Here is a 71,224-nt window from a genome sequence, read left to right as displayed (position 1 = left end):
AGCAAAGCTTGGTGAATTGTCATTCACATCAGCAACAGACACTGTCAGTGTCCTGCGGGTGCTCAATGGGGGGGAGCCACCATCTGACGCAGTGATCAGGACCTGGTATTCGCTGACCTGCTCCCGGTCCAGCGGCCCATCAGTCAGCAAGCTGTAGTAGTTGTCAAAGGAAGCCTTCAGCTTAAAAGGGCCTCCACTGGACATGCTACAGATGACCTTACCATTGGGACCGAGATCCTCATCCCTTAGACTGAGGAGAGCAATCACTGTGCGGGGGGCAGCGTCCTCAGAAACCGAACTGGAGAGAGTCAGGAGATTCACCTCCGGGGCGTGATCATTCACATCGGTCACTTCCACCAGCAGTTTGACAGTACTAGCTAAACCGAAGGTGCCCTCATCCCTTGCCTCAATGTACGCCTCCAACAACGTTTCAGGTGGACCTAGTGAAGCAGCTACCCGCACCTCCCCACTTCTAGGGTGCACGTCAAAGTGGTGTCGCAGCGAGGCCCGCGTGCCATTGCTTAAGGAGTACCGGATTTCCCCATTGGAGCCTTCATCCGGGTCCGAGGCCTGAACTCGTAATAACACAGTCCCGTTGGGTGCAGTCTCTGGCACACTGGCGCGGTACACTGTGCGCTCAAATACAGGCGCATTGTCGTTTGTGTCCACCACTGTGATGGTAACTTGTGCGTCTCCGGAGCGCGCAGGCTGCCCGCTGTCCCTAGCGGTGAGCACCAGCTGGTGGGTGGCGCGCTGCTCCCGATCCAGCGCTTTCTCTAACACCAACTCGGGGTATTCACTGCCGTCCACCCGCGATCCCATGATCAGCCGAAAGTGCTGGCTGGGGCTCAGACTGTAACTTAGGACCCCGTTGCTTCCCTCGTCAGTATCTTGGGCATTAGGGAGAGTAAAGCGGGCGCCGGGCATCAGGAATTCGGGGATGTGCAGCTGCACGTCGCCGGCAGGGAAGACAGGCGAGTTGTCGTTGGTGTCCACGACGTGAACTCGCATCGTGTGTAGCTCCAGCGGGTCCTCCAGCACCAGCTCATAGGTCAAGACGCAGACAGCTTTGGTCTCGCACAGCCGTTCGCGGTCCGCCGGCTCTAAGACCACCAAGCTACCGCTGGCCAGATCCACCCCGAAGTAGGGATCGCGGTGGCTGGAAAGGAAGCGAAAGTTCCTCAAGGACAGAGCGGCCGCTGACAGCCCCAAGTCCGCGGAAACATTGCCTACGGCTACGCCCCGCTCGGTCTCCTCCAACACCGAGTATTCCAGCTGTCTGGCGGCAAAGCCGCAGGAGACCCACAGACATAGAACCACCACCCTCCAGCCCACCATCCTCCCTCTCGGCGTCCTCGCTCCACCAGCAGTGACCCAGGACCATGCTCCGGACTCCCGGAGAGCACGCACCGTGGTAATGAGCAAGGGCCGGTCGCCCGCCGCAGCCGGCTAGAGGTGCACAGACCGCCGACGTTCTGCCTCCTGAGTATGCTGGGATTGCCTGGGGCTGGCCGGCTGGAAGCTGTGCTCGCCGGACTGGAGGTCTGGCAGCCGTCTGGGAAAGCGGAGCTGGCGGGTGCGGAGGAGCGCAGCGCCGCCTAGGGGTGCAGAGACGCGGGAAACCGCTCGGGCTAGGGAGGCGCCGTCTCCCGTCCCCTCGAGCTGGGATCTCTCTTAAGTCCCTGCGGCCCGCGGCGGGCGGGGCAAGGAAGACGCTCCGAGAAGCTAACACTTCTTCCCTCGAACGGCGTTTCTAAGGACAACGCGCTAGGACCCGCCCCGTCTTAACCTCCACAGCCGCCGCCTAAAGACTGCTCGTAACCAGGGCTGAGCTCGGCGGGGCTTCTCTCGCCCCAGTCTGACAGCCGCTCGGACCCACAGAACCCCTACAGTGCCGGTGAAGACAGCGGAACTCCCAGAGAACCCGCGGGGCGGAGGCGGCGAGAGGCGGCATCGGGACCGTGAAGGACCACGCCTTCGAAGCTTAAGGAAACAGGAGCCCCCAAACTAAGGGCTGAGGTGCATCGCATGCTGGCTTCCCAGCCTCTCCGCGGCGGGTTAAAGTCTCTCCTGCACCTTCTTTTAAACCAGGAGCCAAGATTTCAATAGAGGGGACCAGCGAGGGGCAAACTGGGGAATGGGGTCCTCCTCAAACTTCTCCGGGACTCCAGCTTTTCGAGGCACCCAGGTGGGCGAGCGCAAGGCTTACAGTTCGTTCGGCTTTCTGTGGGCCAGCAGTTTCTCTTTCCCAGGAGGCCCTACCGCGGAGTGCCTCACAAGCGGCCCTTGACGCTCTGGATGGGAGAGGTTAGAAGCCACTCAGTACAAGCGCCTGAAACTCCGAAAGACTGACACTCATCCCCACCGGGACGTGCGAAGTGGGTGGGAAGAAAGTAATTGAGATACTCTCCAGAGCGTGACCTGGAAACTATTCTGTAAATTTACTCTCTGTAAATACTTAGAAAATAGCACTGGGGCAGGGCAGGAACTGACTAGCTGCCCATACGTTCTCCAACTTCGTTTTTAGGCCGGTCTCCTGAAGGGAATTGGGATATCGATCAGTTCTACGAAAAACCTTTCCAAGCTACAAGAAATACTTCCGCATTTCGCCTTGCACTCTACAACCAGGGGATGTCCCTGAGGGAGAGGCGAGCTGAAAAAAGAAATTGCCTTCAAATGACTATTAAACACTAAATTTCTTAACTCCTTTTAATACAATTGCAGGGTCCAAAGCCCCAGGAACCAAAATTTGAAAGACAAAAGCTGAATACTGATCAAGAATTGAAGCTTTCCGGGCAATGTTTGTTTGTTTCGTTTCTTTTCTTTTTCTTTCTTTCTTTCTTTCTTTCTTTCTTTCTTTCTTTCTTTCTTCCTTCCTTCCTTCCTTCCTTCCTTTCTTCCTTTCTTAAGATTTTACCCATTTATTTGTCAGAGAGAGAGAGAGGACACAAGCTGGGGGAGCTGCAGGCAGAGGGAGAAACAGGCTCCCAGCTGAGCAAGGAGCACTATGTGAGATTCGATCCTAAGACCCTGGGGCTGGTGATGGGTAGTAAGGAGGGCACGTATTGCCTGGTGCACTGGGTGTTATACGCAACTAATGAATCATGGAACTTTACATCAAAAAACCAGGGATGTATTGTATGGTGACTAACATAATATAATAAAAAATATTATATATATATATATATATATATATATAAGACCTGAGCCAAAGGCAGATGACTGAGCCACCCAGCTGTGCCAGGGCAACGTATTTTCTGGTCAGAAAACTGCCTAGAAGTATTGATAATTATTGAAGCTGAATGATGGATACACGGGAGCTAATTACACAATTCTCTTAACTTTAGTGTATGTTTGAATGCTGTTATAATACTTTCTTAAGGGGTGCCTGGGTGGCTCAGTTGGTTAAGCTCAGGTCATGATCTCAGGGTCCTGGGATGGAGCCCCACATCGGGCTCTCTGCTCAGCAGGGAGTCTCCCTCTGCCCCTCCCCTCCCCTCCGCTCGTGTTCTCTCTCTCTCTCTCAAATAAATAAAATCTTAAAAAAAATACTTTCTTAAATTGCTGATTAAAATGAGGGGTGGGGAGGCAGGCTGTTCCAGCATTCTGGTTTTAAGACTGGAAGTGGGATTGGTAAATTCATTATGCCACTAAGAACCAATCACCTCCCTGGGAACAATACAAACCCAAACTGTTACCTCTTCCAGGGAAGCAGGACAAGCAGCAACATAAGGCTATTTACGTAGAAAATGCTCTCGACTAATTTGTCTTTCTGAGTTAAGGAACCAAGAAAATCACTGACACCAAGTCTTGGATAAAATTAAAGCAGAAAACATGTCAGCCCAGTGAAGCGTTAGGTAGAGTCATAAGTATAGCCATCACAGGGAATGCTCATTAGGATGTGAAATAACCCATAAAAATTAAGTTTATTCACCAAATTTTAGAACCAAAACTAATTATCTACTTCAGTGCCAGAGATTAGGATTTACGTTTCCTCATTTTCATTTAATGCTGCCAGCTAAGCTAACAGCTTTGGGGTGCAAGGTTGTACTTGTCACTTTTCCATTAACAGCAGATGAAATGTATCTGGAGAGATGCCCTCAACTTTTGGAAGGCCTCTGATTTTAAGACCTGCAATCAAGTTTCCAGTTTTACTGGGTTTAGGATTTCTGAGCTCTGTCTAGGGGGACAGTCTGTGTGGGTGCGGATTGGTAAGTGGGGAAAAGGAAAAACTCATACTGAGAATTAACATGGAAAACCTTGACAAAAACTTTTCCCCCTTCACACACCTCTCAGACTTCTGACTTCCCCACCTTTCCCATTTCTCTGTCAACACTGCCACTGATGATTATTTTCAAAGGATTTAATTTCTGTCAAGAATAAGTGAATAGAACTCACCTAGGGGGATTTGTCCTGCCATCTGCCTCCCTATCTGTAGGCATAACTGGGATTGTGGGAAAGCAACATTTAGGAGATATTTGGGATATTTAGATATTCCAAAGATGAGGAAGTCTTAAGGGTTATTCCTTTTGTATAAGATAACTAGGTGAACATTAAATCATAAATCAATAAAACTTCCTTTTAGCAGAACCTAATATTTCATTTTGCCACTTTATGCCATTTTCCATAGTTTCCCTGAATTCAGGCATTTTCAAGCTTTAATTAGGTACAAGTACAACTTTAAGTGGACTCAATACAAAAACAGTCTTGATTTCTGCTTGGGTTCTATTGCCAAGGCTTATTATTATAAAGCTCTCCCAACCAAACTTGACCTTAAATTACAAATTCAGAAGCTATCTAGCCTTAATGCATAAGCTCCTATTAGAGATCTTGCAGCCAAATGAGAAAATAGTAAATCTGACACATACCACAAAAATGACGAGGGATAGAAGCAGAAAAATGTTCATTTAGCGGGGAAGGCTGACCACTAGACTGCATAGTTTTAATAAGGATCAAGGACATCCTTAAAAGGTCTCATGACTACTTGTATATCTCACTGATAGTTAATATTGAGCTGAATGATAAGCACCAGAGAAATCTTGCAAGAGAGTTTTATAAGCCAAAATTCAAAGAAACATTTACGATCTAATACTCCCTCTATGTCTCCTCCCCCTTGAGCACCAAGCATATATCTACCAGCTTTATACAGCAAAAAGTGCAGCTTCTTTCTGCCCATGGGTCCTGTCTCATGCCACTTAAACAAATTACTAAGTTGCACCATACCATATCTCAAGAATTTCTTGGCCATTGTGCTGATAACCCACAACAAAATGATATTGCACTTAAAATTAAGACTCTATTTATTTATCTATCTATCTATCTATCTATCTATCAGAGAGAGAGAGGGAGAGCACGCACAAGCAGGGGGAGAGGCAGGCAGAGGGAGAAGCAGGCTCCTTGGTGAACAAGGAGCCCAATGGGGTACTCGATCCCAGGACCCCAGGATCATAACCTGAGCCAAAGGCAGACACTTAACCAACTAAGCCACCCAGGTGTCCCTAAATGAGATTTTCTTAGTGCTTAAGATTTTTCCTTGGCGGGGGCGCCTGGGTGGCTCAGTCATTAAGCGTCTGCCTTTGCCTCAGGGCGTGATCCCATCAGGCTCCATGCTCCACTGGGGGCCTGCTTCTTCCTCTCCCCCCTCCACTTGTGTTCCCTCTCTCGCTGGCTGTCTCTCTCTGTGTCAAATAAATAAATAAAATCTTTTAAAAAAAGATTATTCCTTGGGAATATATTATGTACTTAAACTAAATTTAAAGACAAGATATCAGCATCACATTAAGCAAATTTTCGTCCTGTAAAGGTTGATGAAGTGTCGAAATCAAATCTTTTTTTTCCCCAAATCAAGTCTAACAGAGTAGGAGTTCTTGGGGTAGAGCTCTATATCACTCAAATTTTGTTTAAGTATCTAGCTAAGCTCAGGGGACACAAATTAAGTGTCTAAAGCACTCTCAATATACAACATCCTATATCAATTTTTTTTACTTGCATCCTTTACCAATAACACATTACTACAGAATTTCTTTCTCAAATTTCTAATCCCAAGGAACTAGTTTTTCCTCCATGAAATAATACCATATAAAGTATCTTGAACCTTTCTTTGTGAATCTTCACTCTGACTCTATATTGTGTTTACTCACTACTTTTTACAATTATGTACCAATTTTCCAAAAATTACCTTTTTCTAAAAATCTTGTTCTATTTCATCTTCAAAGGGTAGCCCAGAACTTAAAGTCATACTTAAAGTCAGAACTTAAAATCATACTCCAGGTTGGTCACATCTGATGCAAAAAGAGATCTTTTTCTCCTTTATAAGAGATCTTTTTTCCTTTATAAGGAGAACATTCATTAAGGCATGTGTAAGGTGGGGGTATAGGTCCTAGCAAAAATAGAAGAAGGAAAAGGAACAAAAAAGCAGTTTTTTCACGTGGTGCCTTCAGTTTCCCTGTCTAGTTCTATTCTTATACATGCCTTAATGTATGTCCTCCTTGTAACAGGCAAGGAGTTAATGATTTCTTCAGAGTCTTCCAGCACAACAGGTAACATCTAAGGAGTAACCAAGCAAGGTCGTCAGGAATGTTTTCCAAGACCACTGACTCCAGAGCCTCAGTGACTTATGGAGGATGTCTAAGAACTCATCCTTGTTTTGACCAATTCCTGAATGTCTGAGGGGACACATACACCAGACCACTGTCTTTAATCCAAACCCCAGATGTCAAGCAAAGATGAGACTCTCTCTCCTTTCCTTTCTGAGTCTCCCAGACTCTGTATCTGCTCTCTCCACGTGTCTTCAATAAACTCTCCTCTCACTTCCTCTGGGCTCACATTTGATTTCCATCCTGCATGAAGCCAAGGACTCTCTTGGCTGGTCCTGTGGGATCCCCTCTGCATCCTTGGACCCGGTCAGCCTGCTTCACTTTCATTCTGAATATTTCAAATCAAGGAATAGAGTCTAAAGTTGCATCTAGCTCTTTAAAACTCACATCACATACTTTTTTCATGATGGATTGAAAACTAAAATTCACACCTATTTTTTCTAGATGCTCTTAAGCCACAGATCAAGAAGTCCTAGACTTCTGTACTTTTTCTTTTTACTCCAATTTGCTGAATATCATTGGGTTAAAAGCTAACCTACCTAGTTCAATCACATAATATATTTCACTTAATTCAAATTTTGTATTGCTACATATTTGGTAAGCAGTCACACTAGATCTTCCTCTGAGCAACAGATGAAAACCTTCATCAAGTGTAGCTGAAAAGGAAGGCCTCCAACCATCTCCAACCAACCCACCTGACATCAGTTTATTAGACAGTGCTTAACCTGAAGTAAATATCTGACAAATGGTGACTAACATAATAAAAAATCATTATTAAAAAAAAAATCTGACAAAGACACTATCAACGTTCTCTAAAAAAGACTCCACACAAATCTCACATTATAGTTTCAAAACATGCTAAACAAAATATTACTAGATCATCATTATGATAGATGCTTAAAAGAAATTTGATAAAAATGTGACAGCTGTCACAAAACAATGCCCATCTTCATCTTATTTATTTTTTAAAAGATTTTATTTATTTATTTGTCAGAGAGAGAGAGAGCACAAGAGCACAAGACAGAGGGAGAAGCAGGCTCCCCACTGAGCAAAGAGCCCAATGTGGGACTCGATCCCAAGACCCTGGAATCATGACCTGAGCCAAAGGCAGACATTTAACTCACTGAGCCACCCAGGTGGCATTTTAAACAATAAAACACCAGAATTATTTCCAAGAAAAATCATGAGCATCACAAGACACTTCATGTCATGGTTATTATTCAATACTGACTTGGATATTCTAGTCAACACAAGATAAAGGTGTGTGTGTGTGAGTGTGAGTGTTAGAAAGGAGGATAACATATATTTTTGGATGATAAATTTATAGGTAATATAAGTTTTTACTCATAAAATCCCAGAAAATTAAAGAAAAAATAATTAGAACTAAAAAGAGTTCAGCCACTTTGGAAAACAGTGTGGAGGTCCCTCAAAAATTTAAAAATAGAGCTACCCTATGACCCAGCAATTGCACTACTGCGTATTTACCCCAAAGATACAGACATAGTGAAGAGAAGGGCCATATGGACCCCACTGTTCATAGCAGCACTGTCCACAAAAGCTAAATTGTGGAAGGAGCCGAGATGCCCTTCAACAGACGAATGGATAAAGAAGATGTGGGCCATATATACAATGGAATATTACTCAGCCATCAGAAAGAATGATTACCCAACATTCGCAGCAACATGGACGGGACTGGGGGAGATAATGCTAAGTGAAATAAGTTAAGCAGAGAAAGACAATTATCATATGGTTTCTCTCATTTATGGAACACAAGGAATAGCAGGGAGATCAATAGGAGAAGGAAGGGAAGAATGATGGGGGGTAAACTGAAGGGGGAATGAACTATGAGAGACTACGGACTCTGGGAAACAAACTGGGGGTTTTAGAGGGGAGGGGGGGGTGGGGGATTGGGATAGGCCGGTGATGGGTATTAAGGAGGGCACATACTGCATGGAGCACTGGGTGTTATACACAAATAATGAATCATGGAACATTGAATCAAAAACTAGTGATGTACTTACTGTATGGTGACTAACACAACATAATAAAAAATTTTAAAAAAAGAGTTCAGTGACATGATTAGCTTTCATCTTTGATGAAACTCTATAAAACACTTGAACTTCAACCATAACATATATGAAGAGAAGTTACCAAGTGCCATGAAAATTGGACCAAGATGAGAGAAAATGCTAAGAGTGAATTCTTGCCACTGGAGACTTGGGAAGAGCTGGTAGACCGGAGTTTTCCAGAGTAGTGGTTCACACTGAAATGCAAAACAAATGATTCCTGGTTTGGAACTACAGGGATGCAAAATTTGCCACCCCAAAATGTGTCTCTTTGGCTGGTGTATTATTTCAGGTTGGTTATTTTTTCCCAAGTTTCCATTTAAATTTCAGTTAGTTAACATACTGTGCAATAGTACTTTCAGGTGTAGAATTCAATGCTTCAAAGTTACATATGACAACCGGTGCTCATCATAGGCTGGTTATTTTTAAGAAACAGAAGACTCAAGAAGGTTTTTTCTTTTGTCTCCCCTCTAACTGCCTAAGAGAACTTACAGGACCTGTTCCAGGAAGGGAGCTATCATCAGAGATAACTGCAGCATAATACGAACTAGATATGGTAGACAGGGAAGAAGCTAGCAAGGCCTGTTTGGTCAAAGTCCTCCCGATGTCACTTTTTTTTTTTTTTTTTTTTTGGATGGCCCAGAACACATTTGTTCACCAAACATTCACTCTTTCCATTCTTCCTATGAATTGCCTTCTTCCTCTTTGAAGCCTTAGACCCTACCCCTTTCTCTTTAGTTCAGAAAGTCATATGTGACTTCATTTTGTCTGACTGTCTTTGGAATCTCTAATGTTTATGTGGATTCCCTGTATGTATGTAATTAACTTTTATTTTCTCCTGTTAATCTCTCTCATATTAATTTAATTCTTAGACCAGCCATAAGAATCTTGAAAGGTAGAGGAATATTTTTCCTCCCCAGACCAAAACAAAGAGATCTAGGTACCTAGGCTGAACCAGACAGGATTCTCCTATAATCCTATTTGTCAGCAAAAAATATAAAAGAAAGAAGGACTAATTGTGACAGAGAGCAGAAGCACTATTATTTCAAGAGTGAACCTAAGGATGTATGTAGTAAGGTGAAGAGAAAATTCTGGATAACAAATTTCTCTGCAGCTGCCAATTCTCATCAGCTGGAGATATATAAAAGCTAAGGTACACACAAACCACTCTACCAAACAGTAGTAAGGATACCTTCATGTTAGTCCAGAGCACTGCGGCCCCATCCACTGACATTTTTCACCCACAGATAGCTAGTCTTGAAGGAACTCCTTTAGAAAATGAGTAGTAATAAAAAATAAGCCAAAATGGGATCTCCATAAATACTACAAGAAAGATTAGAAAATAAACATGTACATCGGTCTCACTGCCAGGGTCACAAGGGGATCTTTCTTGGATGTTCAATGCGAGTGGGATTCCTTACTACATCCCTAGGATCACTCTTGGGCACAATTATGGGACAAGATATTAAAATAACAAGGCCCAACTATATGTCATCTACAAAAGGCACCTTTAGACTCAAAGATACAAATAAGTTGAAAGTAAAGGATGGAAAAATACATATTATGAAAATAGCAACCACAAGAAAGTGGCAGTGGTGATACTAATATCAGACCAAAATATTACTGGAAATAAAGAGGGACATTTTATAATGACAAAAGAGTTGATTAGGAAAATAACAATTATAAGGACACAGACAGTTAACAACAAAGTCCCCAAATACATAAAGCAAAAGCTAACCGAAATGAAAGAAGAATAGACAATTCAATACTAAAAGCTGGAGATTTTACTACCTTACTTCCGGCAATGGATAACAACTAGGCAGGTGATCGGTAAGGAAATGGAAGGTTTTAAAGACACTGTAAATCAACTAGACCTAAAAGACTTCTACAGAATACTCACCAACTGACAGCACAATATATATTCTTCTCAACGGCACACAGAATATTCTCCATAACAGACCACATGCTAAGTGTCAAGCAGATTACTGTGCACCAATTATCAGCCCCAAGGGAGGACTCTAAACACTTCTGCCCATTGCATCTTGGCATCAGAGTTGCCAAGAACACAACGCAGGCAAGCAGGCTGGAACAACATTGTACTTACGTAGAGAAAAGACAGAGCAAGATCAACTTCAGTGTTGGGCATCAGTACCCCATGGCCAGTGGGTTTCTACTAGAGGCTGTTGCAGGGCAATATGCCTATGAGCACCCCTCTTGTACCACAGTAGAAAGACCTTTTCCCTTCTTCAAAAAGGATAGACATAACAGTGGGGCTGGCCAGGTGCCACATGATTCACATGCTCCAAGCAGGGACAAAAGAGCTTCAGCGAGCCTGAAACAGGGAAAGATATGCCCACACAAGATGAAAAGACTAGGGGCGCCTGGGTGGCTCAGTTGTTAAGCATCTGCCTTCGACTCAGGGCATGATCCTGGCGTTCTGGGATCGAGCCCCACATCAGGCTCCTCCGCTGGGAGCCTGCTTCTTCCTCTCCCACTCCCCCTGCTTGTGTTCCCTCTCTCGCTGGCTGTCTCTCCGTCAAATAAATAAATAAAATCTTAAAAAAAAAAAAAGATGATAAGACTAGCACAGGCTGTGTAGACTCCATTTCTTGGTAAGGAAGTGTTCCAAACCCAAAACCCATTTTTATATGACTGGGTGAAATTTGAAAGATTACACATGAGAGTGCCCTTCCCAACACTTTGCCATAAAATAAGCTTCAATAAGTTTAAAAGGACTGATACCATACAAAATATGTTCTCTGACTATAATGGAATGAAATTAGAAATCAATAACAAAATGAAATTTGGAGAATTTACAAATATGTGGAAATTAAATCACATATGCTAAGATAATCAATGGGTCAAAGAAGAACAAGAAAATAAGGAAACACTCTGAGATAAATGAAAATGAAGATACAATATATGAAAACTTATGGAATGCAGCTAAAACAGTGCTCAGAGGAAAATACATAGCTGTAATGTTGACACTGACAAGTGAGAAATACCTTGAATCAATAACCTAACCTCCTACTTTAAGATGCCAGAAAAATAAAAGCAAACCAAATCTAAAGCAAACAGAAGGAGGGAAATAATTAGGATTAAAGCAGAAATAAATGAAATAAAGAAAGGAAAAACAGTAGAGAAGGATGACAAAGCTACAAGTTGGTTCTTTGAAAAGCTCAACATAATTGACAAACCTTTACCTAGACGGAGCAAGAGAAAAAGCAAGAAAATGAAAATTACTAAAACCAGAAATGAAAGGTGACATTACTACAAACCTTAAATAAAAAAGATAAGAGAATACTATGAACAACTGTGTGCCAATAAATGAGTAGTTTAGATGAAATAAATTCCTAGAATACACAAATACCAAGATTGGGGGGAGGGTAGAAAATCTGAGTGGACATATGAAAAGAAAAAAGATTGAATTAGTAACATTACATCTTCACGGAAAAAAAAAGAACCAAAAGCCATCATGAATGAATTCTACCAAACATATTAATGAATATTAATAGCAGTTCTTTACAAATTCTTCCAAAGAATCTTGGAGCAAGGGGCACCTGGGGGGCTCAGTTGATCAAGCGTTGGAGAACTAACAGTTTCTAAAACTTGCCACAAAACTGTAATAATGAAGAGACTGTGGTACTGGGATAAGGACAGACAGATAAATCAATGGAATAGAAACAGGAATCCAGAAATGAATTCCCATATTCATTGATCAACTAATTTTATTTTCTTTTTTCTTTTTAAAGATTTCATTTTTCAGTAATTTCTGCACCTAACGTAGGGCTGGAACTCACAGCCTGGACATCAAGAGTCTCACGCTCCACTGACTGAGGCAGGCAGGCGTTCCCTGATTAATTGATTTTCAACAATGGTTCCCCAACATTTCAACAGGGAAAGAATAGTTCTTTTCAATACATGATGCCAGGATAACTGGATATCCACTTGCAAAAGTATGAAGTTGGACCACTTCCTCACACCATCTACAAAAATTAACTCACAATGTATCAAAATGATGCCAGCAAAATAACAGAACAGGAGTTCCCAGCCCTTACTCCCCCACAAAAATACCATTAACAACAATATACGGACCAAAAATCCTTTATGAGGATTCCAGAATCCAGTTACGAGCTGGAATACCCCAGGTAAACACAAGTCTGAATCAGCTACACTGAAACAAGTACAAAAAATAATTTTACTTTGCTCACATCAGCCCCTCATCCACGCTGGCACACATCAACACCAAGAAAGAACACCCTGGCTTGCTACTTCACCTTCAAGGGGAAAGAAGAGAGCATAGCACGTGTCCAATGTGTCAGCTTCTCAGAAGACTGACTAAAGGACTAGTTTCTGTATTGCCTCAACCAGAGAACTATCAAACTGGCATAGTTTGGATGCCTGGGGGCTATGGAAAACAACAACAACAACAACAACAACAAATACCAAGGGGACAGCTTGCTCCTTCGGGAAGGAGGGAGAAAACTGAGGGTGTGTTCAGAATTTTGGATTTTTGGAAAGCTGCCTAAGAAACTGGTATCTGTTTTACCTGACTTGGAGTGACAGGAAACCAGCATACTCTGGGTGCCTAGTAACCACTGAGAACGAGGGAGAACAGCTTATTGCTGTAGAATCAGAAAACTGAAATGCTGCAGATAGACACCAGAGGGAGCAACAAAGATCATTTTAAATTATCCAGTCAAAAGGAGCGTTATAGGAAACAAACTGGGGGTTGCTGGAGGGGAGGGAGATGGGGGGATAGGGTGACTGGATGATGGGCATTAGGGAGGACACACAATATAATGAGCACTGGGTGTTATATACAACTGACGAATCACTAAATTTTACTCCTGGGATACCTGGGTGGCTCAGCCGGTTAAGCATCTGCCTTTGGCTCAGGTCATGATCCCAGACTCCTGGAATCAAGCTCCATATGGGGCTCTTTGCTCAGTGCGGAGCCTGCTTCTCCCTCTGCCCCTCCCCCAACTCATGCTCACACACTCTCTCTCTCTCTGACAAATAAATAAATAAAATCTTTAAAGAATTCTACTCCTGTAACTAATACTGCACTATACATTAACTAAACTGTGAATTTAAATTTTAAAAAAATTTAAAAGAGCAAAAAGAAAAAAATAGTGAGAAGGAATGAAAAAGCCTATGGGATGTATGGGACTTATGGGACACCTTTAAAAGAAACTATTCCTGGAATCTCAGAAGAAAAGAGAAAGGGATAGGAAGCTTATTTAAAGAAATAATGAGAGAGAACTTCTCAGACATGGGGGAAAGATGTGGACATCCAAGTTCATAAGCTAATAGTTCACCCCAAATGTCAATCCAAAACAATCTTCTCTAGGATGAATTATAGTAAAACTGTATAAAATCAAAGACAAAGAGAAAATTTTAAGAGCAACAAGAGAGAAAAATATCTCTCTTATAAGCAAACCCCCATTAGGCTATCATCACCAGAAACATTGCAGGCCAGGAAAGAATGGGGTGATATAATTCAAGGTACTGAAATAAAAAATAAACCACTAACCAAGAATATGCAGTAAAGTTATCCTTCAGAAATGAAGGCGAGATTAAGACTTTCCCAAATAAACAAAAGCTTGGGGAGTTCATCACCATTAGACCTGCCTTACAAAAAATGTTGAAAGGAGTTCTTCAAGCTGAAATGAAAGGATGTTAACTAGTAATATAAAAACATATGAAAACATACCATATGCTGGTAAAAGTAAGTATAGAGTCAGATTAACAACACCCAGTATTGTAATATGGTGGTGTGATAACCACTTCACCCTAAGGTTAAAAGAACAGAAATATTAAAAATAGTAATAGTTATAATTTGTTAATGGATACACCCCATAAAAAGACATAAACTGTGACAACAGAAACATAAAATGGCGAGGAGTTAAAAGTAGAGTTTTGCATGTGATCAAAGCCACCTTGTTGGGGCACCTGGGTGGCTCAGTTGGTTAAGCGCCTGCCTTCAGCTCAGGTCATGATCTCAGGGTCCTGGGATCAAGCCCTGAATAGGGCTCCCTGTTCGGCAAGGAATCTGCTTCTCCCTCTCCCTCTGCCCCTCGCCCCACTCATGCTCTACCTTTCTCTCTTAAATAAATAAATAAATAAATAAATAAATAAATAAATAAATAAAATCTTTTTTTAAAAAAATAGCCAAGCTGCTGTCAGCTTAAAATAGGCTTATGTCTATAAGATGCTTCAATTAAGCCACAGGTAGCCATAAAACAAAAAAACTATAGTAGATAACACAAGAAAAAGAAAAGGAAATCTAAGTATATCACTAGGGAGAACCAACAATTCACGAAGGAAGATAGCAAGAGAGGGGGAGAAAAAGAACAAAGATACTATAAAACAGCCAGAAAACAATGAACAAGATGGACATAGTAAGTTCTTTACCTATCATTATTTTAAATGAAAATGGGTAAGTTCTCCAATCAAAGGCACAGAGCAGCTGAATGGATTAAAAAACAAGACCCAACTATAGGCTGCCTCCAAGATATTCACTTCAGTTTCAAGGACACACATAGGTTTAAAATGAAGAGAAGGAAAAAGATATTCCATGCAAATGGAAACAGAAAGAGCAGCAGTAGCTATAATTGTATCGGATAAAACTGACTTTAAGTATTAAAAAAACTAACAGGATGGGGCGCCTGGGTAGCGCAGTCGTTAAGCGTCTGCCTTCGGCTCAGGGCGTGATCCCGGCGTTCCAGGATCGAGTCCCACATCGGGCTCCTCCGTTGGGAGCCTGCTTCTTCCTCTCTCACTCCCCTGCTGTGTTCCCTCTCTCGCTGGCTGTCTCTCTGTCATATAAATAAATAAAATCTTAAAAATAATAATAAATAAAAATAAAAAACTAACAGGAGACAAAGGTTATTATATAGCGATACAGGGGTCAATTCACTAAGAGGATATAACAATTGTTATGCATCTACCCAACATCCAAGCACATAAATATATAAAGCAAATACTAACATATCTGAAGGGAGTCATAGACATTACAGTAACAGCAGGGGACTCCAATACCCCACCTTCATCAATGGATAGATCATCCAGACAGACAACAAATAAGAAAACACTGAAGTTTAACTCTGCTTTAGACCGAATGGACCTAACAGACATGTACAGGACACACCCGCCAACTTCAGTAGAATACACATCCTTCTCAGCGCACACAGAACATTGTCCAGGACAGATCATGTGTTAGGTCACAAAATAAGTCTCAGCAAACTTTAAAAGACTGAAATCGTACAGAGTAGCTTTTCCGACCAAAATCATACAAAACTAGAAGTTGATAACTGGAGAAAAACTTAAAAAATTTGCAAATATGTGGAAATTAAATAACACACTCCTGAAAAACAGTAGGTCAAAGATAAAATCAAAGGGAAATAATATTTTGAAACAAGTGAAAATGGAAACACAACGTACCAAAACTTATGGGATGCAGCAAAAGCAGGGTTAAGAAGGAAGTTTATAGCAATAAATAACTACATTAAGAAAAATGATTTGGGGGCACTTGGGTGGCACAGTCAGTTAAATGTCAGACTCTTGGTTTCCGCTCAGGTCATGATCTCAGGGTGGTGATTTCAGGGTCATGAGATGGAGCCTACATAGGGCTCCATGCTCAGAGCCGAGTCTGCTTAAGATTCTATCTGACCCTCTCCTCTGGTCCCCCCTGCTCTGTCTCTCTTTCGCTCTAAAATAAATAAATCTTTAAAAATAAAAAGAAAAGGGGGGTACCTGCATGGCTCAGTTGTTTAAGAGTCTGCCTTTGGCTCAGGTCATGACCCTGGGGTTCTGGAATCGAGAGCCTCACATTGGGCTCCCTGCCCAATGGGGAGTCTTCTTCTCCCTCTCCCTTTGCCCCTCCTCCCTTGCTCATGCATGCTCTCTTTTTCTCTCAAATAAATAAATAAAATCTTTTTTTTAAAAAAGAAGAAAAAGAAAAATTATGTCATTTATGTGGAACTTAAAAGAGAAAACTAAAAGATTGGTGTTTGCCATTTGCAGCAGATGGGAGTGGGCAAAATGCGTGAAGGTGAGCAAAAGGTACAAACTTCAGGCTATAAAATAAATAATATACAGAACAATTACTATAATTAATAATACTGAATTACATATTTGAAGGTCGTTAAAAGAGTAGATCTGAAAAGTTTTCATTACAAGAAAAAAAATTTGTAACAGTGTATGTTGATGGGTGTGAACTAGACTTATTGTGGTGATCATCTCCCAATATATACAAATGTCAAATAATTACATGGTATATCTGAATGAATATAATGTTATATGTCAATTATACTTCAACTTTTCAAATAAACTTAAATTAGAAATAAATGTTTATTAATTTAATTAATGGATGGTCCATATAAAAACTAAGATCTTCCTAACTAAACATGGAGACCATAAAATCCATAAAAGAAAAATAGATATACTTTAATATAGAAATATAAAAAACACTTTTACATGGCAAAATATACTATAAACAAATCAATATAAATTGTATAGGAGAAAAAAAATTTCTGAAATAGGTAGAAGATAAAAATTAATATATCTATATTTTACAAAGAACGTTCCCAAACTGAAAAACAAAGAAAAAATTTTTCAAATAAAAATGGGCAAATAATTTAATTAACAAATCAAAGAAAACCAAATACAAATGACGATACACTCAAAATCACTGGTGGTATGTGGAATCAAAGTTAAAGTAACAGTGAGATATCACTCTGGCAGAATATAAAACCCGCTATTGATTTTAGAGATAAGAGAGGGTGCTTATAACTTGTTTGTGGAAATTAAAAGTACTACAAAATTCTTGGAAAGTACTCTAGCAACACATTTTAAAATTAAAATTATTAATACCCTTTGATGTGTCCATCCCACATCTGAAAGTGAATTTCGCAGAAATAAAAGCACCAATATTTTAGAAGTATGTAAGTGATAGTACAGCATGGCTTATGAGGGCAAAAGAACACTTGAAACAAATTGCTCATCCACAGTTGAATAACTGAATATATAAAAGATTTACCCTGCATTTATGGGGGGTACTAGACAGCTATTAAAAGTATCAGATTTGTGGGGATTTCCAAAGACATTGGTGATTGAGAAGTGTAAAATGCATTACCTAGCCTAATAAACTTTCTAAAATAAACAATAACAAAAAACCCCACCAGATGTATGCACCTGTGGAGCAACTAAATGACTGCAAATCAATATGTGAAAAGAAAATCACAAGCCGCCTTTGGATTGGATACCTCACGGAAATGGTGATGTGACCAGAAGAAAATGAGGAGGGACCAAACCGAAAAAAGGTTCGGTTTTTTTTTTTTTTAAAGAAACAAACAAAAACAAACTTCTAAAGGGCATTTTTGTAAAAGGTTATGTGCTCTTTAAAATAAAACATGTATACAGGCATATGTATAAATTTTCTAAATAAAGACATTTGTTTTAAAATTCTCATTAGCCTCAATAAAACAAATCTTTCTGAATGCTTAAGTATTCATAATGTGTGGCTTCTTGTAAATTCGCATATAGGAAATAAATACTTACAAACTGTTAGTAATACTAAAAAAAAAACCACAAATGATTAGGATTATGGGTAATTTATTATGGCTTTTTGCTTACGAGTTCAATCTGAACAATATTTGTTTATTTGTTTGGAGAGAGAACACGCGGGCAGGGTCGGAGAAAGAATCTTTAAGCAGGCTCAATACCCAGAGCTAGGCCCACCTGAGGCTCCATCGCCCAACCCTGAGAAAGGACCTGAGCAGAAATGGAGTCCGAAGCTTAACCGACTGAGCCACCCAGGCGCTTTGATCTGAACAATAATTCAATCCATGATGTCAATAACACTCTTTAAATACTATGAAGACGAGCAAAATTAAAGAATAATGTTATAACTAAGAATGAAGAACTTTAAACGATAAAACTGTAAGGCTAAAATAGTGACGCAGTTTTTAATACGAACTCACCTCTTTCAAATGTTCTGAGTCTGGTTCTCTTTCACTTGTTCCCTCCGTAGAACTCAGACACGGAGGAAGGCTGGGGCTGAAGGCCATGAGGTCGGTCTTGGGCGGGCCCTCCCCAGAGCACACCCTCTGCCGCCTCTGCTGCGAGTACGACCAGCTCCCCACCGCGCTGGAGCACACGAGCGTGGGCTTGCCAGGCCCGCACGCGCCCTCCGTGGGCGGCGCCGAGCACCTCAGCGCCGTTGACAGCAGCAGCGTCAGCACCAACAGGCTGGACACGGCGCAGATGGCGACGATCAGGTACACGTTGACATCCACCAGCGCCGCCTCCGCGCCCGCCGCGCCCGCCAACACCCGCGACGACGCCTTTGGCGCCTGGCCGCTCTCCACCAGCGACAGCAGCACAGTGGCCGTGGCCGTCAGCGCCGGCTCGCCGTGGTCCTTTACCAGCACCAGCAGGCGCTGGCGCGCCGGGTCCGCCTCGTCCAAGGTGCGCGTCGTGCTGATCTCGCCCGTGTACAGCGCCACGCGGAACGGGCTGCGCGCGCCACCCGCCGCCGGCTGCAGCTCATACGACAGCCACGCGTTGTAGCCAGAGTCCGCGTCCACCGCGCGCACCTTCGCCACCACGTGGCCCGCGCCCACCGACCGCGACACCAACTCGCTCAGCGCGCCGCCCGCGCCGCCCGCCCCAGGCCGCGGCAGCAGCGCGGGCGCGTTGTCGTTCTCGTCCAGCACGAACACCTGCAGCGTCACGTTGCTGCCCAGCGGAGGCACGCCCGCATCGCGCGCGCTCACTTGGAACTGCAGCAGCTCCAGCTCCTCGTGGTCCAGCGGCTGCAGCGCGTACACCTTGCCGCTCTCCGCGTGCACCGACACGTAGCTCGACAGCGCACGCTCGCCCACGCGCCGCTCCACCAGCGAGTAGGACACCAGCGCGTTCTCCTGCGCGTCGGCGTCGCGCGCAGACACCGTGAAGATGTGGCAGCCGGGCGGGTTGTTCTCCTTCACGAACACGGTGTATTCGGGCTGCGCGAATGCCGGCACGTTGTCGTTCACGTCGGCCACTTCCACGGACACGCTGGCCGTGGCGGAGAGCGAAGGCGAGCCTCCGTCCCGCGCGGTCACTACTAGAACATAGTTCGCCACGCTCTCGCGGTCCAGGGTGCTATCCAGCACCAGCGAATAGTAATTCTTGAAGGTGGACACCAGCTTGAAGGGGACATGGGGTATTAATGAACAAGTCACCCGCCCGTTGGCGCCAGAGTCACGGTCGGACACGCTGATCAAGGCGATGACCGTGCCCACCTGAGCATCCTCTCGCACCGGAAGTGACAGAGAAGTGATGGTAATTTCTGGGGTATTATCATTTATATCTAGTATTTCCACCAAAATGGTACAATGACCTGCCATTGGAATATTCCCCTTGTCTATTGCCTCCACCGATATTTCATACAACTTCTTTTCTTCGAAATCTAGTTTACCTCTGGTTCTAATTTCTCCATTGTTGGGATTAATGATAAATGCATATAACACCGCAGGCGATACAGGCCTTCTAAACGAGTAGATTATGTCTCCATTCGTACCATCATCAGGATCTGTGGCATTTAGCTTGATCACTAATGTTCCATTAAATGCGTTCTCTAACACTGTCACCTTATAAATATACTGGTCAAATTCTGGGGCATTGTCATTCACATCCAAAACTGTAATCAGCAACTGAACTGTGCCGGTCAGCTCCGGTTTGCCCCCATCATTGGCTGTCAATAATAAGCTATGCTCCTCAATTTGCTCTCTGTCCAATGATTTTCTCAATACAAGTGACAACGAAGACGTTTGTTCACGATTGTTTCGTGTGTCCAAAACGAAATACTCGTTGGGATCGATTCGGTAGGTCAAGGCCGAGTTTACTCCAATATCTGCATCGGATGCGCCATCTAGTGGAAACCGAGTTTCTGGGGGTCTAGATTCTGCAATTACTAGTCTTTTCTTACTTTCAGGGAACACAGGCGGGTTGTCGTTAATGTCCTTCACCTCCACCTCCACATGGAAAACCTGCAGCGGCCTGTCCACGATCACCTCCAGGTGGATGCTACACTCCAGACTCCGCCCGCACAGCTCCTCCCGGTCGATCCGAGAATTCACAAACAAAATGCCATTCTGCAGATTTACCTCCAGAAGGTCCCCGTGGCCTTTGGACGCCACTCGGAACAGGCGTGGTACCAGCTCCGCCAGCTCCAGCCCCAGGTCCTGGGCGATGCGACCGACGAAGGTGCCGTGTTTGGCCTCCTCCGGGACCGAGTAGTGGACCTGGCCGCTCCCAGGCTCCCAGACTGCGAGGAGTAGAAGCGAGAGCAGCAGACTCGGGGCTCCTGGGCCTCCTCGCCAGGAGAACAGCATGGTACACTCAAAAGGATTCAAAGATATCTGAAGTATAATTTATACCTTACCGCAAACTGACTCTCACCGGCTTCTGGGGGAGGATTCACTAGAGGTTTTCCACTATCTGCCGAATTTTCTGCAGGAAGGAGGAAGCGGAGGCTGTTCTTCTGGGAAATGTTCTCAGTGAAGAGCGACACCATGTGCATGAATGAGTAACTGTAAAAATGATAGGTCTTCACATTTTCCATTGATGTAGAGGGTTTTATTTTGTTTTTGTTTCTGTCATTTCGTAATGTTTTTCACTGCAAATAGGTAATTGAAGATTAAATGTCCTTCTTTCCAGAAACAGTAAATGACTGTATTCTGCTCTGTATAGGATCCTAGTTGAGAATTGGTTGAATTCCATTTTTCCACAAATACATTTTTTCAAGTGTAAAACTTTTAAGCAGAATTTTTTTAAGATTTTATTTTCAAGTAGTCTCTACACCCAGTGTGGGAGTCGAACTCACAGTCCCGAGATCAAGAGCCACATGCTCTACTGAATGAGCCAGCCAGGTTCTCCCATGCAGAATTTTAAAAGAGGAATATTCGATATTCACTTTTGGAAATCAGTCTCCAGTTCTGCCTAACTTTGGTGGTTTTGGTTGGGTATGTCTTTTTCATGTAATATTTATTTAGAACTGCTCACACAACAGCCATTAACTCCAAATGGAAATATAATCAATTATAAGAATAAAACAGATGATCGTGGAAAATATTAATAAGTGATATACCAGATGTGTAAACATATCATATGTGTAAATTCCCCCAAATATGACTGTGAAATGTGGATAAAATATTTGTATTTAAAGGAAGTGTCCGTTCAATGTGTGTATGTTTGCATGTGAGCATCTTTGTGCATAAACACAATAATTTATATCATTAAGATATAACAATGCTTTAAATTTTTCTTTGCATAAAAGATGCCAAGAACTAGCATCTTATGTATTTGATGGGATTTAAATTAATACCAATAGGTTAAACTTGCCTCTTCTCCTCCCCATCCCTGGGAAAAACTTTACTATCCTTTCAGTTGAATCTGATTTTCCAAACATCAACAGGTAGGCAGAGATGTTAACACATTTTTAGCAAGCAAGAAAGGAAGGGAATATTACTTTTACCTATTGCTACAACTCTCTCTACCAAGCCACAAAGTTCCAGGCAAAATAGTGCTATGAAAGATATAGTACAGTTCCAATAATTATCTTGCCTGTCCTGTGCACAATTCTGCAGGAAACAATAGTTGAGTTCATTTCTGTGTCTTTGCTCATCTCTGAAAATTTGAGTAGAGTGTCTGATATTCTCTTATACCCATATTCCTCTCCTGTTACATTACTTTAATAAAACTTTACTCGTATCGTGGTAACAGTCCCTTGATTATTTGTAGTTGTTCTTGTCTATCAAGCTCTACCTTATCTCCCCTTCCACTCCACTTAACCTAGACTACAGAGTCAACTATGTGAGATACGTCAGACACGCCAAAAGCACTCACCTGCTTCTATTACTCCTCTAACATTTTCTTTAGCTTCTAACACACAGCCTAACAATTCATTTTCTCCCTCTAACTTAGCTTCTCCAATTAGGGATGTTGCTTGACCATGATCACTATATTCTCTACAAGTTTACTCTCACCTTTACCTTTATTTGGGCTTTCAAACAAATTCCTGATTAATTCTTTCCTCCTGCATACAAAGATCCTTCCATATTTTCTCAAATTCCCAACCTCATTTCCATCATTTGTTCTCAGATAATTTACACAGAGAGATAAGTAATCAGATATGAACTCAATGGCTCTCTTCTTATATTGACATTTTTATTTCCCTACTAAGGAACAATGGTCCCCACTTTTAAAGCCAACCTTATGCTCTTAAAATATTTTCTCTTGTTTCATCCTGCATATTTTCATTTTTTTTCTGTTTTCCCTTTTTTAAGTAGGCTCCAAGCCAGAACTCACAACCCTAAGATCAAGACCCTGAGATCAAGACCCGAATGTATAGCCAGTCAGACGCTTAACTGACTGAACCATCCAGATGCCCCCGTATTTTTCAACTTCATCTTTATTCTTTTTTTTAAAGATTTTATTTATTTATTTGACAGAGAGAGTGAGAGAGAGAAAGAGCGCCCAGCGCTGGGCCCATGAGCAAGGAGAGAGGCAGAGGGAGAGGGAGAAGCAGACTCCCCACTGAGCAGCAGGGAGGCCGACTCAGACTCCAGGACCCTGTGATCATGACCTGAGCCAAAGGCAGACCTTTCACCAACAGAGCCACCCAGGCACCCCTCATCTTCATCCTCATTCCTAATCTGTCTGTGTCATCTTCGGATCTCCTTTTTACTTGCTCCTTTTCCTTACACTACAAAAACACTCAGGTGTCCATATATATGTATATATGTGTATGTACACATATATATTAATATATACATACACACGCATACATATGTACACATATTATACACACGTTTAAATTTGCTACTTCTTGGGGGTGAAAGCTAGTTCTGTTTATCCCCTTCTCTTCACCTCAAACTTCTAACAGTTACTTGATGTATTACACTTTGAGTTTTATTTCAGCCCTCTATTGTATAACCTCTTTAAGATTTTAAGCCTATTATAGTGGTTTGAATGTCGACTACCCTAAAAGATATGTCCACATCTTAATCCCTGGAACCTGTGAGTATTACTTTCTGTGACAAATAATGTGATTAAGTTTAGGGTTCTGAGAGAAGGAGTTCAGCCTGGATTCCCCAGGTGGGCCCTAAAGTGCAATCACATATATCCTTATAAGGCAAATATATAGATAAAAAGATATGCAGAAAAGAAGGCAATGTGACCAGGGAGACAGAGATTGGAGTGGTGTAGCCACAAGCCAAGGAATGCTGACAGCCATCAGAAGGGACAAGAGACAACAGATTGCCCCTTCGAGCTTCAGAGGGCACAACCCTGCCAATATTTGCATTTTGGACTTCTGATCCCCAAAATGGTGAGGGAATAAAGTTTTGCTTGTCTTAAGCCACCCAGTTTTTGGTAATTTGCTACAGCAACCCCAGGAACGAACGTACTTATTCACCTAAATTCTTTACTTGGACGTGTTATTCTCATTTTTTAATCTCTCTTTTCTGATATTATCCTTTCCTATAGATTTTTTTCCATAAGGAAATTACTCCCAAATCTAGATCTATAATCTCCCCTGAGTTCCAGACCTGTATTTCTTTTTTTTAAGGTTTTATTTATTTATTTCTCAGAGAGAGAGAGCGCACAAGCAGAGGGGGGAAGCAGGCTCCCCACTGAGCAAGGAGCCCAACAGGACTCATCCCAGGACCCTGGGATCATGAACTGAGTCCAAGGCAGATGCTTAACCGACTGAGCCACCCAGGCGTCCCAACACCTGTATTTCCAATCACATTGGCATTCTCTAGAATCTTAGGAGTAAATTTTCTGAACTGTTTCTCTCCATTTGCTAGCTCAATAAACATACACAAACTGTTTCTTCAACTGTATTCTGAATCTTGGTTCATGGCAATCTCATCCTCCCAGATGACCAAACTAAAAAAGTTAGTGTCATCCTGTATTTTTGTCTTTCTCTTATCATTTGTAATGAATCATTTATTCTTAGGTTGCTTCTACTTTGCTAATGCCTCTTGCACATGTTCCTTTCGATCCATTTTGACTGTCATGATTTGCTTCCATTACTTGGTACCTAGAATATTATAAAAAATTCTTTACTAGCTTTCTTACCTTCAGAATCTCCCCTGTTCCATCCTTCAAGTACACATTCACTAGAGCAAACTCTGTTCATTTATTCATACTTATCTGTCCATCAGTAAAACCTTCCAGTTGAAAAGTTATCTTTCAAGGCACTCTTTAATAAAACATGCCTAATCTCTGGAGCCCACCCCCACTTTCACCTTGTAGGGAATCACCTAGGCAGTTTATTTCAATATTGTATATGTATTCAAAAATTATTGATTGGGGGTGCCTGGGTGGCTCAGTCAGTTAAGTATCTGCCTCCGGCCTAGGTCATGATCTCGTGGTTCTGGGATCAAGCCCCACACCAGGCTCCCTGCTCAGCGGGAGTCTGCTCCTCCTTCTCCCTCTGTCTCTGCCCCCACTCATGCTTGCTCCCGCTCTCTCTCTCAAATAAATAAATAAATAAATAAAACCTTTAGGAGCGCAAATAAAGGAATCCAGTTAACAGTATCTGAAAATTATTTGCACTAACCTTGCAAATATTCTCTGATCATGAAATTAAGTTCAAACTTAAAATAAATTTAAGAGTTACCAAACACCTATGCAGTTTTTACTCTTACGTACTAATATTTTTCAGGCTAATAATTCATATAAGAAAATGATAGAATAAGAAAGTTTAAAATCTGGTGATCCATAACCACCACTTCATTTTTATATCTCACTAGTGAACATGAAACTTCAAGTGAACTTTCAAATGAAAGTTTCAAATGAACATGAAATACACAAAAAGTTCAAAATGACTAAGATGATCATACCACAGAAGATGGTCCCTGGTTTAAAAGATAATATGAAGAAAAAAGAAAGGATGTATTTATACCTTAACAAAAGTTATTAAAGGAAACAGGTATACTTAAATGATATCAATGACTTACTTCACTGGAAGGATTTAAACAATCTTCTCCTGACTGTGGAAGACAAGGACTGAAGGCCATGAGGTCGGTCTTGGGCGGGCCCTCCCCAGAGCACACCCTCTGCCGCCTCTGCTGCGAGTACGACCAGCTCCCCACCGCGCTGGAGCACACGAGCGTGGGCTTCCCAGGCCCGCACGCGCCCTCCGTGGGCGGCGCCGAGCACCGCAGCGCCGTGTACAGCAGCAGCGTCAGCACCAACAGGCTGGACACGGCGCAGATGGCGACGATCAGGTACACGTTGACATCCACCAGCGCCGCCTCCGCGCCCGCCGCGCCCGCCAACACCCGCGACGACGCCTTTGGCGCCTGGCCGCTCTCCACCAGCGACAGCAGCACAGTGGCCGTGGCCGTCAGCGCCGGCTCGCCGTGGTCCTTCACCAGCACCAGCAGGCGCTGGCGCGCTGAGTCCGCCTCGTCCAGGGTGCGCGTCGTGCTGATCTCGCCCGTGTACAGCGCCACGCGGAACGGGCTGCGCGCGCCACCCGCCGCCGGCTGCAGCTCATACGACAGCCACGCGTTGTAGCCAGAGTCCGCGTCCACCGCGCGCACCTTCGCCACCACGTGGCCCGCGCCCACCGACCGCGACACCAGCTCGCTCAGCGCGCCGCCCGCGCCGCCCGCCCCAGGCCGCGGCAGCAGCGCGGGCGCGTTGTCGTTCTCGTCCAGCACGAACACCTGCAGCGTCACGTTGCTGCCCAGCGGAGGCACGCCCGCATCGCGCGCGCTCACTTGGAACTGCAGCAGCTCCAGCTCCTCGTGGTCCAGCGGCTGCAGCGCGTACACCTTGCCGCTCTCCGCGTGCACCGACACGTAGCTCGACAGCGCACGCTCGCCCACGCGCCGCTCCACCAGCGAGTAGGACACCAGCGCGTTCTCCTGCGCGTCGGCGTCGCGCGCAGACACCGTGAAGATGTGGCAGCCGGGCGGGTTGTTCTCCTTCACGAACACGGTGTATTCGGGCTGCGCGAATGCCGGTGCGTTGTCGTTCACGTCGGCCACTTCCACGGACACGCTGGCCGTGGCGGAGAGCGAAGGCGAGCCTCCGTCCCCCGCGGTCACTACTAGAACATAGTTCGCCACGCTCTCGCGGTCCAGGGCGCTTTCCAGCACCAGCGAATAGTAATTCTTGAAGGTGGACACCAGCTTGAAGGGGACGTGGGGTGACAGGGTGCAGGTCACCTGCCCGTTGGCGCCAGAGTCACGGTCGGACACTCTGATCAAGGCGATGACCGTGCCCACCTGAGCATCCTCGCGCAGCGGGAGCGACAGCGAAGTGATCATTACCTCAGGGGTATTGTCATTCAGATCCAGAACTTCCACTAGGACTGTACAATGACCTGCCATAGAAGGAATCCCTTTATCGATGGCGTTAACCTGAATTTCATACTCATTGTTCTCTTCAAAATCCAATTTCCCATAAATTCTGATTTCACCTGTTTCTGAATTTATTGAAAACACGCATTTCTCACTCACCGGCAAAATCAGTCTGATTCCATAGGAAATTTCTCTATTCACCCCTTCGTCTAGATCAGAAGCGTTTAGCTGAATCACTCTCGTACCATTTGGGACATTTTCAAACAGCACTACTTTATAGCCAGGCTTGTCAAACTCCGGAGCGTTGTCATTCACATCCAGAATGCTTATTTTAATCTGAACAGATCCTGTCAGCTCGGGTTTACCGCCATCCTGGGAGGTCAGGAGTATATTAAGTTCTGGAGTTTCCTCTCTATCCAATGACTTCCGTAGTACTAGTTCAGGCAATATACTTTTATCGTTTTTCGTTATTATTTTAAGAGTAAAATACTCATTTAGACCTAACCTATAGGTCAGAAGAGAGTTTACGCCGATATCCGCATCGGAAGCGCCCTCTAGAGGAAAATGAGAATCCAGAGGTGCAGATTCAGAAATCAGTACCTTTTGTTCTTCTTCTCTGAATACCGGTGGGTTGTCGTTAATGTCCTTCACCTCCACCTCCACATGGAAAACCTGCAGCGGCCTGTCCACGATCACCTCCAGGTGGATGCTGCACTCCAGACTCCGCCCGCACAGCTCCTCCCGGTCGATCCGAGAATTCACAAACAAAATGCCATTCTGCAGATTTACCTCCAGAAGGTCCCCGTGGCCTTTGGACGCCACTCGGAAAAGGCGTGGCACCAGCTCCGCCAGCTCCAGCCCCAAGTCCTGGGCGATGCGGCCGACGAAGGTGCCGTGTTTGGCCTCCTCCGGGACCGAGTAGTGGACCTGGCCGCTCCCGGGTTCCCAGACTGTGAGGAGCAGAAGCGAGAGCAGCAGACTCGGGGCTCCTGGACCTCCTCTCCAGGAAAATACCATTGTAGTTAACAAGATCTCTGAAGGAGGACTGTTGGTTTTTAGGGATCGCTCACCTGCGAACCTTTATGAGCAGTCTCCCTTTCTGCAGGTACATATATAGTAAAATTTACCCAGCTTTCCGGTCAATATGGAGTCAATCCTATTCTGTCAATGGTTGGAATCTGGGCGCGGAGACAAAATTTTTCCTTTTCACCTTCTGAGTGTACAGCGACATCATGTGACTGATTATGTAAGTACAAGAAAGGATCCTGAGGTTCTTTTTGGTTTAGCCACTTCCAGGGACTCTAAATTTTTTGACTTTTGGATATTTTCGTGGATTGTTTGTAAATGCCTGTTTTTTACTGTATAAGATACTAGTACCAAAGCACAGTCATTTCCATAATACTGCAGTTTTTAAAATATTCTGCTTCAAAGTCTATCATAAAATAATTACTGAAATACAGAATATCAGAAGCTACTCTTTGCCTATCATGGAGAATAAAATAAAGAATAATATACATCACCCTCAACCTTATTTTGCTTACAATTCACACTTGTAGTGACTTTTATCCTTCACATTGTAGGACTTTAGGAGAAACGCAAGAATTCCTGCACTTAGCAAAGAAAAAGAAACTAAAGTATTTCTATTAACTGAATATTTCATTCATATAAGTTATTTTATTCATACTTCTGTTGGATATAAAAATTCATCATAAATATGGAACATGTAGTTGTTTTTGGTTCCTTGATGCTCAAATGTGATGACTTTTCATACAACTGCTCGCATTCCCGTAACATCTTAAAATGAGGCCTGGGTACAGATCCCGTAAGGTTTTACTCTAGCAGAAGAAAAGCATTTTCATGTAAAATGTTGAATCAAAGCCCCTAAATTTCACACAATATTCGAAAGTGGCTGTGGAGCCCTAATATGAAAAAGATCTGTGAGATGTTTTGGAGCCCAGTCTCTCTGACTAGAATCAAAAGAATATAAACTTCATAATGAACTTTTGGTTTCCCTTTAAATGTTCCCTTCGGGTCAGCTAGTAGTCACTCAAAATCTGCTTCTCTTCAGAAAATCAGAATGGTGACTATGATGCGAGGAAGAATCAAAGGACTTTCCATAATTTCATTAATTAATTCAAGATCAGCTTTAAGGGAAAACAAAACAGATAAGAGCCCACAGCTAATTGTGAACAATTAAGTACAGCATTTATAAGCTCATTAAAATTCAAGTCAAAATCTTTAAGCCAACAATTTGTCACCATTCCTTTTACATCTAATAATGAAAGGAAGTGAGATAAGAAATCTTTATAGAACCAGAAAATAATAATCAATAATCTTCCTACAAGTAAAAGATAAATCAACTATAAAACTGGCTCTTAAGTAATCAAAAAATTTTGAATTTTGATTCTATTGGACTAAATTGTCTAATATCACTACCATGCTTCTTCATTTTCTATCTTCCATTTTCAAAAAAAGTCAATGTACAATGATTGCTAAGAAACTTCATTGAAAAGTAGTGTGTTCTGTAGTCTTCACACAGTTAGACATAATTAAATTACTAAAGAGATAGGAACATCTAAAATTAGCTTAATACTTAGAGAGTTGAACTAGAAAATGGTTGAAATTATAATTTTACACCATCAAATGTAATCCTGAAATTAAGAATAAGGATAAAAGACACAAAGTTTGTAGAAAATAGCCCATACAATTTGAAATTGTCTAAAAATGTGCATCAACTACTTATGTACTGCAAAACTAATAATTTGCAAAAACGTAACATGTACTTAAAATATTCCAACATCTTTGTTTATTAAATTTAGATGACACTGAGTCATTCTAAGAACTTCATTTGGAGATGGATAATAACGTGTGCCCTACCTAACATTCACATTTATATCTTTACAGTTTTATAAATGATACGATGGTTTAATCTTTTAAGTCTGAAATATTTTGTATTTTAATTTGGTTGCCTACTATAGAATAAAGAAATTTTAGCCCCTAAGTCTAAAGGGGAGCATAGCCACATATGAATTTCATCAAATCCTCAAAGAAATCAGTGACTCTGCCACCCTATATATAGCTAAGGATCACTGAATCAGAAGAATGACGTAAGGGTAAACGACCTTTGGTAGAATCATCAGATGTGATTATAGCACATGAAAAGAAAATTTCACAAACATTAGAGATAAAACATTTAAAGACAGAAAATTTAAGTTGCCAGATGAGCGAAAATGATAATTTTCACTTCACTTTAATAGACTTAATATTTCCCTTTCTAGATGAATCCACAAAACTTAGGACTGCCAACCAGCATATGTTGCATATATTATAAGCCTATATGCATGTCTTCAGCAAGTCTGAAGACTTGATCGAGTGATATGAATAACTTTATTTGCCTAGTACACTTTGTAAGCATAAATCTGGGAGTTCTGTTTGACTAATGTAGATAAATCTGTACCCATTACATGCAATAAAATAAATCGACAGAATTTTTAAGTTACATTATGTCAATGAAACCACCACACAATAATGCAAGACTGAATTTTTAACTGCAAATAATAAGAAAACAGGTTTTATCTTATCAGTTGAGGCAAAACTAAAGATTATTTAATGGAAAATAAGTGTACGATCCATGTTTAACACCACAGAAAAGGGTATATCTTTTCAGACTTAATAAAGAGAGTGTTCAATCTAGCCTGAATTGAGAAAAGTCAAGAGATCTAATGTGAAAATATTAAAGCAAAAGACTGTGTTAAAAGACACAGTAATTATCTACAGTAGGGATGATTAGAGATGAAATAAGTGGTCTGGGTACATCACTGAAAATTAGAAAAAATAATAAAATGCTGACAGAGTTATTTTTGCATCTTCTTTTAACGTTTTCTACCAAAACTTTTGGAGAAATAGGGCATTTATTGGCCAAAAAAAACCAAAAACAAAAACAAAAACAAAAAACCACCACAAAACCAAACCAAACAAATAAAACCACCTTGATTTATCTCATGATTAAAATTGGATTTTTATCGGTTGGCATTTCACTGACAGAAATTGTTCTCTAAAACATTTATACTCGTTTAAACATTAATACTCAAAATACAGCGTATTCATTAAAATTTTCTATGAAATAAAGTGGATTTTTAAAAAGCTAACATAGACTACAAAAGAAGAGGAATCTATAGAACTATAGAACGCACCTGCCCAGGGTGATTTGATCCTGCGTCCTGCCTTTCCCCTCCAACTTCTGTATCCGGACCCGGAGGTAGGCTGGGGCTGAAGGCCATGAGGTCGGTCTTGGGCGGGCCCTCCCCAGAGCACACCCTCTGCCGCCTCTGCTGCGAGTACGACCAGCTCCCCACCGCGCTGGAGCACACGAGCGTGGGCTTGCCAGGCCCGCACGCGCCCTCCGTGGGCGGCGCCGAGCACCGCAGCGCCGTGTACAGCAGCAGCGTCAGCACCAACAGGCTGGACACGGCGCAGATGGCGACGATCAGGTACACGTTGACATCCACCAGCGCCGCCTCCGCGCCCGCCGCGCCCGCCAACACCCGCGACGACGCCTTTGGCGCCTGGCCGCTCTCCACCAGCGACAGCAGCACAGTGGCCGTGGCCGTCAGCGCCGGCTCGCCGTGGTCCTTCACCAGCACCAGCAGGCGCTGGCGCGCCGAGTCCGCCTCGTCCAGGGTGCGCGTCGTGCTGATCTCGCCCGTGTACAGCGCCACGCGGAACGGGCTGCGCGCGCCACCCGCCGCCGGCTGCAGCTCATACGACAGCCACGCGTTGTAGCCAGAGTCCGCGTCCACCGCGCGCACCTTCGCCACCACGTGGCCCGCGCCCACCGACCGCGACACCAGCTCGCTCAGCGCGCCGCCCGCGCCGCCCGCCCCAGGCCGCGGCAGCAGCGCAGGCGCGTTGTCGTTCTCGTCCAGCACGAACACCTGCAGCGTCACGTTGCTGCCCAGCGGAGGCACGCCCGCGTCGCGCGCGCTCACCTGGAACTGCAGCAGCTCCAGCTCCTCGTGGTCCAGCGGCTGCAGCGCGTACACCTTGCCGCTCTCCGCGTGCACCGACACGTAGCTCGACAGCGCACGCTCGCCCACGCGCCGCTCCACCAGCGAGTAGGACACCAGCGCGTTCTCCTGCGCGTCGGCGTCGCGCGCAGACACCGTGAAGATGTGGCAGCCGGGCGGGTTGTTCTCCTTCACGAACACCGTGTACTCGGGCTGCGCGAATGCCGGCACGTTGTCGTTCACGTCGGCCACTTCCACGGACATGCTAGCTGTGGTGGACAGCGAAGGCGAGCCTCCGTCCCGCGCGGTCACTACTAGAACATAGTTCGCCACACTCTCGCGGTCCAGGGCGCTTTCCAGCACCAGCGAATAGTAATTCTTGAAGGTGGACACCAGCTTGAAGGGGACGTTGGGCGTTAGAGAACAGATCACCTGTCCATTGGCACCGGAGTCACGGTCAGATACACTGATCAGCGCAATGACAGTGCTAGGCTGAGTGTCCTCTCGTACTGGGAGAGACAGGGAAGTCACAGTGACTTCAGGGGCATTATCATTGGCGTCCAATATTTCTACCCAGACTGTACAGTGACCTGCCATTGGGGGATTCCCTTTATCTATGGCCTGTACTTCAATTTCATAAAACTTGTTTTCTTCATAATCTAAAGATCCATTGACCCTCACTTCTCCGTTATTTTCATCTAGTGTAAATAAGAGTTTTCCATTGGGCTTAACTGACATCAAGGAGTAGGTTACCTCCCCATTGACTCCTTCATCTCGATCTGTGGCATTTAGCTTTATCACAAAAGTTTCTTTGGCTACGTTTTCCATCAATCTCACCTTATATTCTGATTGCTCAAATTCCGGATCATTGTCGTTAATATCCAAGACTTGGACAAAAAGCTGAACGGTGCCAGTGAGCTCTGGTTTTCCCCCGTCTGCAGCTGTCAGTAGCAAATTAATTTCTGGAGTTTTCTCTCGATCCAGATATTTCTTTAATGTAAGCGACAGTCTTTTAGTCTGCTTACTATGTGTTGGTGATTCTAAAGAAAAATACTCATTTTGACTTAGTCTGTAGGTCAATAGAGCATTCTCTCCTATATCCGCATCAGAAGCTCCCTCTAGAGGAAAATGAGAGTCAGGTTGCTTAGATTCAGAAATCAGCAGCTTTTGTTCTCTGAGAGAGAACACCGGTGGGTTGTCGTTAATGTCCTTCACCTCCACCTCCACGTGGAAAACCTGCAGCGGCCTGTCCACGATCACCTCCAGGTGGATGCTGCACTCCAGACTCCGCCCGCACAGCTCCTCCCGGTCGATCCGAGAATTCACAAACAAAATGCCATTCTGCAGATTTACCTCCAGAAGGTCCCCGTGGCCTTTGGACGCCACTCGGAACAGGCGCGGCACCAGCTCGGTCAGCTCCAGCCCCAAGTCCTGGGCGATGCGACCTACGAAGGTGCCGTGTTTGGCCTCCTCCGGGACCGAGTAGTGGACCTGGCCGCTCCCGGCCTCCCAGACAGTGAGGAGCAGAAGCGACAGCAGCAGACGCCGAGTGCCCAATCCCCTTCTTTGACAGCGGAACATCGCATACGACATTGACTTCCAAAATAAGGTTCTTTACGCTTACAGTACCGGAGACTTCAGTTTGGGGTGATAAATATTGCTGAATTTTTGAGAAGTTTCAAAGAATCCTTTAACAGTAGTGTTCGGCACGATGGAGTCGTTTTTTTGTATGGGGCGTTCCTGGCTGTTCAGACCAACCCTGGAAACAACTACTTCCACCAAGTAAAGAGCGACACCTTGCGCCTGAATAGTGAGTACTGTACACTGCTGTATATGCTACAGAATTTTACTTAAAGAGAAAAATATAATTAACTTCACATGTTTCATTTTATTTTATCCTCGAAATAATATTTCCAAAGTACTTATTGAGGGGACATTCGTAGTATAAGTCATATTGAAAGTGATGCTGTGTGGAAAATGACATTTTATTCTAAACATTGAAATTTTTGTTCCTATATTTGATTTAGAATTAAACAATTCTTCTTTTACTCTCCTACATAATACACAGAGAGTTTAGTTTACAGGTAGCCTTTTGAAAAACTAGGGTTAAACATTTCCTAAAGATATTGCTTCTCATATTAAAATGTTATCAAATTTGAATTGCTTTATTTCTAGTCTATTTTGTTACTTTGGCTGCTAGGAAACCCAAAGACAAATTTGAGATTTTAGTAACAACTTTTTAGTCTTTAAGTTCTGTATGTTGTGTTCTTCTCTCTGTGCATTTGCCTTCTATTCATATCTGTTTTCTTTAGTTCCAATTCTTTTTTATTTACTTTTAATTGCATTTTTGTTACAAGCAATCTTTTATCTGTTGAAAAACAAAAACATGTTTTCAAATTTAGTGTTTAAAACATAGACTTCACAATGGAAAAGTCTATGGATGTAGAGGAAATTTATATTTGACACGCATGATTTATCAGGGAAGTCACATTGCTAACAGTATAACATGAGGTATCAAAATGACACTTTATTGATGGTGTCAATGATATGGAAGAAGGTGTCTTTCAATTATAAAATAAATTTTATTATAATTCAATGAAATAAATAAAAGTCACCAAAGGGGCGCCTGGGTGGCACAGCGGTTAAGCATCTGCCTTCAGCTCAGGGCGTGATCCTGGCGTTATGGGATCGAGCCCCACATCAGGCTCCTCCGCTATGAGCCTGCTTCTTCCTCTCCCACTCCCCCTGCTTGTGTTCCCTCTCTCACTGGCTGTCTCTGTCTCTGTCAAATAAATAAAATCTTTAAACAAAATAAAAATAAAAATAAAAAATAAAAGTCACCATGAAAATATATGTGCCATGTTGGTATTTCCAAGACACCAACATTGGTTTTTGTATATCTGTCAAGATATATTCATGAAAATAGATGCCTTTTTTTTTTCATTCACTTCACAAATGCTTATTAAGCACCTCTGAGGACTAGGCACAGGAGAGGACCAAAGGAAGAGACAAAACAGTTGATAGGAAATTCCATTAGAGAGGGCACAGCCTGAGCATGGAAGGCTTAACCATCACATCAAAGAACTGGACTTGACCTTGGGGGCACTGAGGAGCCATTGGATGTGCTGCACCAAAAGAGTAAGGGAAGGCTTAAGAGAGCTGAGACTGGCCATGTATGCAAGTGGATTGAAGGGGAGAAGACCAGAAGCCAGGAGATCAGCAGGGAGCTGTTGTAGCATTGTAGGTGTGACATGAGGACGGCTAGCGCATAGCAGAGTTCCCAGCACACAGTGGGCGCTCAATAAATGGGTGAATGACCTGTTTCCTGTTGAAAGAATTCTGGATTTGGGATCATAAGTTCATCCAGAACAAGGGAAAGGATTTCTAATTATACCTCTTCTAAATGTGAACTTCTCTCTCTCCCTCAATCTCTCTCTCTCTCTCTCTCTCTATATATATATATATAAAATAATCAAACAATTCAACTAAATGGCAAGTGACTTTAATGTTTGTGTAAATTCAATTTCATAAAATACCAAGTAGAAAATGGGAATTGTTGATACGAGCTATCACTGCCTGAAGATATAATTTGGTTATGTGACTTTGTCTTTTCATATAGCCTTGGTTTTAAGGATGTCAAAAGAGGATCCAATGGAAGTTTAAAGTAGAAAGTGATTTATAAATATTTATAAATTTATAAATATCAATTTATAAATAAATATGACTCTAGCTTGAGTATTTTGCTGTATGCTTTTGATGATTCATCTCCAATTAAAAAATATTGAAATGGCACATGAAAAAATTACTAGTATATTTATTTGTGTGTTAGTATTTTTATCTTGAATACACACACTATTGCTAATTTCAGATCTTGTTCCATTTTTTTTTCAAATTTACTCTTTTCCCTATTTATCATCTTGCTAGAACTCTTAGTAAATGCAAAATTATTTTCTTAAAAAAACTAATAAAGCAAGCAGACTTGTCACTCTTTATAACACTGAATTATGTTATGAATCTGTGAAACAATCAGTTATAAGGGCCTCTAATCAAAATATAACATTAGACTACATTAACAGTAGACTTAACATACCTTCTGAAGCCTATTAGATTTATTTTAGAGAAAAAAGGAAGCAAGAGATCTACCACCACTTCATTATGGACATTGGGGATTGAGACGGTATGCACAATATGGAATCCTCAAAGGTAGATAGAGAGATGAACATCAGAAAGTCTACCCAAGGTAGATAATATTACATGTCTGAATTAAAACCAGATGTTAATTTAGCAATTACTTTCCCAGTAATATGGTATTTTTTGAGTATATGAAAGGACACTGGATGAACACCAAGTCATAAAAGAATTTGATACATTGTATAAACCAATGACGCATCATTTGCATTTTAGCTGTGTTATTTCAGATATCACCATCTCAACTAATCCATATAAAAGAGATTATGCTATCTTTGAACTCATCTTTGGGCATAAGCTTGAGATCTGGCAATAAGCTAATGCCAAGAAGTTCACATCAATATTGTTATTAACATTGATTTTGTAAAACTGATTGAAAAACTGAAGAACTTTGTGCCTGACCTTTACTAAACCAATCTGGTTAGTCTTTCTTTAAGATTTATTTATTTATTTTAGAGAGTGAGTTCTCACGCAAGCAGGGGGAGGGGCAGAGGCAGAGAAACTCAAGCAGACTCCCCGCTGGGCATGAAGCCCAAGATGGGGCTTCACAAGGGGCTCCATGAGAGGCCCCATGAGGGGCTGGATCCCATGACTGTGGGATCATGACCTCAGATGAAATCAAGAGTCAGGTGCTCAACCGACTCAGGCACCCAGGCATCCCAATCTGGTTAGTCTTAAGTTTCTACTGTATGTCCTGCTAGTCATATACTAAAGTGCATGGTTTAATGTTCTATTAGTCCTAGTCACCCACTAAATACCACGTAACAGGTCTAGTAATATTATTATTGAAAACATAAAACAGAGAAACAAATCTTGAAACCATTCTTGGAAACCCAGGAGGTTCTTCAAGATCAATAGATTAGAAATACTATCCAACATTGTATTAACAAAATTATAGGATATACTCATTGATGTTCACTCTTTGTTATCATGGCTTATTGAAGTATACACAGTTATTTCATCACAGATCATTTGTTCAGTCAGCACAAATCTCACAGACAACATTAAGACTGAAGAAGACTGATTCTGAAATACCCACACACGTTCAAAGATTTTCATGAGAGGGATATCTGGGTGGCTCAGTTGGTTAAGCATCTGCCTTCAGCTCAGGTCATGATCCCAGGGTCCTGGGATCCAGTCCCACATGGGGCTCCTTGCTCAGCAGAGAGCCTGCTTCTCCCTCTGCCTGCTGCTCCCCCTGCTTGTGCGTGCTCTCTCCCCCTCTCTCTTCGACAAATAAAATCTTTACAAAAAAAAAAAGTTTCCATGGGAAATATTACACCTTTTAAGCTCTTATTGAAGTATGCAGTTTTGGAAACACTTACTGAATTCTTTGTTAATAACCAGGATCCTGGAAATAATCATATTACCACTTACATTTGTCCAAAACATTATCCTTATTCACAACATAAAAAGGACAGGGTCATTTTCATATTGTCATTTGGCTTTGGTGTTCTGCTAGAATGTTGCAGATCAGTCTTCTGGGTTTTCCCATATATTAAATGATTCTTCTTATTTATATTACTTCCAAACAATGGATACCTAGTCCCTACAATGGCAACTCTTCATTACCTACATTACCTACATTACATTGAATGATCCAAAGTTATCTCAATGTGGCATTGCAACAAATGATAATGATGTTCATGAACTCTTCTGAGAAAATAATCACTTAACAAAAAAAATCTCAATTCTCATCTCAGTTATGGCATTGTACAAAATTAACTCTGAGGATAATCATGAAGGTTTTTTTCTTAAGCAAAACAGAAAGAAGGGTTCACCTGTATATACTTTCTGCTTGATTTTCCTAGCCATAACTATGTCTGATCAGAGAAAAAAACTTACTGTAGAAAACTCTACAGTGAATAAAAGAATGGCTCTAGAATCTAAAAGATATACATTTGAATATCATTTTTACCATGTACTAGCTGGATGGCAGTAGACAAGCTAGAAAAGTATCTTACCATCTCTTAGTTCATCTTTCAAATTTGGATAGTCGTGTGCATTTTATAAATTGTTATGAGGATTAAATTAAATTATGTATTTTAAGTCCTTCACACAATGTTCTTTTTTTTTTAGTTTTTTTTCTTTTTTTTTTTAAGATTTTATTTATTCGACAGAGATAGAGACAGCCAGCGAGAGAGGGAACACAAGCAGGGGGAGTGGGAGAGGAAGAAGCAGGCTCACAGCGGAGGAGCCTGATGTGGGGCTCGATCCCATAACGCCGGGATCACGCCCTGAGCCGAAGGCAGACGCTTAACCGCTGTGCCACCCAGGCGCCCCCACACAATGTTCTAATAAACAGAAAGACTTCAAATAGTAGTGGTTTATTTATAGTTAGTGATTGATTGATTGGTTGTTCTTGTTCTACTTTGTAGCTATGGGTGAAGAGGATTTCAGTATGATAAACTAGGGCATGGTTTTTCTTTTTCAGAAAATTTCCTAATATTCATCTTCATGGAAAGCATCCTTTTTTTTGTGGGTAGAAAACGGCGATTAATGCCTCCTCAGCATTTCTATTAACTTTACCCTGTCCATAACATGGTTCTCCTACACATGTAAATATATCATATATAATTTATTTCTCCACACAATACAGGTAAACGGTTTCTAACTTGTACACTGGAGAAAAAAAAAACAAAATAAACTTTCACATCAATTGATTTAGATGCTTATAGCTCTAAATACAAGTTCTCTGTGATCTCTTTAAAGAAAACAATTCACATGAGTTTGCATCAAATGTATCCAAAGTATACAATATCAAATTGTGAAATGTGATCAACAACACCACTGTTAAACTGGAAGTGACTTTATAGATATTCCATGGTTATTATGCATAAGCTATTTAAATCAATGTCATTTCAGAGACATAGTGGCTTGGTGGACATAGGCAGCAGTACCACCTTTCCCCATGGAAAACTCTCTTAAACTCAAAGCACAAAGAAGTGTGAATTTTCCTACCCTACCCTAAAATACTTCCCTAAAGCCTCACAATGGGTACCATGAATGGAAGAAACATAAATATGATCAAATATCAAATAAATCTTCAACATCAAATAAATATCAAATCTTCAAATATCAAATAAATAAAATAAATCAAATAAAAAAGGAAATCAATGAATTAATCTGGAGGAGAGCAGCAATAGATTCAGCGGGCAATTAGCAAAACTGAAATTACACTAGGAAGTAAAGAAAAATGTAGTTTATCTGAAACAGCTGAAGACTATGAAGAAAATAAGCAGGAAATCATGAGATGATTAAAGACAAAAAAGTAAAGTCCTCCCCAAAGGTAAGTCTGAAACTTCACCCAGTATCTCAAAGAAGCATCCCATTGATTATAAAGAAACAAAATTATTTATAAAAGGAAGCCACCTCAACAGCCCATGCCCATTAGTAATAAACTTACAGCTTGTAGGAAGGTATTTCAAACTCAAAATAACTAAATTATGAAGCTATGCATTATTATGGTAATTTTTAATACATGAACACAATGAGTGGAGGTCACCAATTAGAACAAGGAAATGGATAGAAAAAGTGAACTTGCTGCAAATTTGAGAACTACAATATTTAAGCTTTGCCTACATCCTCCACTTCCCATCAGTGATTTTTACCTGCATGACTTAGCTTTCTTCATTTACAGACAGCTTCAGCCGTCTATTTCATTATTGCTATTACCACCACTATTATTTCCAGCAACTAGATAATGTTCCTACTGTGTTCATGAAGACGTCACTGAAAGCAATAAAAATGGCTAGGCTTCCAGTGTGTTTTAAAATAAACCAGCCCAAGAAAACAAAACAAAAATAAATAAATGAAGCAATAAACTTACACTAATGTCGCTGAATATACTATGAGATTGACATCAACAGGCATTAAATACATTCAGAATTACTGTACTTACATCATTCCCGAAAATCCCCTGTTGTTCTCCGCTATCTCCAGAACTTGAACCAGGAGGAACACAAGGGCTGAAGGCCATGAGGTCGGTCTTGGGCGGGCCCTCCCCAGAGCACACCCTCTGCCGCCTCTGCTGCGAGTACGACCAGCTCCCCACCGCGCTGGAGCACACGAGCGTGGGCTTGCCAGGTCCGCACGCGCCCTCCGTGGGCGGCGCCGAGCACCGCAGCGCCGTGTACAGCAGCAGCGTCAGCACCAACAGGCTGGACACGGCGCAGATGGCGACGATCAGGTACACGTTGACATCCACCAGCGCCGCCTCCGCGCCCGCCGCGCCCGCCAACACCCGCGACGACGCCTTTGGCGCCTGGCCGCTCTCCACCAGCGACAGCAGCACAGTGGCCGTGGCCGTCAGCGCCGGCTCGCCGTGGTCCTTCACCAGCACCAGCAGGCGCTGGCGCGCCGAGTCCGCCTCGTCCAAGGTGCGCGTCGTGCTGATCTCGCCCGTGTACAGCGCCACGCGGAACGGGCTGCGCGCGCCACCCGCCGCCGGCTGCAGCTCATACGACAGCCACGCGTTGTAGCCAGAGTCCGCGTCCACCGCGCGCACCTTCGCCACCACGTGGCCCGCGCCCACCGACCGCGACACCAGCTCGCTCAGTGCGCCGCCCGCGCCGCCCGCCCCAGGCCGCGGCAGCAGCGCGGGCGCGTTGTCGTTCTCGTCCAGCACGAACACCTGCAGCGTCACGTTGCTGCCCAGCGGAGGCACGCCCGCGTCGCGCGCGCTCACTTGGAACTGCAGCAGCTCCAGCTCCTCGTGGTCCAGCGGCTGCAGCGCGTACACCTTGCCGCTCTCCGCGTGCACCGACACGTAGCTCGACAGCGCACGCTCGCCCACGCGCCGCTCCACCAGCGAGTAGGACACCAGCGCGTTCTCCTGCGCGTCGGCGTCGCGCGCAGACACCGTGAAGATGTGGCAGCCGGGCGGGTTGTTCTCCTTCACGAACACCGTGTACTCGGGCTGCGCGAATGCCGGCGCGTTGTCGTTCACGTCGGCCACTTCCACGGACATGCTAGCTGTGGTGGACAGCGAAGGCGAGCCTCCGTCCCGCGCGGTCACTACGAGAACATAGTTTGCCACGCTCTCGCGGTCCAGGGCGCTTTCCAGCACCAGCGAATAGTAATTCTTGAAGGTGGACACCAGCTTGAAGGGGACATGGGGTATTAGTGAGCAGGTCACCTGCCCATTGGCGCCAGAGTCACGGTCGGACACTCTGATCAAGGCGATGACAGTGCCCAGTGTAGCATCCTCTGGAACAGACAACGATAGTGATGTCACCAGCAACTCCGGAGCATCATCATTAATGTCCAAGATTTCTATCAAGACTGTGCAGTGACCAAACATCGGGGGATTTCCTTTGTCAACTGCTTCTATTTGAAGTTTCCATAATTTAGTTTCTTCAAAATCTATTTTTCCGTTTACTTTTATTTCTCCACTGGCTGAATCAATGCGGAAAAAGGCTTCTGGATTAGAGGAGACATCAGCTGCAAAGGAATAAAGAATGTGGCTGTTTGAGCCTTCATCCAAATCCGAGGCGTTAAGTCTAATAACCAGTGTACCGTTTCTCGAATTCTCCAGTAATTTTACACGATAAACTGCTTTGTCAAACACTGGGGCGTTGTCATTTACATCCAGCACCGTGATGTGTAACTCCGTGCTACCTGTCAGCTCAGGTTTGCCCCCATCTGTTGCTTGGAGCACCAAGAGAAGCTCTGAAGCGACTTCCCTGTCTAAAGGTTTTTTTAGTACTAGTTGGAGCGGTTTTACCTGATCGTCGTTGGTGGGTACGAGCAGAGAGAAATACTCATTGGGGCTCAGTCTGTAAGTCAGCAGAGCGTTGGCCCCGATATCTGCATCAGAGGCGCCCTCTAGTGAAAAATGAGAGTCAAGAGCCCTAGTTTCGGAAACAAACAAATTTTTTTGTGCTGCTGGGAACACAGGCGGATTGTCGTTAATGTCCTTCACCTCCACCTCCACGTGGAAAACCTGCAGCGGCCTGTCCACGATCACCTCCAGGTGGATGCTACACTCCGCGCTCCGCACGCACAGCTCCTCCCGGTCGATCCGAGAATTCACAAACAAAATGCCATTCTGCAGATTTACCTCCAGAAGGTCCTCGTGACCCTTGGACGCCACTCGGAACAGGCGTGGCACCAGCTCCGTCAGCTCCAGCCCCAAATCCTGGGCGATGCGGCCGACGAAGGTGCCGTGTTTGGCCTCCTCCGGGACCGAGTAGTGAACCTGGCCGCTCTCGGCCTCCCAGACTGCAAGGAACAGAACCGAGAGCAGCAAATGCTTGGTTCCCTGGCCACCTGGTCCTGAAGCTAACATCCTGCTTTGCTTCTGATTAGTAAATCAACATTTCATGAGCGGAAAGGTGTAATCCTTTTAGATCTCTCTTTTGAGTCTTTGTTCCTGAGATCCCAACTGGTCTTAACAACATGGGTGTGTAGTCTTTAAAACACCGGAACCGTGGAGATTCTTTCTGATCCGTGAATTACGGTAATTTTCTTCCGTTTAAAGAATCGTCTCCTTGGAGAACAACGACATCCTGTGGCTCAAAATGGAAGTACGTTTGTGTTTATACTATTTCTTTCACTCTATTGCTTCTCTCATAATTCCTTCATATATTGGTCCATGTTTTATTTTGTAGGCTTTTAATTCTTTCTTTATACATTCCTTGTGTGTGACCACTAGCTCTTTAAAGGTGGTTTTTGTCTTGCAAATTAGAATCCTAAGAAGAGTTTTACCTTGGATATAGACACCTAAGAAAACGCACTACTGGGCTATCTGTATTATCATGTACATAAACAGGAAAAATACTTATTTGTAGGTTACTAGTGATGCTGTATTTTTTAGACTTTTAGAAATTGATCATTTTGGAATGGTCTCTTATTATGTTTACTCCATTGCTAACACTACAATTTCTATTGCTTAATCCTTATTCTATGTTAAGTTATTCTAAACATTTAGTTCAACTGTGAAGAGAATAACTCAAGATTCAAGTTCTTTAAGTTACCACCTCAACATAATGGTGTTTCAAATCAGTGTCGATATGCACGCTACTTACCAGTTTATCCAAAGATTTATTTTCTTTGATATCAATGAATTTACCAAGTACTGGCTCCTAGAAATACAAAGTATATTTATCTTTGGCTCATTTTAAAGCTTTTTCAATTACTCTATCTGCTCAAGGTGAATGTTATAGTTTCCATCCTGAAGGACAATTTGCATTATATCCATGGCTATTTGCAAAATGATTTCATTCTAACTTCCTCCCCCAACAAAAACCCACTGAATCAGGAATTCAAGTTATATTTTCTGTTTGTTTATGCTCATTTTATTCTGGAATTGGTTTACAGAGACTAGAGTATAAAAGCATTCTAAATCAAATTGATTTACTCAGTTTTATTTTCCTGTTCTTATCTCAAATGCAAAAACCAAGTGGAAATTTGCATCTCAACTGTTATCAATTGCAATAAAGCTGATCAGTCTTCTATTAAAAGAGAAAAAATATTTAAATCATTCTCAAGACTGTTCAGAAGCCAACTATCCAATATCTGAAATCCTTCTGATAAGATGGCAGCCTCTCGGAAAATCCCAAATTTCTCTACTGAAAAAAAAACTGTAAATGGCTACCCAAGGCAATCTTAGGTTTTATGTGAAAATGAGCTGCAGTCTTCATTTGGAACACTTTTAAAAATCAGGATTCAATGATTATAAATCTATGCAAAAGATTTATAGTTCTAACAACTTGTAATTAGTTTAGATTGTGGAAGCCATAAACTCAAGACATTTGCATAAAGAGGAGCAAAAACAGTTTTAGCTCATGGGGATTACTAAATTCAGAAAAAGACATGACTAAGACATGACTCCTTGTGTTTGCTGATTTAAATAATCCAGTCCGTTTGAGAATATGCCATGCTGAAGGTCCATTCCACTTTTGGTTTAAGGAATTGCTTCATTAGTTAAGTATGCATTAAAGATAGTTTTTAAAGCCCTCAAATTCCAAGGCTATCATATAGCTAAATAACTATAGTATACCAATAAAGCTATGGGTTGTTTACTCATCTTAAAATAGACTGTAACAAATACTATCCCATCAAGAGCTATAGAGTACTCGTGATTAGCCTCATTTTAACGCCATTTAATAAAGATTATATTAAACATTATTATAAAATTAAAATGTTATCGTTTTTAAATTAATTTATTTATTTCAGAGAGAGAAAGACTGAGCACATGGGAGGAGGGACAGAGGGAGAGAAAGTCAAGCAGACTGCTGATTGGAGCCTGATGTGGGGCTCGATCTCATGAAACCATGAGATCACAACCCGAGCCAAAACCAAGGGCCAGGTGTTTAACCCAACTCCCAGGCACTCCTAAGATGTCATAGTTTAAAAAGAAATTGTTTCTTTTTTGGCAAGAATGTTAAAAGAAATCCTTAATTTGGAAAATTTTCTGGTTTCATTCTGAAATTTCCATAATTCTGAGTTAAATGAAAGAAACTTTCCATGAAGTTTTAAAAATATATTTATCTTAAAACAAAAATGGGGGAGCCTGGGTGGCTCAGTCACAGTTAGGCATCTGCCTTTAGCTCAGGCCATGATCGCAGGATCCTGGGATGGAGTCCCTGGGATGAGCAGGGAGCTTGCTTCTCCCTCTTCCTCTGCCACTCCCACTGCTTGTGTGCACTCTCTCTCTCAAATAAATAAATAAAATCTTTAAAAAAAAACAGAGACAGAGGAAGACAATGTCAGACTATAAACAGTAAAATGTGTCTTTGCTATCTCTCAACTACTCCTGAAATCTCACCTCATTTCCTCCCCTGTCTGCATTTCCTCCTCCTAAGACTTTAAAATTATTATGTTGTTGGATAAAATGGTAACTGGTTGTGTTAAATTTTTGGTGAATATTTGTATTTTAAACACATCCCCCCAAAAAGCAAAGTAAAATAAATAGGACCAAATTGGTAAACACACAATTCTGTTTCATTAATTGCTCAGATGAAGAGATACCTCTGGATAAAACTTTTTTGCAAGGGGGACACAGTGACATTATAAAGGGCTGAAAGAGAAGGCAGATACAAGAGAAAGGAATTCTATTTACAAGTTGAAATACTCTGCATTAACTTATCATCTGTAATCTCTGAGAATTGGAGACTGGCCGTGGGAAGTATTAACATAAGAAGACAATGCCATGCTTAAGTTCTTGCCACAATCGTCTTTTTTGGTGTTCCTAAACTTGAATAGAGATTTCAAGTTTTATTGGAAGCTATTTGTGAAGCACATACAGAGTAAAAATTCAGCCCGCATACAGAAAGGAAAAAGTATTGCTAAGAACCAGTCAAGATGATAAACTAGTTGCACTACTATTTTTCGGTAACACTGGATATAACAAAATAAACAAAAATGAAATCATAGGTATCAGGTAACAACCAGTCTCAGAAAGGAATATTGAATAGGATGGTGTTGGCAACCTGCAAATTAGTTGTCTTGCATTTCACAGTCTACCCAAACAACAAAACCCATTTAAGATGACTAGAAACTATAAACTAAATTGCATGCCATGATCTCAAGTCAGTAGAGAAGGTTCTAGTAGAACAATTCAGCTTTCTCTTCAAATTTCTCACATTAATTTGGACTAAAGTCATTATTTTCAACTTCCTTAAAATTAAAAGTGATTTTCAAATGTTCTCTGTTATTAAACATAATCATGACTCTTTCTTCATAGTGTAAAATCTTATACTTGAACATAATAAGCAATATTTTATGCTGATAAAGAAGTAGATCATGAAGAGCTACTGCATATAATTATGTAAATGGCTATAAAACTTTTCTTCTGCTAAAAAAAAGTGAATAGTACACCCTGGCAGAGATACCAAAATGAAAATGAAAAAAAGCATTTTAAAAGCTCAAACCCTGGGGCACCTGGGTGGCACAGTGGTTAAGCCTCTGCCTTCGGCTCAGGGCGTGATCCTAGCGTTCTGGGATCGAGCCCCACATCGGGTTCCTCTGCTGTGAGCCTGCTTCTTCCTCTCTCACTCCCCCTGCTTGTGTTCCCTCTTTCGCTGCCTGTCTCTATCTCTGTCAAATAAATAAATAAAATCTTTAAAAAAAATAAAATAAAATAAAAGCTCAAACCCTTAATTTCATAGATTAGGACATTTATAAATGAACTTCAAGTCTACATAGAGTACCATCAAAAGTACAATATAAACACTGAATACTGAGGATATAGTATGCATTATAAGCTATGTTGCATTACAGATATTTTAAAAAGATTTATTTATTTATTTGAGCACGCATGTGCCAGAAGGGGCTAGAGGCAGAGAGAGAAACAGAAATCCTCAAGCTGAACCCCCTGATGGGTGTGGAGGCCAGAGTAGATCTCCATCCTAGGAGCTGAACCAAATCAAGAGTCCCACACTTAACCAAATGAGCCACCCAGGCACCCCCAGATAGTCTGTATTGTATTGTATTATATTGTTTTTATTTTATTTTATTTTATTTTATTTTATTTTATTTTATTTTATTTTATTTTATTTATTTGGCAGAGAGAAAGAGAGAGAGTGTGCACAAGCAGGGGGAACAGGAGAGGGAGAAGCAGGCTCCCCTCTGAGCAGGGAGCCCAGATGCAGGGCTCTATCCCAGGACCCTGGGATCATGACATGAGCCCCCCAGATGCCCCCCCCCCGCCAGATATTCTTTAATAAGAGAGAAAAGGCACATTTTAACCCTGAAGAGAACTGATCAGAGCAGTCTTTAAGGTAATAGGGTCATTTCAAAATTTAAATTTGAAAGTTAAATAAACTTAAAGTACTAATTAAAGTACTAATCTCGTAAATATGTGTAACATAAAAAAGACACTAGTTTATGAAAAAAACCCTACAGACTACACCAAATATTTGTATTGGAAATATAAATACTTAAAAATAAGTTGAATTATTTTAAAAATTGAAGTACCAAGAAAAACTTAATGCACAGAGTACAACAGACAAATTACAAAATGAACTTTTCTTTATTTTCTACAGTAAGCTGCATGCCTACCGTAGGGCTTGAACTCAGGGCGCAAGTTTAAGAGTCACATGTTCTACCTACTGAGCCAGCAGATGACAGCAAATTGAGGTTTTAAAGTAAATTATATTAAAAATAAAATAAAATAAATTATATTAGGTATTATTAGAAATATTTGAGGTTTTACAGGAATATGCTATATTAAAAAGGATGAAGATATTCTGAGACATATATATGAGGGGGAAAAGCGGTTGATAAAATATTATTCACAAAACAACATATGGAAATAAAAAAGTAATAACCTACCTTCCTAGAGCAGTCCCCTCCAATAGACTGTTCTTCCACTTCCACGTCTGGTACTGGACACGGAGGTAGGCTGGGGCTGAAGGCCATGAGGTCGGTCTTGGGCGGGCCCTCCCCAGAGCACACCCTCTGCCGCCTCTGCTGCGAGTATGACCAGCTCCCCACCGCGCTGGAGCACACGAGCGTGGGCTTGCCAGGCCCGCACGCGCCCTCCGTGGGCGGCGCCGAGCACCGCAGCGCCGTGTACAGCAGCAGCGTCAGCACCAACAGGCTGGACACGGCGCAGATGGCGACGATCAGGTACACGTTGACATCCACCAGCGCCGCCTCCGCGCCCGCCGCGCCCGCCAACACCCGCGACGACGCCTTTGGCGCCTGGCCGCTCTCCACCAGCGACAGCAGCACAGTGGCCGTGGCCGTCAGCGCCGGCTCGCCGTGGTCCTTCACCAGCACCAGCAGGCGCTGGCGCGCCGAGTCCGCCTCGTCCAGGGTGCGCGTCGTGCTGATCTCGCCCGTGTACAGCGCCACGCGGAACGGGCTGCGCGCGCCACCCGCCGCCGGCTGCAGCTCATACGACAGCCACGCGTTGTAGCCAGAGTCCGCGTCCACCGCGCGCACCTTCGCCACCACGTGGCCCGCGCCCACCGACCGCGACACCAGCTCGCTCAGCGCGCCGCCCGCGCCGCCCGCCCCAGGCCGCGGCAGCAGCGCGGGCGCGTTGTCGTTCTCGTCCAGCACGAACACCTGCAGCGTCACGTTGCTGCCCAGCGGAGGCACGCCCGCGTCGCGCGCGCTCACTTGGAACTGCAGCAGCTCCAGCTCCTCGTGGTCCAGCGGCTGCAGCGCGTACACCTTGCCACTCTCCGCGTGCACCGACACGTAGCTCGACAGCGCACGCTCGCCCACGCGCCGCTCCACCAGCGAGTAGGACACCAGCGCGTTCTCCTGCGCGTCGGCGTCGCGCGCAGACACCGTGAAGATGTGGCAGCCGGGCGGGTTGTTCTCCCTCACGAACACCGTGTACTCGGGCTGCGCGAATGCCGGCGCGTTGTCGTTCACGTCGGCCACTTCCACGGACACGCTGGCCGTGGCGGAGAGCGAAGGCGAGCCTCCGTCCCGCGCGGTCACTACTAGAACATAGTTCGCCACGCTCTCGCGGTCCAGGGCGCTTTCCAGCACCAGCGAATAGTAATTCTTGAAGGTGGACACCAGCTTGAAGGGAGAATGGGGTGCCAGGGTGCAGGTCACCTGCCCGTTGGCGCCAGAGTCACGGTCGGACACGCTGATCAGGGCGATGACGGTTCCCACCGGAGCATCTTCCAGCACCGGGAGAGCCAAAGAAGTGATAACCACATCAGGTGAATTATCATTTTCATCCAGAACTTCCACTAATATGGTGCAGTGACCAACCATAGGTGGGTTTCCTTTATCTGTAACATCTACATGAATTTCGTAAGTGTTACTATCCTCGAAGTCAATAGCATCATTTACTCTTATTTCTCCCGTTTTTTCATTCATTAGAAATGTCCTCCTTACGTTGGGTGGAACCAAAGCACTAAATGAATATATCATTTCCTTGTTTATTCCTTCATCTGCATCAGACGCATTTAGCCATATTACTAACGTTTGGTTCGCTGAATTTTCATACATCTTAACTTCATAAATGGATCGATCAAATATAGGCGCATTATCATTGGCATCCAACACCAAGATCAGCAGAGTTACAGATCCGGTATATTCCGGTTTCCCTCCATCAGTCGCGGTTAATAACAACTGAAGCTGAGGATTTTCTTCACGATCCAGCATTTTTCCTAGGACAAGCACTGGGAATTTGCCTTTGTCTTTTTTGTTTATAACATCAAGAACGAAAAACTCATTTGGACTGAGTCTGTAAGTAAGTGCTGCATTCTCTCCAACATCCGCATCAGATGCGCCTTCTAGCGGAAACCGAGAGTCAAGCAGTCGAGATTCGGGTATTGAAAGCTTTTGTTCTGACACGGAGAAGACCGGCGGGTTGTCATTAATGTCCTTCACCTCCACCTCCACATGAAAAACCTGCAGCGGCCTGTCCACGATCACCTCCAGGTGGATGCTACACTCCAGACTCCGCCCGCACAGCGCCTCCCGGTCGATCCGAGAATTCACAAACAAAATGCCATTCTGCAGATTTACCTCCAGAAGGTCCCCGTGACCCTTGGACACCACTCGGAACAGGCGTGGCACCAGCTCCGCCAGCTCCAGCCCCAAGTCCTGGGCGATGCGACCTACGAAGGTGCCGTGTTTGGCCTCCTCCGGGACCGAGTAGTGAACCTGGCGGCTCCCCGCCTTCCAGGCTGCGAGAAGCAGAAGCAAGAGAAGCAGGCGCAAGGCTCTTGGGCCGCTGGGTGTGTAGACCAACATCATACCTTTCTGCCGATTTACAAATTGATGAATCAGCGGTCTAGAACAAACATGCTCTCTGAGCTTTCCTATTCGACTTCTTACATATATTTTTATCGAAATGGCTGAGATCTGAGAATGTAGCTCCTTTGAAAAACGGGACTATGCCTTTGTTCTAAGAAACATTTTATGGAAGACAGCGACATCCGGTGGCTGAAAGTGTAAGTACAATTCCACGAATTTAACTTGTCTTTCATTCATAGCTTTTCATTCTATTTTGGCGTATTTGTATATCTATGGATCTCCCAAAGTTCACATGATGTCTCTTTTGTATATAATAATAATTATTGTCTACCCCTAGTTCAGGGTTTTCTTGAGTGCAAAATCTCAGAGAAGTAATTTCTTCCCCAACCATGATTATCATTAGCTACATTTGAAAATATTCCTAATATTTTTATGTACTGAGTGTATTAGTATTTTACTGGATAACAAATTTATACTGCTTCAAGTTTTTTTTAAAGATCTGATTTATTTGAGAGAGAGAGAGAGAGAGAGAGACAATGAGTGGTGGGGAGGAGCAGAGGGAGAGGGAGAAGCAGGGACTGACTCCCCATTGAGCAGGGAGCCTGATGAGGGACTTGATCCCAGAACCCTAGAATCATGACCTGAGCCAAAGGCAGGCGCCCCTAAATATCCTCAGATTTTGGTACTTAATTCACTTCTCTTTGTCATTATCTTGAGATTAAGTAAACCTTACTAGACATTAATCTGAAGAATCGGTTCTCTATGAGGTGTTTAAAACTCCTAAATTTCAGTCATCACTAGATAGTTGAGAGAAGATCATTGGCTTCAACATCAGAAATGTCTCCATTCTGATTCCTATTCTTAAACTTACTAGTTGTGTGACTTGGGGAAAATAATTTTACCTCTCTGTCTCTGTTTCCAGTTTTATAACATTCATACAATAATAATATGGTGGTTGTATGCATTATGATACATTAAATGCCTAGGATTGTACCTTAAGGAGAGTGAGTGTTTCATAAATGGCCATATTCTCAGGTCTCAGTTTAGCCACATTTATTTTCACATGTGTCAAGACCATAATAGGCTTTTTGGTAAAAATTATTACCTGTAGAATATTATCATTCTGCAATGCCTTTACTATTACTACTGCATAGGCTGATTGGTGGTTCCTGTCTTTAGAAAAACAGGCAAGTACTTTTACTGAGAAATCAGTTACACAGGGAGAAGTTTCACTTTTTGCTATGCATCTTACATGGGCAAAAATAACCTTAATTATGATTCTAAATAATTTAAAAATTTTATGATTTCCACTTGCAGAGACAAGTGCTTTCATCTTTGTTATTGTTATCTTTTCAAGGACCCCAAATGTACAGTTTTGGAATTATATAATAGTTCTATCAGTGTCAATAAAGCTTTTCATCACTACCTGCAGTAAAAATATTTTCATTCTCGAAGTTCCTGCAATCAAATATTCAGCAACTGAAAATCTCTATTAATATAACTACACTACTGAAAGGAAAAAAAAAAAAGAGAAAATTCTCTTTTCCCAAGAAGGGAAATCTTAATAATAGGAACTTTGGTCTTATCCAAAGGTTAATTTATTTACTTTAATGATGTTATGATTTACAAAGAGATAAAAATTTTGAATTCTTTCAGTTGTTATTAAGAGCTGAAAAATAGAGCAACATTTATGAACAAGAAAATTGACAGGAAGGGGTCATTTAATTCATTGCTTCATCTGTTCTACCAATTGTTTTTACACTTTTCTACTTCTTTAGACTAATCTTAGGTTAAAGTCTATTCAAATTCTGGTTTTAAGAGTTATTTTTCTTGTAAAGCATGAATTAAAGTTTAACAAGTTGTGGATCCATCCATAATACCAATCAACATTTAGTTTGAGTTATTATCTGGAATCTAATAAGTTTATCAGTGAATAATCATCTCCACACAAGGTAATGACATAAACTAAACTCCATTCCTGTTCATGCGCATTTTATAGCAAGTAATAACATAAATGCACCAATTAGATCTTCAATAATGAATAGAAAGTAGGGGGTAGTTAGATTATATCCTGTCAAATAATAAGAACTTGGTTTGCCAAGCATCTCATAGGGCTATTGGATCTAAACAGTTGAATAAGAACCACCTGGAGTGCTTATTAAAATACAGATTTGCCAGTCCTAATTATTTCAGAAATGTAGGGATGGAGTCTGGGAACCAGAATGTTCAGTAAGAACTCCAGGTGTTGTTAATGCACTTAGTATTATCAGGTCTAGGATAGGGTAGGCTGACCATAGGCCACAAGTTACCTGGGATATACTCCCTTTACTTCTGTGGTCTTGTGTATTTATTTATAGTGTCCCTTCACACTCAAGTGTCTAAGATTGGGTCAGAACTTAGATAGTTAGACCTATATAAAAACTATAATTTAGGGACTGACATAGGGAAGTTTCATTATTGGCTTCATGATTGCTGCTTGAATTGAAGAGTGTTATCCACAGAAACACAGAGAGCTAGCTGCTAAGCAAAATACTGAAGTGTCTTCCATGCTCTCACCTCTCTATTTTGAATTTCCGAGCTGTTTTACATCCTAAACTCCCTGGATTAGAGTGTGCTCATGCTTCCTGATGATGCAAAAGATAAATTCATTGCTAGATGTTCATGGATCTTCTGAAAATTTGCATGTGATGATAGCCCATATTCAGGAGAAAATAAATATTAATATAAAGGACAAAAATTACCAATTATATCAATACAGCCATCAATAATAAAGAAAAAATTTATAATTATAGAAGACATAGTAATTCTTTTTTTTTAAAGATTTTATTTATTTATTCGACAGAGAGAGACAGCCAGCGAGAGAGGGAACACAAGCAGGGGGAGTGGGAGAGAAAGAAGCAAGCTCCTAGCAGAGGAGCCTGATGTGGGGCTCGATCCCAGAACCCCGGGATCACGCCCTGAGCCGAAGGCAGATGCTTAAGGACTGTGCCACCCAGGCACCCCAGACATAGTAAATTCTTAATAATACTAACTCTAAGAGACTAAAGGGGGGGTTAAATACCTAGCACTCCTCAATCCATATAATCCACATAACATACAATCAAATACCTGGGCCCAATTCATTTAATTCATTGATTCATCTATTCTACTAAATTGCTTTTATACCTTTCTACTTCTTTAGACTGACCTTAGGTTAGAGTCTGTTCAAATTCTGCACTCTTTCATGTGCAAGGACAGTGATATCTGAAGATTTAAGTCTCGATTTAGGGTGAATTATGCTGACAGACATGGACAGGATTGACCACAGGAGTTCAGAGAATACTCAAGTTTTGAAAGAAATATAATGAAAAGAGGGGCCCCTGGGGGCACAGTCAGTGGAGCAGTGGACTCTTGATTTCGGGTCAGGTCATGATCCCGGGGTCTTGACATTGGCCTTGTGTTGGGCTCTGGGCTCAGCAAGGAGTCAGCTGAAGTTTCTCTCTCCCTCTCCTTCTGCCCCCACCCTGTGCTTGCTCACTTGTTTTCTCTCTCTCAAAAATAAATAAATACATATTTTTTTAAAAAAGAAATATAATGAAAAGAAAAAAGATTACTTTGTAATATACACAAATCATGTCCTCTATAAGGGAAAAGAAAAAATTACTGAAATATATTATTTAAGTGAATTTTACTTGCACTTTCAGGGCTTTATTGTGGCTCTATTCTCAAAGCTACTCTGATTTTGCTCTGCTGAGTTTTTAATTAAGGAATACCTTGTTAAAAATCTAACACGATAAAAAATACTGGAATAGAAAAATAGGTCACATAACAAAACTCAACCTAAGTACAATGAAGTTTCTCAAATATAAATTAGAAAACAAAAACTTGGACTAAAGACATAAGTGTGAAGAACCACCAATCTGAAAGTCACATGCCACAATTCAGGAAATATAAGTTTAACATGCAATGAGTTTAAAGGTGCAATCGATTCATCTACAGATTTCTGTTTTTCAGAATATTGAGAAAAAAGTAAATCATCATCTCCACTGATAGGGGTAACTTTTTAAAGTTATAGACTGAATTTCAAGAAAATTCAAAGTGTAGAATGTACATTATGTCTAATGCACAATATATACTAACAAAAATTTCAGTAAAAAGGAGAAAGTCTCCTGCAGAAAGAAAGTACCTGACAGGAAGTATTTTCTCCAATATCATATAAAAGATGAATTTCAAGAAATTTTCTAAATGTAAAAAAGATTCTCAATCAATACACTGTCAAGCATATAAAAACATATTTTTCTAAAGTTGGAATGAGAGTTATATTTCTAACATTTGTTGTCAGAATTAGAGTCCTAAGGTAAAGTAACTGCTTTCTAGTGTATACTGAAATTTATTCATTGAAATAATAAACACTGAGTAGTGCTGGCCAACCATCTCTCCAGTCTCCATCCAGAGAAAGGTAGAAAACGACAGTTATATATTTCCGCTTTGCGGTTTCTTATAAACAGTAGAATTATATACTAAAGTACCATGCAAACTTTAGAAATGAGGGGCACCTGATGGCTCAGTCGGTGAAGAGGTTAAGCGACTACCTTCTGCTCCTGTCATGATCCCAGGTTCCTGGGATCCAGCTCCCCCGCATCGGGAGGAGGGAGTCAGCTGGAGTCTGCTCCTCCTCCTCCTTCTGTCTCTCCCTTCTCTTGTGCGCGCCTGCTCTCTTTATCTCAAATAACTCAGTAGGATCTTTTTTTTTTTTAAGAAATGAATAAATGATAGAGTGGTGTTGAAGTATACTTAATGTGTAGCAATTAAGTTGTTTTTCACTGAATAGTTTTCAGGTACAGTGCCAGCGCGGCTTTAAGAATTCAATACGACTCCCGTGACAGGTTTTAAATGAAACTGATTCAGCACCCAATAAATATTTACTCGATGTATGCTTTTTAACGATTCGTAATTGTAAGTACAAACACAAAAGGCAGGTATAAACTTAAAGTATTCAATTTCCGAATAATAAATTACAAAATATTGCCAGATCTCTAGAATAAATGAGTAAATACTATTTAAAAGCACCGTCTGAAAATAAGAATGTCTTTCACACTTCAAAAATAAATGTATAAATGAATAAAATATTTGAGCAACCCACCTTTCCAGAAGACTCCAAAGAAGCTTGTGGATCTTCCGTTGTATTTAGAGATCCAGGACACGGAGGAAGGCTGGGGCTGAAGGCCATGAGGTCGGTCTTGGGCGGGCCCTCCCCAGAGCACACCCTCTGCCGCCTCTGCTGCGAGTATGACCAGCTCCCCACCGCGCTGGAGCACACGAGCGTGGGCTTGCCAGGCCCGCACGCGCCCTCCGTGGGCGGCGCCGAGCACCGCAGCGCCGTGTACAGCAGCAGCGTCAGCACCAACAGGCTGGACACGGCGCAGATGGCGACGATCAGGTACACGTTGACATCCACCAGCGCCGCCTCCGCGCCCGCCGCGCCCGCCAACACCCGCGACGACGCCTTTGGCGCCTGGCCGCTCTCCACCAGCGACAGCAGCACAGTGGCCGTGGCCGTCAGCGCCGGCTCGCCGTGGTCCTTCACCAGCACCAGCAGGCGCTGGCGCGCCGAGTCCGCCTCGTCCAGGGTGCGCGTCGTGCTGATCTCGCCCGTGTACAGCGCCACGCGGAACGGGCTGCGCGCGCCACCCGCCGCCGGCTGCAGCTCATACGACAGCCACGCGTTGTAGCCAGAGTCCGCGTCCACCGCGCGCACCTTCGCCACCACGTGGCCCGCGCCCACCGACCGCGACACCAGCTCGCTCAGCGCGCCGCCCGCGCCGCCCGCCCCAGGCCGCGGCAGCAGCGCGGGCGCGTTGTCGTTCTCGTCCAGCACGAACACCTGCAGCGTCACGTTGCTGCCCAGCGGAGGCACGCCCGCGTCGCGCGCGCTCACTTGGAACTGCAGCAGCTCCAGCTCCTCGTGGTCCAGCGGCTGCAGCGCGTACACCTTGCCGCTCTCCGCGTGCACCGACACGTAGCTCGACAGCGCACGCTCGCCCACGCGCCGCTCCACCAGCGAGTAGGACACCAGCGCGTTCTCCTGCGCGTCGGCGTCGCGCGCAGACACCGTGAAGATGTGGCAGCCGGGCGGGTTGTTCTCCTTCACGAACACGGTGTATTCGGGCTGCGCGAATGCCGGTGCGTTGTCGTTCACGTCGGCCACTTCCACGGACATGCTAGCTGTGGTGGACAGCGAAGGCGAGCCTCCGTCCCGCGCGGTCACTACTAGAACATAGTTCGCCACGCTCTCGCGGTCCAGGGCGCTTTCCAGCACCAGCGAATAGTAATTTTTGAAGGTGGACACCAGCTTGAAGGGGACATGGGGTGTTAGTGAGCAAATCACCTCCCCATTAGCTCCAGAATCTCGGTCAGACACGTTAATCAAGGTGATGACTGTGCCCGGCTGAGCATTCTCTGAGATAGGGAGAGACAGGGAAGTAACAGTCAACTCTGGAGCATTATCATTAGCGTCCAAAACTTGCACATGAACTGTACAGTGACCAGCTAGTGGTAGGGAGCCTTTATCGATAGCTTCTACTCGAAGTTTGTAGGTTTTACTTTCTTCAAAATCGATATGTCCTATTGCTATAATTTCTCCACTTACGGCATCTATGTAGAACTTAGATTTTATATCTGGGGAAACATCACTAGAGAATGAGTAAATAATGTCCCCATTCAAGCCTTCATCCAAATCTGAGGCGTTAAGCTTAATTACCAAAGTTCCATTGGGAACATTTTCTGGTAATTTCACAGCATATAGTGTTCTGTCGAAAGCTGGGGCATTGTCATTGGCGTCCAGCACTTTGATGAATAACTGAACGGTGCCGGTCAGCTCAGGTTTGCCTCTATCAGTGGCCATGAGCAATAAATGAAGTTCTGGAGACTGTTCCCTGTCTAAAGGTTTCCGTAATACAAGTCCAAGAGGTTTTACCTGTTCGTCATTTGTTGGTACGTCCAGAGAGAAAAACTCGTTGGGGCTCAGTCTGTAAGTCAACAGAGCGTTCTCCTCGATATCTGCGTCGGAAGCGCCCTCTAGTGGAAACCGAGAGTCAAGCATCCTGGATTCAGCTATAAATAGATTCTTTTGTGTCTGGGGGAACTCAGGCGGGTTGTCGTTAATGTCCTTCACCTCCACCTCTACATGAAAAACCTGCAGCGGCCTGTCCACGATCACCTCCAGGTGGATGCTACACTCCAGACTCCGCCCGCACAGCGCCTCCCGGTCGATCCGAGAATTCACAAACAAAATGCCATTCTGCAGATTTACCTCCAGAAGGTCCCTGTGGCCTTTGGACGCCATCCGGAACAGGCGTGGCACCAGCTCCGCCAGCTCCAGCCCCAAGTCCTGGGCGATACGTCCGACGAACGTGCCGTGTTTGGCCTCCTCCGGGACCGAATAGTGGATCTGGCCGCTTGTGCTCTCCCAGGCTTTGAGAATTATGAAAAACAGCAGTAGATGCCGGTGCCCCCGGTCGCCTCGACTCGAGTACACCATTTCAAATTAATTGGTTTTTTAAATTCAAATCGTAACTTGTCTCAAAATTTGGAAGAATCTTCTTATCTCTTCCTTGCTATCCTGAAGTGCTCGCCATTGTTCGACATCCGCGTAGAGAGAGTGAAGTCTTTCCAATAGGAAAAGGGATGACTTAGTTTTGTCTTGAATGAGAAAATTTCGCGGTAAAGAGCGACATCATGTGGCCAAATAGTAAGTACGAACTACAAATATCAACTTTTTATTAATAATTGTGAAGTTTTATTTTAACCGTTGATTTTTTTCCCCGTTCAGTTTTGTTAAAGCACAGGACAACGCTTCTCATGTTTGCTGAAAGCATTAAGAGACAACTTCTAAACATTTAGTGTGACTGTTACTGTGGTCCCCTTATGCCTTGAAAATGCGTTTTCTCACAGTTTTAAAATAAAAATAAAAATAAAAATCTGACAAAGCGAATCACAGCAGGAACACTAAGTTTTAAAATATTTTGGTCAGAGTTCAGGTATACTCCATTTTCTTAGATTTCTGTTAAGAAAACTCTTGGTCTCTCTAGGGACCCAAGATCCCAAGTATTTACTAATGGAAGAAAAACTTAGAAGAGTTGTTTGTTTTTAGGAAGCAAGTGATATAAGCAACTAATTCATATGCTTCTCCTGAGAAAACACAGTAGTAGAAGGTTTAGGGGATCATTTGTACTAAGGAGGAATCATTTGTAGTAAGAGAATTTTGCATGGAGGAAGTATTCTGAATTTTTCTTTTCGTCAGAATTTATAAACTCTCTTCAAAAGTTCAAGGTTCTTATCTCTGTATTCTTTCCATCCTTTCTAAGCTCCACATTTTATGAATATCTACCTGTTTTTACAACCTCCAATTTTAGATTATGTATTTCATAACATAAATTTACTTTCATTAGATGAATGTTGGTACTCATCTGTCATACTTACGGTAGTCCTTTAATCAAGTTTGGGGTGTTTTATCCTTTTTAATTTTACTTCACAGAGCAGCTTTTCTTGAATGTTTCATTCCTATGTTTCCAAGTGCAAATTAAATAATTACACTTGTATTGCCTTCCAATTTTGATTATCTGCCTAAATGAGTTTTTTCCAACTTGTATATGTTTTTAATTAGCACAAAAATGGACGATAAAACCACATAGGCATACCATTTATATAGTAACACTAAGAGCATGTACACATTTTAAAACCACATTTCTCACAATTAATTGTCTTCAATACCATTTAGTCATATAATTTTACTGGCATAGGTTTATAAAAATGTTTAAGACTGGTTGGTAGTCTAGTCTTAACTTAGATTTCCTTTTAAAGTGGAGAATAGGGGAGCTAGTTATGAGTTAAACAGTATTTTAGGATAGCATGTTGACTATAAATTCAAAAGGTACATTGATATCAAACAGTAAATAGGAATATAACTTATTTAAGCCTACTGGTTCACATTTTTTGAAGCACCCTCATTTGTTTAAAGTTAAGTACTAGAAAGTTAAGTCTATTGTGGACATATTAGTCCAACTAGTTGGGGGCTGCAGGGGTGAACTATGTGACCATCCAAATCAGAGCCTGATTTAGAGTTAAAAAATCAAACTACATAACAAAAAAGTTACAGTCATGGGTAACATAATCAGTCACTCCGATAATACAGCTTCCAAAGCTCACATCATCCTGGTGACTCTCCTTTACTGTTTTGACTTACACATACCTTTATTTTTTTTACTTTTTAAAAAAGATCTTATTTATTTATCTGAAAGAGAGAGAGATCGCGAGCAGGGGGGAGGGGTAGAGGGAGAAGCAGGCTCCCCACCGAGCAGGGAGCCCAACAGGGGCCTCAATCCCAGGACCTTGGTATCATGACCTGAGCTGAAGGCAGATGCTTAACTGACTAAGCCACCCAGAAGTCCATAACTTCGTTTAAATAAGCAAAAAATATAAATGTTCACCAAAATTCTGGAAGTCACTGAATTCAATTCTGAATGATAATATCAATTCTGAATGATAGTTTTGGCATTTGATATTACAGTCACTTTTATTACAAATATTTTCTTCATTCTAGGTCAAGGTGAGGTAAAATAGGAAGAATATGATTCCCAAATGCAGAGTCTTGAGTCATGAAGCATGCAGCTGAATGCTCACATGCATGAGGCAAAGCTGCCTTTGCTAGGCTGTAATATGTCGCAGCTCAGCATGACCTTGAAGTCCTTTTTTTTTTTTTTCAGAAAGAGAGAGAGGGGGCATGCAAGCATGTGCACATGTAAGCATGGGTGGGAGGACAGAGGGAGAGGGAGAGAGGGAATCTTAAGCAGGTTCCACACTGGGCTCCATCTCATGACGCTGAGATCATAACCTCAGGCGAAATCAAGAGTCAGAAGCTTAACTGACTGAGCCACCCATGTGCCCCTGAAAGTCCTTCTTGAGAGAGGGTTTCCAGAATGCATTGCTTGCTCCAGGATGATTTGGTTGAAGATTGGTTACACTAGTAATTGTCTTTCCGCATTGCCCAGTTCTGCCGAGATTGCAACTCTGTTTTTGTTTTGAAAAACTTGTCGAAGGGGTCTGTTGCCATGTTTCAATTTTCTGTTCCAACCATGTTCAGTGGCAATGAGTTGGCATTAATCACCAGGGCCACAAGAGAACCTGGGACTTCCTTGCTGTGGGATGGCATTCTCAAAGGGGGCACCACTTAGAGGCCACCAAATGGAGCCCAACATGAAGTTCCACAACCTGCTGGCCCTCCACTGTGCTTCTGCCTCCTGACTCTGCCCAAATGAGTTTTAAATATTGCTGCTATCCTGGATTATTTCAACAGCTTCTTATTGTGTTATCTTGCCACAACCCCATTTATCCTTCACTAAATCCTGACAGTCATCTTCCTGAAACACACCTTTTATTACTGTTGTTTCATACTTGTAGTTTTCACATGACTTTAGAGGTGAGTCAAAATTTCTTAGTCTGGTATTCTAACTTAACCAAGAACTTTTTCTCATATTACTTTTCCTGCCTTATCTCATATTCCTTCCTGTAAGAACCATGTTTTGACCAAAGCAGACTATTCTGTTTCTAGACACATTGGGGTTTTCTGTGTACTCATTTACTTAAGTTTGTCTGTTCCCAGGAATGCCCGTCATGTTCAGTATTCTCTTAGAGGGAACGTCTCCATTTTAAAAAAAGATTTTATTTATTTGTTTGTTTGTTTGTTTAGGGAGAAAGAGAATCTCAAGCAGACTCCACTATGAGAGTGGAGCCTGATGAGAGGCTTGACATTCTCCAGAATAGTTCACATACTGGGTCACAAATCAGTCCTCAACAAATATGGAAAAACTGAAATCATGCCTTGCACCTTTTCTAACCACAACACTATGAAACTACAAGTCATCCATAAGAAAACATTTGGAAAGACCACAAACACATGGAGGTTAAACAATATGTTGCTAAACAATGAATGGGTCACCCAGGAAATCAAAGAGAGTAAAAAAAAAGTACGTGAAAATTAAAACATGATGGTCCAAAACCTTTGGGATGCAGCAAAGGCAGTCTTAAGAGGGAAGTTGTTAATAATACAGGCCTACCTCAAGAAGCAAGAAAAACCTCAAATAAATAGCCTAACCTTACACCTAAAAGAGCATCAGAAAGAGGGAAATAATAAACATTAGAGCAGAAATAAATGTTAGAGAAACTAAAAAAGCAGAACAGATCAATGAAACCAGAAGTCGGTTCTTTGAAAAGATTAATAAAATTGATAAACTTCTAGCCAGACTTAGCAAAAAGAGAAGGGACCCAAATTTTTAAAAATCACAAATGAGAGAGGAGAAATAACAACCAAAACCACAGAAATACAATTTTAGGAGAATATTATGAAAAACTATATGCCAACAAATTGGACAACCTTAAAAAGATGGATAAAACCCTACGAACATATAAACTACCAAAACTGAAATGGGAAGAAATAGAAAACTTGAACAGGCCAATCACCAGTAAAGAAATTGAATCAGTAATCAAAAAATTCCCAATAAACAAAAGTTCAGGGCCAGATGGCTTCAAGGAAAATTCTACCAAAGATTTAAAGAAGAGTTAATACATATTCTTCCCAAACTATTCCAAAAAAAGAATAGAATTCTATGAGGCTAGGGGCACCTGGGTGGCTCAGCTCTTAAGCATATGCCTTTGGCTCAGGTCATGATCCCAGGGTCCTGGGATGAGCCCCTCATCGGGCTCCCTGCTCATCGGGAAGCCTGCTTCTCCCTCTCCCACTCCCCTTGCTTGTGTTCCCTCCCTCACTGTCTCTCTCTGTCAAATAAATAAAATCTTTAAAAAAAAAAAAAAAGAAAATTCTATGAGGCTAGCATTACCCTGATGACAAAACCAGATAAAGACTCCACTGAAGAAAAGAACTACAGGCCAATATTTCCGATGAACATAAATGCAAAAATTCTCAATAAAATACTAGCAAACCAAATCCAACAATACATTAAAAAAATCATTCACCACGATCAAGTAAGATTTATTTCTGGGTTGAAAGAGTGGTCCAATTTTTACAAATCAATCAACATGAAACACCACATTAACAAAAGAAAAAATAAGAACCATATGATCCTTTCAGTAGATGCAGAAAAAGCATCTGACAAAGTACATGATAAAGGCCCTCAACAAAGTACGTTTAGAGGGGACATTCCTCAACATAATAAAGGTCATCTATTAAAAACCCACAGCTAATATCATCCTTGATGAGGAAAAACTGAGAGCTTTTCCTCTATGGTCAAGAACAAGACAAGGATGTCCACTCTTACCACTGTTACTTAATATAGTACTGGAAGTCCCAACCACAGCAATCAGGGAAAAAAAGGAAATAAAAGGCATCCGAATTAGCAAGGAAGAAGTAAAATTTTCATTATTTGCAGATGATATGATAATCTATATAGAAAACCCAACAGACTCCACCAAATAATTGCCATAACTGATAAATGAATTCAGTGAAGTCACAAAATACAAAATCAATGTACAGAAATCTGTTGCATTTCTATATACCAATAATGAAGCAGCAGAAAGAAATTGAATAACCAAGCCCATTTACAACTGCACCAAAACCAGTAAGATACCTAGGAATAAACCTAACTAAAGAGGTGAAAGACATGTACTCTGAAAACCGTAAAACACTGATGAAAAAAATTGAAGATGACAAAAATGTAAAGAAAATGTCAATACTACCCAAAGCAATCTAAACATTTAAAGCAGTCCGTATCATAAGATCAGCAGCATTCTTCACACAGATAGAAAAAACAATCCTGTAATTTGTATGGAATGAAAAAAGATCCCGAATAGCCAAAGCAAGCTTGAACAGCAAAGCTGGAGGCATCACAATTCCGGACTTCGAGTTATATTACAAAGCTGTAGTGATCAAGATAGTATGGGATTGGCACAAAAAAAGAAACAGAGACCAACAGAACACAATAGAAAATCCAGAAATGAACCCACAACTATATGGTCAATTAATCTTCGACAAAGCAGGAAAAAATATCCAATGGGGAAAAAGACAGTCTCTTCAAGAGATGGTATTGAAAAAATTGGACAGCAATATGCAAAAGAATGAAACTAGACCATTTTCTTACAGAAAATAATACACAAAAATAAATTCAAAGTGGGTTACAGACCTAACCGTGAGACTCGAAACCATAAAAATCCTAGAGAACACGAGCTGTAACATCTTTGACATAGGCATAGCAATTTCTTTCCAGATATATCTCCTGAGGCCAGAGAAATAAAAGCAAAAACTCCTGGGACTTCATCAAGATAAAAAAGGTCCTACACAGTGAAGGATTCAATCAACAAAACTAAGAGGCAGCCTACAGAATGGAAGAAGATATTTGCATATGACATTTCTGATAAAGGGATGGTATCCAAAATATATTAAGTATTAAAAAACTCAACACCTAAAAATGAAAAATCCACTTGAAAATTGGCAGAAAGCATGAATAGACATTTTCCCAAAGAAGACATACAGATGGCCAAGAGGCACATAAAAAAAACACTCAACATCACTAATTATCAGGGAAACACAAATCAAAACTACAATGAGGGGCGCCTGGGTGGCACAGAGGTTAAGCGTCTGCCTTCGGCTCAGGGCGTGATCCTGGCGTTCTGGGATCGAGCCCCACATCAGGCTCCTCCGCTATGAGCCTGCTTCTTCCTCTCCCACTCCCTCTGCTTGTGTTCCCTCTCTCGCTGGCTGTCTCTATCTCTATCGAATAAATAAATAAAAAATCTTTAAAAAAAAACTACAATGAAATATCACCTCAACCTGTCAGAATGGCTAAAATCAACAACACAAGAAACAACAGGTATTGGCCAGGATGGGAAGAAAGAGGAACCCACTTTCAGTGTGGGTGGGAACGCAAACTGGTGCAGCCAGCTCTGGAAAACAGCATGGAGTTTCATCAAAAGGTTAAAAAATAGAACTTCCTTACCATCCAGCAATTGCACTACTGGGTATTTACCCAAAGGATACAGAAATACAGATTCAAAGTGATACACGCACCCTGATGTTTATAGCAGCATTATCCATAATAGTCAAAAATGGAAACAGCTCAGGTGTCCAATGACTGATGAATGGATAAAGAAGATGTGATACACATGTATATACACAATGGAATATTACTCAGCATGAAAAAGAATGATATCTTGCCATTTTCAGCAATGTGGATGGAGCTCGAGAAGTATCACGCTAAGCGAAATAAGTCAAAGACAAAGACCATATGATTTCACTCATATATGGAATTTAAGAAACAAAACAAATGAGCACAGGGGAGAAAAAGAGCGAAAGAGAAAGAGGGAGAGAGGCAAGACGAGAAACAGACTCCTAACTATGGAGAATGAGCTGATGGTTACCAGAGGGGAGGTGGGTGGATGATGGGTTAAATAGATGACCCCAATTAAGGAGTCCACTTGTGATGAACACCAGATATTATATGAAAGTGCTAAATCTGTAAATTGTACACCTAAAACTAACATAACACTGTATGTTAACTAACTGGAATTTAAATAAAAACTTGTTTTAATCTTCATTTTAGAGAGAGAGAGACAGCGAACTAGCAGGGAGCCCAATGCTGACTGGATCCCATGACACTGGGATCATGATCTGAGCAGAAGGCAGATGCTTAACCAACTGAGCCACCCAGGCACCAAAATAAAAAACTTTTTAAAAAGAAGAAATATCTCCATGAAAAGCAACACACCAAATGAAATTCAAATATAAGAGATTTGCAGTGTCTGAGCAATACAGATTTTATATGAATTTACTTGATCAAAGTGCAATTTCCCTTGAATTTCTATTTAATGGCTATTTGGATCAAATGCAAAGAAATGAAAATTCTACATAAATAATTAGAAAAAACACTACTACTTATGCATATTAAAAATGTACCACAAATAGGTCTAATGTCTGATTCCAGTTTAAATTAAGACTAATAACAAACTACATAGATTACAATAGTTAACAGAAAAATGAACAGATTATATTAAGCAAATTTATTCAAATTTTTAAAAATTGAAAAATGTAAAAAGAAATTCTACGGAAACAATATTTCATGTGTGTATTCACTGTTAATTATGAAAATCCAGACTTACCTTGGCACAATGCTCATCATTTAAATCCTGTTGCTCGCTCATATCACCGACTACCACACAAGGTGGATGACTGGGGCTGAAGGCCATGAGGTCGGTCTTGGGCGGGCCCTCCCCAGAGCACACCCTCTGCCGCCTCTGCTGCGAGTACGACCAGCTCCCCACCGCGCTGGAGCACACGAGCGTGGGCTTGCCAGGCCCGCACGCGCCCTCCGTGGGCGGCGCCGAGCACCGCAGCGCCGTGTACAGCAGCAGCGTCAGCACCAACAGGCTGGACACGGCGCAGATGGCGACGATCAGGTACACGTTGACATCCACCAGCGCCGCCTCCGCGCCCGCCGCGCCCGCCAACACCCGCGACGACGCCTTTGGCGCCTGGCCGCTCTCCACCAGCGACAGCAGCACAGTGGCCGTGGCCGTCAGCGCCGGCTCGCCGTGGTCCTTCACCAGCACCAGCAGGCGCTGGCGCGCCGAGTCCGCCTCGTCCAGGGTGCGCGTCGTGCTGATCTCGCCCGTGTACAGCGCCACGCGGAACGGGCTGCGCGCGCCACCCGCCGCCGGCTGCAGCTCATACGACAGCCACGCGTTGTAGCCAGAGTCCGCGTCCACCGCGCGCACCTTCGCCACCACGTGGCCCGCGCCCACCGACCGCGACACCAGCTCGCTCAGCGCGCCGCCCGCGCCGCCCGCCCCAGGCCGCGGCAGCAGCGCGGGCGCGTTGTCGTTCTCGTCCAGCACGAACACCTGCAGCGTCACGTTGCTGCCCAGCGGAGGCACGCCCGCGTCGCGCGCGCTCACCTGGAACTGCAGCAGCTCCAGCTCCTCGTGGTCCAGCGGCTGCAGCGCGTACACCTTGCCGCTCTCCGCGTGCACCGACACGTAGCTCGACAGCGCACGCTCGCCCACGCGCCGCTCCACCAGCGAGTAGGACACCAGCGCGTTCTCCTGCGCGTCGGCGTCGCGCGCAGACACCGTGAAGATGTGGCAGCCGGGCGGGTTGTTCTCCCTCACGAACACCGTGTACTCGGGCTGCGCGAATGCCGGCGCGTTGTCGTTCACGTCGGCCACTTCCACGGACACGCTGGCCGTGGCGGAGAGCGAAGGCGAGCCTCCGTCTCGTGCTGTCACCACCAGCTCATAGTTCGCCACGCTCTCTCGGTCCAGGGCGCTTTCCAGCACCAGCGAATAGTAATTCTTGAAGGTGGACACCAGCTTGAAGGGGACATGGGGTGTTAGTGAGCAGGTCACTTGCCCGTTGGCACCGAAGTCGAGATCTGACACGCTAATTAGGGCAATAACAGTACCTAACTGAGCGTCCTCTCGGATAGGCAAGGATAAGGAAGTCAATGCAATCTGAGGGACATTATCATTTTTATCCAAAACTTTCAATAAAACAGTGCAATGTCCAGCCATGGGTGGGTGGCCTTTGTCCGTCGCGTCAACACGAATTTTGTATAAATTTAATTTTTCAAAATCTAAATTCCCTTTAGTTACTATTTCTCCAGTATTTGGATCTATTCTAAACTGGTCTCTAACCACGGTTGGAACAAGGCTATTGAAAGAGTATGAAATTTCACCATTCACTCCTTCGTCCCGATCAGAAGCATTCAGTCTGATTACTATTGTTCCGTTGCCGGAGTTTTCAAAGATCCTTACTTCATATTCAGTTTGTTCGAAACTGGGAGCATTGTCATTCACGTCCAGCACAGTGACCAGCAGCTGAACAGTGCCAGTGAGCTCAGGTTTGCCTTCGTCGGTGGCTGTCAGCAGTAAGTTATGTTCGGGAGCTTCCTCTCTGTCCAAGGATTTCCTTAACACGAGCCCAATTTGTGTATTGTCATCACTGTTTGTTTTTACATCTAGGGCGAAGTATTCGCTGGAACTGAGTTTATAGGTTAAGAGGGAATTCAAGCCAACATCCGCATCTGACGCGCCCTCTAGTGGAAACAGAGAATCTGGCAGCCTTGATTCGTAAATCAGCACTCTTTGTTCCTTTAAACGAAACACCGGCGCGTTGTCGTTAATGTCCTTCACCTCCACCTCCACATGAAAAACCTGCAGCGGCCTGTCCACGATCACCTCCAGGTGGATGCTACACTCCAGACTCCGCCCGCACAGCTCCTCCCGGTCGATCCGAGAATTCACAAACAAAATGCCATTCTGCAGATTTACCTCCAGAAGGTCCCCGTGGCCTTTGGACGCCACCCGGAACAGGCGTGGCACCAGCTCCGCCAGCTCCAGCCCCAAGTCCTGGGCGATGCGGCCGACGAAGGTGCCGTGTTTGGCCTCCTCCGGGACCGAGTAGTGGACCTGGCCGCTGCCCTCCTCCCACGCTGCAAGGAGCAGAAGCGAGAGCAGCAGATACTGAGATCCCAGTCGGCCTTCCAGGGTAATAACCATGTCAAATACTTGTTTTATTTCCATCAGAAGATCTTGTCTCGCAATTAAGATGAAATCTGTATGATCCCAAGTCTGTTAATCCAATTCTTCTGCTCCTGACATCACTGAGCACTCGTGGAACTAATCAGTAATAGGAGGAGTGGATTTTGCATACTGTAATAACTAGATTGACTTCATGGTAGACAGCGACATCATGCGGCTTCAAAGGGTAAGAAATGAACTCACATAACCGCGCTAAGCTGTAGTCCTCTAAGTTAAAAAAAGAAAAATCTTATTTTGCCTTACTTTAATAGTAAATCTCCTTATGTTCGTAATTTGCAGAGCCAGTTTCATCTCGTCTGATTTCTTTTATTAGTTTAGAGCAGGGTGAGGAATCAGATAATTCATAGCAAAACAACTTCTCTCACAATAATTTAATTACTGTTACCAACCAGTTCAGAAAATTTGTGATCTTAAGTAGTCTGGGAATTAGAAGTGCAAACTATACTACACTCTGTGTGTAGAGAAGAAACATGTGCATATATTTCTGTTATAGGACATGCTACTATATTTTGCTCTGAGAAAATAATGGAATGTAATTTTAAATTAACAAATTTTATCCAGATTTTTAAAATCTTATAGATTATTGAAGTCCATTCTTTCTTTCTTTGATGAATATTAAATACTCCCAAGGCTGTTTCTTTTATTTAATAATTGAAGAGGAAAATTATAGTGCATATTCTTTACAGCATTTCTAAGTTTTCCTGCAGTTTATATTGGGCCTCCTCCTCAAAACACTTCCCTTCACATACTTCATCACTGCAAATTCTAGTGGAATATCTACCCATAACTCTTTAATGCTCTGATCCTTCAGCTGCTCCTAAATGAGCTCATCCTTTTCTCTCAATCTCAACTTTGTATATGCTTTCCTTTAAGTGCTCTCATCCACTTCCAGCGTCTCAAATAAGACTTTTACTGAAGGCATTCCCAAACCCACATCTTCCTCCCCCCTTTCTATGGTTCTCTTTTTTAAAAAAAGATTTTATTTTTATTTTTTTGTTTTTAGAGAAAGAGACAGCAGAGAGAGAGAGAGAGAGAGAGAGAGAGAGAGAGTGCACCAGTGAGCAGTGAGGAGGAGCAAAGAGAGAGGGAGAAGCAGGCTCCCTGCTGAGCAGGGAGGGAGATGTGGGGCGTGATCCTATGGGATCATGACCTGAGCCAAAGGCAGACACTTAACCGCTTAACCGACTGAGCCACCCAGGTGCCCCCCTTTCTATGGTTCTAATTGTTATTTTCACCCATGCAGGCTGATGACTCCCAGAAAATAATTTGATTACAGTTTGAAGATTATGAAGAGATATCATTACTAACCCCCATGGCATGAACATTCTACATGTCACGTATATGAATTTTTTATTAGTCCTCCTCCCTTACCTGCCTTATTCAAAATCTGTCAACAGTCCATCTGTCTTTTCACATACTACCCTATTTATCTTCATGAATACAGCTATTATTGAATTGCACTAAAGGTAGAAATTCCATGACAGTAGAGTCACTTCTACACAACCTGAGATGCAATCACAAGTCAACATTTCCAGTGTTATTTTTAACTACTCTCCAATGTGAATTCTATTTTGCAGACAATCTAGATCACTTCCTTGTCTTCTTCCTCAGCACAACCTTTGTTCAAGGTGTTTCTAAAATTACCTCCATCTTTACGTGTGAAAATGTTATCCCGATACCAAAATGAAGCCCAAATGTCAATTTTACCATGAATTTATCTGTAATATTATCAATTGGAGATGATCAAACTCTTCCTCAAAATGAGGCACACACACAAAAAAGACTTTTCAAATGGACACTTGCCAACACCCACCCCCCAAAATTCTGATATACTTGTAAAACCTCACAGCAACTGTAATAATACAAAGCTCCCCACCACTATGAGAAGCTTCATCTTAAACGAATTGACCCAGATCTCTGTAATACTCCCCATCACTGAATTTCTATTGCTGCCATTTTGGGTAAACAAAGAGTTCATGTGCTAACCAATAATATCTCCCAAAATGAAATTTCCCTTTGCTTGCAGGAAGATAAGCCTTGACAAAAGATATATTAGTTTGCAGGGTTTTCTTTTTTTAAGCCCAATGCAGGGCTTGAACTCACGACCCTGACATCAAGACCTGAGCCGAGATCTAGAACCTGCCACTTAATCAACTGAGCTACCCAGGCACCCCTAGCTTGCAGTCTAATTGTTGAAAGTTTTCTATAGTGGTTAAGATTTTTCATAAATTTTGGTCTATGTGAAGAGTCTCTTTGAATTTCTACTTTAAAATTAGCTAATTAGGGGCATCTGGGTGGCTCAGTTGGTTAAGTGTCTGACTTCAGCTCAGGTCATGATCTCTAAGATTGAGCCCCTTGTGGGGAATCCTTGTTCAGCAGGGAGTCTTCTCCCTCTCCCTTTGCCACTCGCTACCCCCCCCCCCCCGTTTGTGCTCCTTCTCTCTATCAAATAAATAAACTATTTAAAAAATAAAAATAAAACTAGCTAATTAAAGTTAACTATCAAATCGCTATTGCAGTTCCTAGGAATTTCTAGAAGAGTGATATATAATCCAATTAATTGGGACTTTTGTAATAATCCTGCTTATCGGCTCCCAGTAGAAAATTATGCAATGTTACTGAAATCCTTCCTATAAAATAAACATGGAAAAGGAGGGGTGTCTGGGTAGCTCAGTTGGTCAAGCCTCTGCCTTTGGCTCAGGTCATGATCCTGGAGTTCAGGGATCAAGCCTAACGTGGGGATCCCTGCTCAGCAGGGAGTCTGCTTCTCCCTCTGACCCTAGCCCCCCTCATACTCTCTCTTCACTCTCTCTCTCAAATAAATAAATAAAATCTTTTTAAAAACACGGAAAAGGAAAATATTGGTCTTCTCATAAGAAATAGCTTATGTATTTGTTCATTTATTTACTCAAATACTTCATTCCAGTCAAGGAAGAAGATTATGTAGAGAAAAACTTTAGTCAATTTATGGACAGCTTCCTCTCCCAGCAAAGAAATATTTCAGTTACAATATAAATAAAGAGTTTATATTTTAAAAATAACTTAATTTTTTCAAAAGCTGACAAGTGTTAACTTCAAATTTAGGGGTGAGAACTCCCTCTCAATTTACAGAGCTTCCTCAAAGTAATACGGTACTAGAAATATTTAAATAGTATGATACAACTATGATACAATTAAATACATGTGAGAATGTAAGAAATAGCCAAAGTAATAAAAAGGAAATTAAATTTTTATCATATGAAATGTGGAACATTTGAGATAGAGACTGCTTTTGCCTATGGTAAAATCAAATGTACAGCTTTGTTATAAAGAATTGCCTTGATAAACAACAAACCCAAGAGAAGATTTTGTATCATGGTACTAATTTTTTTAATCTGAAAACAAAAAGCAACAATAAATACCAATAAAGAGCACAGGCATTAATTTCTCTTATATCAGCCATTGCAACATTTTTCTAGGTATGTCTCTTGAGGCCAGTAAAAGAAAAGTGAAATTAAACTATTGGGACTACATCAAAATAAAAAGCTTCTGCATAGCAAAGGAAACTATCAACAAAACTAAAGAAAGACCAACTGAATGGGAAAGATATTTGCAAATGACATGTCCAATAAATGGTTAGTACCTAAAAATATAAAGAACTTGTGTAACTCAACACCTAAAAACCAAATAATCCAATTAAACTGGGCAGAAAACATGAACAGACATTTCTCCAAAGAAGGTATTCAGATGGCTAACCG

The 71,224-nt window shown here is 42.6% G+C and overlaps 8 protein-coding genes across 8 annotated transcripts in view; all 8 read right to left on the bottom strand.

The window, feature by feature from the left end:
* Window positions 1-2,628, bottom strand: part of PCDHAC1 (protocadherin alpha subfamily C, 1) — a 3,851-nt gene extending 1,223 nt beyond the window's left edge. The window contains exon 1 of the mRNA XM_026508163.4: window positions 1-2,628. This exon is cut by the window's left edge and continues 1,223 nt beyond it. Within this exon, the coding sequence (XP_026363948.2) occupies window positions 1-1,338 (1,338 nt within the window). The 5' untranslated portion in view covers window positions 1,339-2,628.
* A 15,666-nt stretch (window positions 2,629-18,294) lies between these two features.
* LOC125282965 (protocadherin alpha-13) lies at window positions 18,295-21,718 on the bottom strand. Its single transcript, XM_048220981.2, has one exon. It carries the CDS (start codon window positions 21,043-21,045, stop codon window positions 18,634-18,636), a length of 2,412 nt encoding a protein of 803 aa, XP_048076938.2. The 5' UTR covers window positions 21,046-21,718; the 3' UTR covers window positions 18,295-18,633.
* Window positions 21,719-25,625: 3,907 nt separating this feature from the next.
* Window positions 25,626-29,166, bottom strand: LOC125282966 (protocadherin alpha-12-like). Its single transcript, XM_048220982.2, has one exon. It carries the CDS (start codon window positions 28,048-28,050, stop codon window positions 25,669-25,671), a length of 2,382 nt encoding a protein of 793 aa, XP_048076939.2. The 5' UTR covers window positions 28,051-29,166; the 3' UTR covers window positions 25,626-25,668.
* Window positions 29,167-31,107: 1,941 nt separating this feature from the next.
* On the bottom strand, window positions 31,108-34,051 carry LOC125282967 (protocadherin alpha-11-like). The gene has a single exon (XM_048220983.1). It carries the CDS (start codon window positions 33,630-33,632, stop codon window positions 31,206-31,208), a length of 2,427 nt encoding a protein of 808 aa, XP_048076940.1. The 5' UTR covers window positions 33,633-34,051; the 3' UTR covers window positions 31,108-31,205.
* A 5,311-nt stretch (window positions 34,052-39,362) lies between these two features.
* Window positions 39,363-45,842, bottom strand: LOC113261499 (protocadherin alpha-10-like). Its single transcript, XM_044387275.3, has one exon. It carries the CDS (start codon window positions 42,514-42,516, stop codon window positions 40,090-40,092), a length of 2,427 nt encoding a protein of 808 aa, XP_044243210.2. The 5' UTR covers window positions 42,517-45,842; the 3' UTR covers window positions 39,363-40,089.
* Window positions 45,843-47,147: 1,305 nt separating this feature from the next.
* LOC125282991 (protocadherin alpha-10-like) lies at window positions 47,148-51,236 on the bottom strand. The gene has a single exon (XM_048221200.2). It carries the CDS (start codon window positions 49,902-49,904, stop codon window positions 47,400-47,402), a length of 2,505 nt encoding a protein of 834 aa, XP_048077157.1. The 5' UTR covers window positions 49,905-51,236; the 3' UTR covers window positions 47,148-47,399.
* A 3,690-nt stretch (window positions 51,237-54,926) lies between these two features.
* Window positions 54,927-58,014, bottom strand: LOC125282990 (protocadherin alpha-7-like). Its single transcript, XM_048221199.2, has one exon. The coding sequence runs from the start codon at window positions 57,421-57,423 to the stop codon at window positions 54,976-54,978; it is 2,448 nt and encodes an 815-aa protein (XP_048077156.1). The 5' UTR covers window positions 57,424-58,014; the 3' UTR covers window positions 54,927-54,975.
* A 6,991-nt stretch (window positions 58,015-65,005) lies between these two features.
* Window positions 65,006-67,926, bottom strand: LOC125282988 (protocadherin alpha-6-like). Its single transcript, XM_048221191.2, has one exon. The coding sequence runs from the start codon at window positions 67,467-67,469 to the stop codon at window positions 65,025-65,027; it is 2,445 nt and encodes an 814-aa protein (XP_048077148.1). The 5' UTR covers window positions 67,470-67,926; the 3' UTR covers window positions 65,006-65,024.
* Window positions 67,927-71,224: the final 3,298 nt, after the last annotated feature.

This window comes from Ursus arctos, unplaced genomic scaffold, assembly GCF_023065955.2.
Source record: "Ursus arctos isolate Adak ecotype North America unplaced genomic scaffold, UrsArc2.0 scaffold_5, whole genome shotgun sequence".
NCBI classification, from domain to species: Eukaryota; Metazoa; Chordata; class Mammalia; order Carnivora; family Ursidae; genus Ursus; species Ursus arctos.
Note: the sequence above shows the minus strand (reverse complement) of the source record. Positions and strands in the feature narration are given on the sequence as shown.

Coding starts and splice junctions, on each gene's coding strand:
- LOC125282965 (XM_048220981.2), bottom strand. CDS start 21,045: ATGCTGTTCTCCTGGCGAGGAGGCCCAGGAGCCCCGAGTCTGCTGCTC.
- LOC125282966 (XM_048220982.2), bottom strand. CDS start 28,050: ATGGTATTTTCCTGGAGAGGAGGTCCAGGAGCCCCGAGTCTGCTGCTC.
- LOC125282967 (XM_048220983.1), bottom strand. CDS start 33,632: ATGTCGTATGCGATGTTCCGCTGTCAAAGAAGGGGATTGGGCACTCGG.
- LOC113261499 (XM_044387275.3), bottom strand. CDS start 42,516: ATGTTAGCTTCAGGACCAGGTGGCCAGGGAACCAAGCATTTGCTGCTC.
- LOC125282991 (XM_048221200.2), bottom strand. CDS start 49,904: ATGATGTTGGTCTACACACCCAGCGGCCCAAGAGCCTTGCGCCTGCTT.
- LOC125282990 (XM_048221199.2), bottom strand. CDS start 57,423: ATGGTGTACTCGAGTCGAGGCGACCGGGGGCACCGGCATCTACTGCTG.
- LOC125282988 (XM_048221191.2), bottom strand. CDS start 67,469: ATGGAAATAAAACAAGTATTTGACATGGTTATTACCCTGGAAGGCCGA.